General features: G+C 39.0%; 1 protein-coding gene and 1 long non-coding RNA gene across 2 annotated transcripts; both read right to left on the bottom strand.

Moving 5' to 3' along the window:
* Window positions 1-23,269: 23,269 nt before the first annotated feature.
* Window positions 23,270-26,457, bottom strand: LOC107776335 (methylesterase 17-like). The gene is made up of 4 exons (XM_016596219.2): window positions 26,048-26,457; window positions 25,735-25,875; window positions 23,974-24,117; window positions 23,270-23,848 (listed from the first exon to the last, which is right to left on the bottom strand). The coding sequence occupies exons 1-4, from the start codon at window positions 26,318-26,320 to the stop codon at window positions 23,567-23,569; spliced, it is 840 nt and encodes a 279-aa protein (XP_016451705.1). The 5' UTR covers window positions 26,321-26,457; the 3' UTR covers window positions 23,270-23,566.
* Window positions 26,458-31,403: 4,946 nt separating this feature from the next.
* LOC142166317 (uncharacterized) lies at window positions 31,404-34,231 on the bottom strand. The gene is made up of 3 exons (XR_012696647.1): window positions 33,626-34,231; window positions 31,765-31,902; window positions 31,404-31,658 (listed from the first exon to the last, which is right to left on the bottom strand). It is a non-coding gene; the product is annotated as an uncharacterized LOC142166317 (long non-coding RNA).
* Window positions 34,232-72,089: the final 37,858 nt, after the last annotated feature.

Consider the following 72,089-nt stretch of genomic DNA (forward strand, 5'->3'; position numbering starts at 1 on the left):
GAATTTAATTGTAGAATCAATTACTTGAAGTGTTATTTATATTATGCAATTGAATTGAATAGATTTGGGCCATTTGGAGTCGAGTACTTGTGGCAAGAACGTGGTCTCGGGTTAATTATTGAGCCGGTTCGAGGTAAGTGGATTGTCTAACCTTGTGTGGGGGACCTTCCCCTTAGGATTTGGTATATTTGATATTTGAAATGCCTTGTACGTGAGGTGACGAGTGCATACTTGAGCTAATTGTTGAAACTTCGATTTTCTTTAAGTAATTTCAATTGTGTTCCTTTTCCTGTTTCATTTTACTTGTAATTTAAACTTGCTGGTTGCTCAAAAAAAGTATGTCTAATTGACTTAACTGTTTATTTACTTAAACTACATTAATTGAATTATGTGAAGCATGTTAGATTAGAATTACATGTTTACTTGATACGAAATTGAGCTTAATTGAGTATTCTTGTGTTGTTGCTGTGTGTTTTACTTTGGGACTACGGGACGACATTCCGGAAGATCCCCTGTACGTATTTATGATTTGAAATGAGGTACAGGATATCGAGAGATCCCTGCCATGTATACTGAGGATACCAGGAGATCCTCGGGATATCAAGAGATCCCTAGCATATATTGAGGATATCGAGAGATCATCGAGATACCAAGAAATCCCTAGCATATATTGAGGATACCGAGAGATCCTCGGGATACCAAGAGATCCATAGCATATATTAAGGATACCGAGAGATCCTTGGGATACCAAGAGATCCCTGGCATATATTGAGGGTACTAAGAGATGCTCGGGATACTGAGAGATCCCCGGTTATTTCCATGTGATTATTTTTGCCTTTGTTTTCAGTAATTGAATTCCTGGTTTTCTTGTATTAAATTCTTATCATTAGTTTTCAACCGTACTGCATATCTTATGTTGTTATGTCTTATATTCTTTACTTTATCTCAGTAGAGCCCTGACCTTCCTCGTCACTACTCGACCGAGGTTAGGCTTGGCACTTACTGAGTACCGATGTGGTGTCTCATGCCCTTTCTGTGCATCTTTTTCATGTGCAGATTTAGGTACTGCGACTCAGTCCCATCACCTGTGAGGCGATGTGACTTTTCTAGAGACTTCGAGGTACATCTGTCGCGTCCGCAGACCGAGGAGTCCCTTTCTATTCTAGCTTTTAAACATTTGCCCTTCTGTATTTATTTTCCTTATTAGATATTCTGGAGTTAGAGTACTGTGTAGTGATTCTTAGCTTGTGATTCATGGGTTTCCGGTCTTGGAAGTATGTATTGATTTGAGAGTTAAATATTGTGTATGCAGAGCGGCACTTTTAAACACTGTTTTATCACTCTTCATTCTATTTTAAATTGTTTTTATTCTGCACTTTGGTTTATCTTCCGCAATTTAGGCTTACCTAGTCGTAGAGGACTAGGTGCCATCATGATGGTTCACGGAGGGCGAACCGGGGTCATAACAAGTTGGTATCAAAGCTCTAGGTTCATAGGAGTCATGAACCACAAGCTAGTTTATTAGAGTCTCAGTGATTGGTACGGAGACGTCTGTACTTATCTACAAGAGGCTATGTAATTGTTAGGAAAATTTCACTTCATTTGATTTCCTTGTCGTGCGATATTTTTGACATCACAATTCTAAACTTCTGTCTTCTATTTTGTCACAGATGGTGAGGACACGCATTACCCGAGATGATCAGGCACCCGTGCCTCCTACTGCAACCGTCAAAGGCTGGGGCCGGGGTAGAGGCTGAGGACACACACGCGGTGCAGCCAGAGCACCTGCGCAAACTGCCACTGAGGTACCACCAGCAGATCCAGATGGAATCCAGTCACCTAATACGCCTACTACTACTACTACTCCAGCACTTCAAGAGACTTTGGCATAGTTTATGAGCATGTACACCACTTTGTCTCATGCATGGTTGCTTCCTCTTGCTGCAGCTACATCTCAGGCCGGGGAAGGAGCACAGACTCCCGCCGCCTGCACTCTTGAGCAGCGAGTGCATGTTGAGAAGGTCCCTGAGATTATTCCTATACAGCCGGTAGTCCGAGATCAGCCCAAGGACAGGGCAGCGGCTTACGAGGATGAGCAGCTGAGGCTTGAGAGGTTCAAGAAGTACAAGCCTCCTGTATTCAGCGGTCTAGCATCAGATGATGCTCTAGGATTTCTAGATGAGTGTTACCGCATTCTCCATACCATGGGTATATCAGGATTGAGCGGGGTTTCCCTCACTACTTTCCAGCTTCAAGGAGCCGCCTATGAGTGGTGGTGCACCTATGAGTTAGATAGTCCGAATGAGACTGCTTCACTGACTTGGACTCAGTTTTCAGATCTGTTCCTGAGAGAGTATGTTCCTCAGAGCCTCAGGAACACATGGCATGCAGAGTTTGAGTATTTGCGCCAGGGTGCTATGAGTGTCTCAGAGTATGCTGTCTGTTACACCAGTTTGGCTAGGCATGCACCAGCCTTGGTTTCTACTATTTGCGAGAGGGTTCGCCAGTTTATTGAGAGCCTTATTCCCAGCATTAGGTCTAGCATGGCTCCTGAGTTGGAGATGGATATTTCTTATCAACAGGTGGTAAGCATTGCTAGGAGGATTGAGGGTATGCATGCTAGGGAAAGAGAGGAGAGGGAGGCCAAGAGGTCTCGAGAGTCGGGCCATTTCTCTGGTGCTCGTGCCCCAGCAGCAGGTCGTCATGGTAGGAGTTATATAAGTTGCCATATTCATTCAGCTCTTCTAGCAGCCAGTAGTATTCCAGCTCCTCCTAGACCTCAGGAGCCTTATTATGCACCTCCGGTATCTAGCGTGCCTCCTGCGCGGGGTGCTTTCAGAGGTCAGTCCAGCAGACCTGGCCCGAGCCAGTCATGACCACCATATCCTCCTAGAGCTTGTTTTGAGTGTGGTGACACACGCCATGTGGTGAGGGATTGCCCTAGACTTGGGAGGAGTGCACCTCCACAGGCTTCTCAGCCACAACGTGCCCCGTAGAGTTCTCAGGCTATGGTTACAGCTCTAGTTGCTACCCCACCTGCTCAGCCAACCAGAGGTGGAGGTCGGGGAGGTAGAGGTCAACCTAGAGGGGGAGGCCAGGCCTGATACTATGCACTTCCTACCCGTACTAAGGTTGTTGCCTCCGATTTTATCATCACAGGTATTATACTGGTTTGTCACAGAGATGCATCAGTTCTATTCGATCCAGGCTCCACTTATTCTTATGTGTCTTCTTATTTTGCTCCGCATTTGGGTGTATCTTGGGATTCTTTGAGTTCCCCTATTTATGTTTCTACTCTAGTGGGAGATTCTCTTGTTGTGGACCGCATTTATTGGTCGTGTTTGGTTGCTCTTAGTGGTTTTGAGACTAGAGCTGATTTATTGTTGCTCAGCATGGTAGATTTTGATATTTTCTTGGGCATGGACTGGTTGTCGCCCCATTATGCTCTTCTTGACTGTCACGCCAAAACCATGACGCTGGCTATGTCAGGTGTACTGCGTGTTGAGTGGAGGGGCACTTTGGATCACACTCCTAGTAGAGTTATTTCTTTTCTTTAACTCAACGTATGGTTGAGAAGGGGTGTGTCGCGTATTTAGCTTATGTGAGAGATGTCAGTATTGATACCACTTCAGTTTATTCAGTTCCAGTAGTACGAGATTTTCCCGATGTGTTTCCAACTGATCTTCCGGGCATGCCACCTGATAGAGATATTGATTTTGGAATTGATCTGTTGCTGGGCACTCAGCCCATTCCTATTTCTCCGTATCGTATGAATCCTCCTGAGTTGAAGGATCAGTTACAGGAATGACTTTATAAGGGTTTTATTCGGCCCAGTGTATCACCTTGGGGTGCTTCAGTCTTGTTTGTGAAGAAAAAGGATGGTTCTATGCGTATGTGTATTGATTATCACCAGTTGAATAAGGTTACAGTGAAGAACCATTATCCTTTGCCTTGTATTGATGATTTATTTGACCAACTTCAGGGCGCACGGGTGTTTTCTAAGATTGACTTGCGCTCAGGTTACAATCAATTGAAGATTCGGAAGCCAAATATCCCGAAGACTACTTTTAAGAGTCGATATGGTCATTACGAGTTCCTTGTTATGTCATTTGGGCTGACCAATGACCCAACAACCTTTATGCATTTGATGCACAGTGTGTTCCGGCCGTATCTAGACTTGTTTGTCATTATCTTTATTGAAAATATTCTGGTGTATTCCTGGAGTCGGAAGATCATGAGCAGCACCTGAGGACTGTGCTTCAGACTCTGAAAGAGAAGAAGTTATATGCTAAGTTCTCGAAATGTGAGTTTTGGTTGGATTCAGTGGCATTCCTAGGCCACGTGGTATCGGGTGAGGGTATTCAGTTGGATCCAAAGAAGATAGAGGGCGTGCAGAGTTGACCCAGACCATCCTCAGCTACATAGATCCGCAATTCCTTGGCTTGGCGGGTTACTACCGTCATTTTGTGGAGGGGTTTTCATCGATTACGGCCCTTATGACTAGGTTGACTTAGAAGGGTGTTCCGTTCCAGTGGACAGAGGAGTGTGAGGCGAGCTTTCAGAAGCTCAAGACAGCTTTGACTACAACCTCAGTTTTGATATTGCCTACAGGTTCGGGGTCTTATACGATCTATTGTAATGCCTTGAGGATTAGCCTCAGAGTGGTGTTGATGTAAAACGATAGGGTGATTGCCTACGCATCCAAACAGTGTAAGATACATGAGAAGAATTACCTTGTTCATGACCTTGAGTTAGCTGCCATTGTTCACGCCCTGAATATTTGGCGCCATTATTTATACGGGGTTTCTTATGAGATTTATACTGACCATGGGAGCTTGCAGCACCTGTTCAAGCAAAAGGATCTAAATTTGCGCCAAAGGAGGTGGTTAGAGTTGCTGAAGGACTATGACATCACTATTCTGTATCACCCAGGCAAGGCCAATGTGGTGGCCGATGCTTTGAGTCACCGGGCAGAGAGTTTGGGGAGTTTGGCTTATTTACCATTATTGTAGAGGCCTATGGTGATGGATATTCTATCCTTAGCCAGCTAGTTTGTGAGATTGGATCTTTCAGATCCCAGTCGGGTTCTAGCTTGAGTGGTTTCTTGGTCTTCCCTATTTGATCGTACCAGGGAGCGTCAGTATGATGACCATCATTTGCTTGTCCTCAAGGACAAGGTTTAGCACGGTGATGCCAGAGATGTGACTATTGGTGATGATGGGGTATTGAGGATGCAGGGTCGTATTTGTGTACCCAATGTTGATGGGCTTTGGGAGTTGATTCTGGAGGAGGCCCGTAGCTCGCGGTATTTCATTCATCCGGGTGCCGCGAAGATGTATCAGGATTTGAAGAAGCACTACTGGTGGAGACGGATGAAGAAAGATATAGTTGGATTTGTAGCTCGATGCCTTAACTGTCAGCAGGTGATGTATGAGCACCAGAGATCGGGTGGGTTGCTTCAGCAGATAGAGATTCCGGAGTGGAAGTGGGAGCGGATCACCATGGACTTTGTAGTTGGGCTCCCACGGACTTTGAGGAAGTTCGATGCATTTTGGGTGATTGTGGATCGGCCGACCAAGTCCGCTCATTTCGTTCCTGTGTATACTACTTATTCCTCAGAGCGGTTAGCGGAGATCTATATCTGGGAGATTGTTCGTCTGCATGGTATTCCGATTTCCATCATTTCAGATAGAGGTACTCAGTTCACGTCACGATTCTGGAGAGCCGTTCAGCATGAGTTGGGTACTCGGGTGGAGTTGAGTACAACATTTCACCCTCAGACGGATGGACAATCCGAGTGCACTATTCAGATTCTTGAGGATATGCTCCATGCGTGTGTGATCGAGTTTGGAGGGTCTTGGGATCAGTTCTTGCCATTGGAGTAGTTTGCTTACAATAGCAGCTACTAGTCCAGCATTCAGATGGCACCGTATGAGGCTTTATATGGTAGGCGGTGTAGATCCCCAGTGGGTTGGTTTGAGCCGGGTGAGGCTAGATTGTTGGGCACAGACTTGGTTCAGGATCCCTTGGAGAAGGTCAAGGTGATTCAGGATAGACTCCGTACAGCCTAGTCCAGACATAAGAGCTACGCAGACCGGAAGGTTCATGATGTTTCCTATATGGTTGGAGAGGGGGTTCTGCTTTGGGTTTTGCCTATGAAGGGCGTTATGAGATTTGGGAAGAAAGGAAAGTTGAGTCCAAGATTTATTGGCCCTTTTGAGATAGTGAGGCGTGTTTGGGAGGTTGCTTATGAGCTTGCCTTACCTCCCAGCTTGGCAGGAGCTCATTCAGTATTTCATGTTTCGATGCTCCAGAGGTATCACGGTGATCCGTCGCACGTGTTAGGTTTTAGTTCAGTCCAGTTGGACAAGGATCTATCCTATGTTGAGGAGCCAATGGCGATATTGGATAGGCAGGTTAGAAAGCTGAGGTCAAAGAACATTGCATAAGTGAAGGTTCAGTGGCGGGGTCAGCCAGTCGAAGAGGCGACCTAGGAGATCGAGCAGGTTATGCGCACCCGTTACTCTCATCTTTTCACTACTTCAGGTATGTCTCTATGCTCGTTCGAGGACGAACGAAGGTTTATGTCACGACCCCAACCCTGGTCATGATGGCACCCAACACACTGCTAGGCAAGCCCGACCATTCAACAACATTATCCCAAATTTTTATTCAGATTATAGATAAATATCACAGAGAATTTGCTAAGTCATTTCATTCAAGTGTATAATTAATAATAAAATCTGCGGAAGTACAATTAAAATACCACACCATAGCCCAACAGAATCCGGTGTCACGAATATGAGCCTCTAATACAGAATATCCACCTATTACAAGTCTGTCTAGGAAAAATACGGAATAAAAGATAGAGATAGAGGGGAGAGATCAAGACTGCGAATGCCATGCAGCTACCTCAATACTCCCGGATACTGCTGTTCAGCTAAACAAATCCTCACTCAGCCTGTGGTGTACCTGGATCTGCACATAAGGTGCAGGGAGTAATGTGAATACCCGACCTAGTGAGTAATAAACATAAATAAAGGTTGAGAATAAGAAATCATGGAAAAATACAAAGTAAACTATAACTGGTAGTTTAGAACAACAAATAGTGAAGCAACAAGTCAATTAAGTCAGAGTACCAAATACTGAGACAGGTATAACAGATAAAAACAAATGCATGAGTGCAATGCAATGCATATGATGGTACACTCTAGTACCCACTGCGGCGTGCAGCCCGAGCCATCCATTTATTTATCGTCGACGGCGCTCACTGGGGGTGTGTACAGACTCCGGAGGGGCTCCTACAGCCCAAGCGCAATATCAAGTCATCTCGTGGCATCAAATCTAGGCCCTCGGCCTCATATCAATCTCAGTATAATCAACCAGACTCTCGGCCTTAATATCAATGTACTCAACAGGCTCTCGACCTCAATACCAATGTAATACTGCTGCGGCGCGCATCCCGATCCATGCTCAGTCCAGAAACCATCATAAGCACCTTGGGCATTTGTAAAACAGTAGTTCTCAACCCGAAATATCATTTAAGTTTTTAAATCTTAGAAAGATGGATGAGTTTGCAAAACAGTATTTAAAACCTTGGACTGAGGTCAAATGATATGCAAAATTTTGCGAAAGCAGTGATATCAATCCCTGAAGTATTCAAATAATTGGCAAGAAGCCCAAATGGAACAATTAAATCTAAGTAAGGATGATTCTCAATTTAGTTCAAGTAGAAAACACGGTACAAACATCTCTCGGGACGGACCAAGTCACAATCCCCAATGGTGCTCTACCCCACGCCCGTTATCCGGCGTGCAAGTCACCTCAATATAGTGTTACGATGTGAAATTCCGGGGTTCAAACCCTCAGGATATCATTTACATCAATTACTCACCTCGAATCGGCTAATTCTCTAGCTCGCGATGCCTTTGCCCCTTATTGACCTCTAAATGCCTCGAATCTAGCCATAACGATTCGATTCAGTTAATAAAAATTATATGAATTAATTCCATATGGAATTCTACATTTTCCATCAAAATCCGAAATTACACTCAAAATTAGGCCGTTGGGCCCACGTCTCAGAATATGACAAAAGTCACGGAATATGAACCCCCATCCAACCACGAGTCCAACCATACAAATTTTACCAAAATCCGACATCGGATTGACTTTCAAATATTAAAAATTCATCTTTAGGGAATTTTAGAAAATCATCCATTTCTCTTCAAATATCAATAATCCTAAGCCAAAAATGAAGATTTATTCATGGAATATAATCACGAGAGAGTCAAGAACACTTACCCCAAGAATTCCCATAACTTCTCGCTCAAAATTGCCCAGAATCCGAGCTTGAAAGTCCAAAAAATGAAAGAAAATCGGACTGCTCTTTCTCTACACTGTCCAGAATTTTCGGCTATTGTTCACGGGGTATTGTACACGGGGTACTATTTCTGCAATTTTCTCCAATTTTCCTAAGTCCGAAATCACTCCGAGACACCTCCGAAACACTCCCGAGCCCTCGGGGCTCCTAACCAAACACATACACTAACTCAACAACATCCTACGAACTTAACCGTGCGATCAAATCGCCAAAATAACGTCATATACCATGAATTAAGCGTTAAAAACAAAGAATTCTTTCAAATTTCATAAAACATCAAATTTTCCATTTTGAGTCCGAAACACGTCAAACGACGTCCGTTTTCAACCAAACTTTACAGAAAGTGCTTAAACCATATATAAGACCTGTACCGAGTGCCGAAACCAAAATACGGGCCCGATACCATCACTTTCTAATCAAATTTCATTTCCATTTTCCTTAAATATTTTCAGAAAGCAATTTTACTCAAAAATTCATTTCTCGGGCCTGGGACCTCGGGATTTGATGATTCTTATTCTTGTGAGTCACAAATAATAATACAAACATAGCCCTTCAGTCGAAACTCAATTCGGAGCTCATTTGCTCAGTTCAATACCCATTTCGCTCGTTAAACAATTAACTCATGTTTCCCGTCAAAACCCAATCGCGACTTGATGAAATTAGACCAAACTTTCCAGATCACTCCTATAATTCATTATCAAAATTCCGGAATTCTCAAAATCAAATTTCAATCTCTAGAACTAAAAATGGACCTTTGGATCATTACATGCTCATAATCGAAACGCCAAAATCTTCCAAAAACTCTTGCAAAACATATCCGAGCCTCATGGGACCCCAACCAAACATGCCAACATAACTCATAACATCATTCAAACCTGTTTCAATCATCAAAATACCTCAAACAACATCAAATTACCCAAAACTCATCGAATTCAAGCATAAGTTTTCAAAAACTTCCGAAATACACTTTTGATCAAAAACCCGACCAAACCACGTCCGAATGAACTGAAATTTTGCACACATATCCCAAAGAACCTAAAAAGGCTACAGCAACTCTCGGAATTCCATTTCGACTCTCGGATCAAAATCTCACCTATCAACCAGAATTCGCCAAAATACTAACTTCGCCAATTCAAGCCTAATTCTACATCGGACCTCCAAAATTACTTCCGATCACACTCCTAAGTCACAAATCATCCCCCGAAGCTAACCGAATCATCAGGATTCAAATCCGATCCCTCTAACACATAAGTTAACGTCCGGTTGACCTTTCCAAAACAAACCTTCCTTAAAGAGACTAAGTGTCTCATTTCCTACTAAAACCAATCCAAATCAACTCGTTCATACCCAACACTGATAATGAAGCATAAAGAAATAGTAAATGGGGAAAATGGGGCAGTAACTCACGAGACGACGGGTCGGGTCATCACAGTTTAAGTGTAGGGGGATGTGACGATCCGGCCTGTCGTCCTAAAAATTTAACGCCTGATCCCCTATTAATTGTTTTCCCCAAGTTTATTTCTGCTATTTTGATTTGTCGGGATGTTCGGTTTTGAGTTTCGGAGAGTTTTGGGACACTTAGTCCCTAAATGAGAGTTTAAGTGTTGGAAAACTGACTGTAGTCGGAACAATGTGAAGACGGCCTCGAAATGGAAATCTGATGGTTCTGTTAGCTCTGTTGGGTGATTTTAGGCTTAGAGGGGTGTTCAAATTGTGTTTTGGAGGTCCATAGCTAATTTAGGCTTGAAATACCGAACGGTCGAATTTTGAAGTTTCCGGTTCGATAGTGAGATTTTGATCCGAGGTTTGGAATGGAATTCCGAAAGTTGGAGTAGCTCCGCAGTGTTGAATGTGACGTGTGTGCAAAATTTTAGGTCATTCAGATGAGTTTTGATAGACTTTTTGATCGAAAGCGTATTTTTAGAGTTTATGAAAATCTTAGGCTTGAATCCGATGAATAATAGGTGTTTTGATGCTGTTTTGAGCGTTCTGAAGGTTGGAACAAGTTTGAATTATGTTTCAGGATTGGTTGGCATGTTTGGTTGAGTTCTCGGGGACCTCGGGTGTGTTTTAGATGCTCAGCGATCATTTTTGAACTTAGAGAATTGCAGAAAAGGCAGCAGGTCTCCAGTTCTAGTTTCCTTCTTCGCGTTCACGAGTGGGGTCTCACGTTCGCAAAGAGGAGCTGGGGCTGGTGGAAGCATAACACTTTGCGTTCGCGATGATGGCCCTGCATTTGCGAAACTGTGAGGTCGTACGCCTACGTATTCGCGAGGAGGGTCCCGCGTTCGCGTAGGAGAGAGAAGGCTGCTACCGCGTTCGCGACAGGAGCATCGCATTCGCGATGAAGGAAATCTAGGCCAAGCGAAGTTGTGCTTCGCGAACGTGAGGGTCCTTATGCGTTCGCGAAGAAGGATTTACCTGGGCAGATTATAAAATTTCAAAGTCGAGGGTTTAGCCATTTTTATCAAAACTAGAGTTTGGGAGCTCGAATTTGAGCGAGATTTTGAGGGATTTTCAGAGATATCAATTGGGTAACGATTCCTTACTCCTTTTTGCTTGTAACCCATTAATATAAATATAAATTCATCATTTAATTTCGGATTGGAGATGAAAATTAGGAAAAAGTTGGAAGAAAGTTCTTAGACCTAGAATTCGACTTTTGATTGGGAATTTGACCTTAGATTTGGATAATTTTGGTATACATGAACTCTTGAGAGTATGAGGATTCTGAAAATATAAATTTAACCCGATTCCGAGATGTGGACCCGAGGGGCATTTTGGTTATTTTACCTAATTTCTCGTATTAGCTTAGAATTTAAGTGTAGAATCAGTTACTTGAAAGGTTATCTACATTATGTAATTGAATTGAATAGATTTGGGTCATTTGGAGTCAAGTACTCGTGGCAAGAATGTGGTCTCGGGTTGATTATTGAGCCGGTTCGAGGTAAGTGGCTTGTCTAACCTTGTGTGGGGGACCTTCCCCTTAGGATTTGGTATATTTGATATTTGAAATGCCTTGTACGTGAGGTGACGAGTGCGTACTTGAGATAATTGTTGAAAATCCGATTTTCTTTAAGTATATTCAATTGTGTTCCTTTTCCTGTTTCATTTTACTTGTAATTTAAACTTGTTGTTAGCTTAGAAAAAGCATGTCTAATTGACTTAACTGTTTATTTGCTTAAACTTCCTTAATTGAATTATGTGAAGCATGTTAGATTAGAATTACCTGTTTACTTGATACGAAATTGAGCTTAATTGAGTATTGTTGTGTTGCTGTTGTGTGTTTTACTTTGGGACTATAGGACGGCATCCCGGAAGATCCTATGATTTGAACTGAGGTGCGGGATATCGAGAGATCCCTGGCACATATATTGAGGATACCAAGAGATCCTCGGGATACCAAGAGATCCCTAGCACATATTGAGGATACCGAGAGATCCTCGGGATACCAAGAGATCCTAGCATATATTGAGGATATCGAGAGATCCTCGGGATACCAAGAGATCCCTAGCATATATTGAGGATACCGAGAGATCCTCGGGATACCAAGAGATCCCTAGCATATATTGAGGATACCGAGAGATTCTCGGGATACTAAGAGATCCCTAGCATATATTGAGGGCATTAAGAGATCCTCGGGATACTGAGAGATCCCCAGTTATTTCCTTGTGATTGTTTTTGCCTCTATTTTCAGTTATTGAATTCTTGGTTTTCCTATATTAAATTCTTATCGTTAGTTTTCAACTGTACTGCTTATCTTATGCTGTCATGTCTTATATTCTTTACTTTATCTCAGTAGGGCCCTGACCTTCCTCGTCACTACCTGACCGAGGTTAGGCTTGGCACTTACTGAGTACCGTTGTGCTGTACTCATGCCCTTTCTGCGCATGTTTTTCATGTGCAGATCCAGGTACTGCAACTCAGTCCTATCACCCGTGAGGCAAGGCGACTGCTCTAGAGACTTCGAGGTACATCTGCCGTGTCCATAGACCGAGGAGTCCCTTTCTATTCTAGCTTTTAAACATTTGCCCTTCTGTATTTCTTTTCCTTATTAGATATTCTGGAGTTAGAGTACTATGTAGTGATCCTTAGCTTGTGATTCTGGTTTCCGGGTCTTGGAAGTATGTATTGGTTTGAGAGTTAAATAGTGTGTGCGTCGAGCGACACTTTTAAACACTGTTTTATCACTCTTCATTCTGTTTTAAATTGTTTTTATTCCGCACTTTGGTTTATCTTCTGAAATTTAGGCCTACCTAGTCGTAGAGGACTAGGTGCCATCACGATGGTTCATGGAGGTGAACCTGGGTCATGACAAAAAGTTCATGTCCCAAGAGTACAAACTGAAGCAATTCTTAAAAAGTTCAAGGGAAAAAAAATGAAGAAGGAAATAACTGGCAAAGGTCCATGCCCTCTGAAAATAGAAGCTGGGCAACTTGTTTTGAAAACAACAAAAAAAGACAAAAGGAAAAAAGACAAAGAAAAAGAAAGAAAGATGAAAAAAATAGTTAGGTCAGATGTTTGAACTACGTTCGACCTGATTCCTTAAAAAAAGGATACGTAGGCAGCCTCACGGTTCGGTCAAGCCCAAATAAGAATTCAAAAAAAAAGAAAAAGAAAAAAGAAAAAAATCCAATATCTAAAACCGGGGCAGAGATTTTATTTTACTTTTTAAAGAGTCGATTCCAAAAGTTGTAAGTCTACAACCCCTCATTTTGAGTCTACTTTGAGCCTTCATGCCATCTCTTCTTTCCAACCCTATCCAAAAACCTTCCAAATAAAGACCTCCCGATATGGTTTCAAGAATGCCAAGAGAAGCATGCAATGAGCAACGGTTGTCACGCGACATAGAACACTGTCAAGTTGCTCACAGAAAAAAAAAAGAAAAAAAAGAGAAAAAATGAGAAAGTCTTGCTAGTGAAAACCTTCACGGGCACTGTAAGGCGACGGTAAGCAGAGATGAATAAATGAGAGAGACTTGTTGGTGAAAACTCCTCGGGGCACCACTAGTCGAAAATGAGTCGTGAGGCTGATACGAAGAATTGACATAAACAAGCCTGACTTCACATGTCATATGAATGGTAAAAGGGAAGATTTGTCCAGTTTGACAGATCAACCGTTAAGTCCAAAATGCATGTCATGATCATTAAGGCTAGTTATTGAAAAAAAAGAAAAAAAACTCTTCCTTCTGTCCTTCCGATGGGCATTTCTTGTTAATACTTGTTTCTTTGCATCATTGTGTCATTCACTCTGAGTCAGTCCTTTCAAAACAAGGAAGAAAAGATTTCAAAATCTGCTACCAGCTTTTCAGTTGCATAAAGTAAATTTGGCCAGCGCACTCAGTTATTATTGTCAATATACCTTGAGGATTCATGCAAAGGCTTACCCAAAAGACTCTTGTCAGCCTACTAAGCGCAAGCAAAGATAACTTGTGATTCTCTTTGACAGACAAATTGCTCAAAAAAACAGGAAGTCATTCAAGATATCAGAAAAGGTCACCTAAGCAAAGATCTCCAGTTGGGATAAGGCTGATTAAGCCACAAATACAAATGGTATCGAGTGTGAAACAATCAGGGTTTATGCAGAGCAAAAGTCTCTTGAAACCGACTCAAGCTGATTGAGCAGAAGCCAAGCTGCTCAAGACTCAAGGCCACAAACCAACCTCTATTTTCAAAACTGACAAATTTTTCTTTGTGTGAAACAGGAACAAAGCACTGCAAGGAAAGTGGTTCAAAAAAAGGAAAATAAAAATAAAAAAGAGAAGACAAAGAAAAGAAGAGAAGAGCGGACAAAGGGAAGTTTCTCAAATCTTTGCCTTTATATGTCTTCCTATTGTGCATAAAATCTTGTCATTGATCTTCACATTGTTTCCTCCTAGGATAAAAAGTTCTAGTCTGATGATTTTTCCTACCAATAGAAATCTTAGTCTGATGAATCTTTCTCCTAAGATATAAAAAAAAGACCTAGTCTGATAAACTTTCTCTTAGAATCAAAATCTTAGTCTGATGAATCTTTCTCCTAAGATAGAAGACCTAGTCTGATGAACTTTCTCCTAGGATAGAAATCTTAGTCTGATGAATTTTTCTCCTAATATAGAAGACCTAGTCTGATGAACTTTCTCCTAAGATACCAAAAAAAAGAAGAAGAAAAGAGACCTAGTCTGATGAACTTTCTCCTAGGATAAAAACTTAGTCTGATGAATTTTTCTCCAAAGATAGAAGACCTAGTCTGATGAACTTTCTCCTAGGATATAAATCTTAGAATGATGAAAATTCTCCTAGGATAAATGTCTTAGTCTGATGAATTTTTCTCCTAAGATAGAAAACATAGTTCGATGATTTTTCTCCTAGGATAAACGTCTTAGTGAGATGAATCTTTCTCCTAAGATCCAAAAAAAGAAAAAAAAAGACCTAGTCTGATGAACTTTCTCCTAGGATCAAAATCTTAGTCTGATGAATCTTTCTCCTAATATAGAAAACCTAGTCTAACAAATTTTCATCTAGGATAATTTGAAAAAAAAAAGGAAGTTTGGATTTGAAAAAAAAAAGAAGAGGTCAATTTTAGTTTTCTTAAGTTATCAATCTTTAGTTGTCTTGAAATCAGGACACTCCTGGATAATGGGATTTAATTTTAAAAGTTTTTCAGGACCCTCTTGGATAATGAGATTTAGTTTCAAGTTTTCAGGACCCTCTTGGATAATGCTATTTAATTTTAAAGTTTTTCAGGACCCTCCTGGATAATGGGATGTAGTTTTAAGTTTTCAGAACCCTCATAGACAATGAGATTTAGCGTAAGTTTTACTTTTAAGAAATAGAATTTAGCTTTCATATTTTTACTCTTAAGATGAGATTTAATTTTAGTTTTCAGGACCCTCTTGGGTAATGAGATTTAGCTTTTAAATTCATAGAACTCTTTTGGATAACATGATTCGATTAACACTCACAGGTGTTCCCGATACCAAACTGGGGTAGAAAAGTTTCTTTTGTTTTATCTGTTTTGTTGTAGTAGCAGGCACACACCTGGAGAACAAGGGAATTCATTTCGAAATTATTTCAAGTTTCAAGTCAGTAGCAGGCGCCCACCTGGAGAACAAGGGAAGTTATTTCAGAATTCAATTCAAGTTAGAAGTAGCAGAAGCTTGCGGCAAGAATGCGAGTCAACAATCCGAGATGATCAACAAAAGTAGTCTCAATCCAAAAAAAAAGAAAAAAAAAAGAGAAAAAAGAAAAGAAAAAAAGTGAATCCAAAATGCAGAAGCAGATGAAAGATGTGAACTGCTCAAGACATGGATGAAGTCACAAGCACTGCATGTCCGGTCTTGATCCAGAGAAGTTGAAAAAGGAAAGAATCATCATCTGCAGCTAACAAGAATCAAGATTCAGATCAGAGTCCGCATGAAGAACCAACCAAGACTCAAGATCAAGCTTTAGAAGACTCATAGATAGGAATTTTATAATTCATAGCTGATAGGTTTGTTCAGTTCTTTTAGATTTTGATTCTGATGTAATAACGGGACCGCGGACCGGAATCTCGACGGCACCCCAATCGACTCTCCACCTCGGTATACTTCATCACTCTTCCTAATTTTGAACTACACGTGGCCTGATTCCTTTATAGCCAAGGATATGTATGTAACTCAGATACCAGGGCTCGGTCACATTCTCCTTTCTCCTAGTTTTTGGTCTTTCTAAATAAGGGTCGGATCAAAAAACCTGTCTCGTCGCTCTTTGTCTGAAAACTCTTCGCGTTTCCAGTCAAAGAGGGGCAACTGTAGACATGTAATTTTTGACCCTCCCCAAGATTTTATACATTTTAGCGTAAAATATTTAGTTTAGGTTTAGTATCGCTATTCTAAATAGTGTTGACTCTTTTAATTTATTTTATCACCAAAAAAATAAAAATTACAAAAATATATTTTCTTTTATTTAGCTAATTAATATTTTATCTAGTTAGTTTTAATTTTATCCACCTTACATAAAATTCAAAAATACAAATAAATAGTTCCACTTTTGTTTTCACGAATATTATTTTAATTTTACAATGATTTTTCTATTTTTTATCTTTTAGTATGATATTTGAAAAATACAAAAAATAGGTTTATTTTAATGGTTAGTTTTATTTTAATAGTTATTTTACTTAAGTAGAATTAATTAGTAAATGATATAGTATTTTTGGTCTTGTTTTAGAAAAAAGAGCATGAAATTTGAGGCTAATTTTGTTTGGTCTTAATTGGAAAAGGCCCAATATCGGATAGCCCAAAACATTGATCCCATACTCATTATCCATTTGACCTAACCTAATTCCTACTCCCTATAAAATAATGCCTAAATTCTAAATTTTCCCATCTTTGAAAACAAGCACGGCAGCCACTCACCCCAATTCCAAAAGCTTCACTCGTTTCCGCACTTAAAGAAAAACTCCTTTGCAAAGCTTCTGCCATGGAATTCCTCTAAGCTAGCAGCGACACACACCAAGAAAAAAGGAAAAGTTGGTAGTGTCATCCATTCCCTGGATTGACAACCAAAACAGCCACTCATCCCCCAAAAGAACGAACCTCATTCCCAAAATTAGAAAAGCAGCAGCCATCACCTTTTTTGTTCAAATTTCATCTAAGCTACTGTCATTTTTGATTTCGATGTATTTGGAGTAATTTTTATTCATATGGAGTTTGTTTGAGGTACTTGAAGACTGAGTTTAAGGTCTATCCGATTTCGAGCTTTTCGGTGCCGATTCGAGGCTACCAGCGAGTTCGGGCTCCTTGTTTGAAGTCACCGTTTGGGTCGCTTTCGATAGCTCTGGTCCAAGATTTTATTGCTGTTTATTTTCTCCGGTCGAGTTTGACAATCGGAATCCGACTTTGCTGTATACATTTGGAGTTTCATATCAATACACATAAGGTCTCCTTCCTCTTTAATTAATTATTTCATTTTTCTCCTGTTGATTTAAGTAAAAGTTCTGTCACTTCATTAATATCCTGTGTTAGCATGCCTTTGTTTGTCATCTCAATTCGCTAAATTCATATTCTGGAAATTTACTTCAATATTTCCAGTTTATGTCCATGTCTTTCCATTTTGAGCATGTATCATGGAGTTAAATGTCATTTTTATCACTAGTTTATTTTGTGAAAGCTTGGAAAAGCAAAGCTGTAGGGAATCTCTTTAATTTTCATATGGTATTCACATGTGATTATAACTTTTTCGGTTGTCCTCTTTATTTAGAGGATTAGCTTCTTTGGTTTGATTATTGGGTATTTAATATTAGAAAGTTGATAATTTAATATGTGATATTCACCTCCTAAACTTAGTAGTAATGAACCGTGCTAATAATTTAGTAACAATTTTATCCTTTTTTCACCATTTTACTTCCATAAACCATGACCTTCACAACAATCTCAAATTAGCTTTAGGAAAGTAATAAATAAATATTTGTAGAAAATGTTTTAGGCGCGACTTAATCTACTATTGTAATTGTGCACATGTTCGCGTGATATAATTACGATTTTCAAAAACAAAATCAGGGTATGCGTTCGCGCAACTTCAACCAAACTTTCTTAATATTAATAAAGCATGATTAATTGTGGACGCATATACATGACATGATTTTTGATGCGCCCAATGAAATGAGTACACGTACGCGTGACTCGTTTTTAAGATAATTCCATAATTAAGAGTAATTAAGCAAATAAAAGTGTTTAAAGGGGTAGATGGACATAGGTTTAAAAATAAGTAATTAGACAATTTAATTGAGCCAAGTAACAGTTGAACGACCGTGCTAAAACCACAGAACCCGGGAATGCCTAACACCTTCTCCCGGGTTAACAGAATTCCTTACCTGGATTTCTGTATTCGCAGACCATAAATAGAGTCAAACTTCCTCGATTTGGGATTTTAAACCGGTGACTTAGGACACCATAAATTATCTCAAGTGACGATTCTAAATTTAAATAAATAATCTCATTTCGATTATTGTCACTTCAATTGAAATAACTCCCTATACCCCCTTCCGGGATAGAAAAAGGAGGTGTCGAAGACAACATTAACAATATCCGAGGTTCCTCTACAATCAACCTCGCATACTGGGGCACATTACCCTCGGATATCGACTTTTGCGAGGAAATTACTTTGCAATTGAAGGGCCTCGATAGGTAGGATTTGTTGTAAGGCCCAAACGGTCAAACAAACTGTGCCCACATAGATTGCTCAAGCCCTGGCATAAAACATGTGTATAACTATTTTGCATAAGAATAAATAGAAGTACTTTCCTTATAATTATCTTATGTTTTAGAAAAATTTCCTTTTTACATCCCTTAAAGAATTCCGTACTTTCGATCTCCAAAGGAAACGAGCTCGAGGGCCGATTATAACCTGAGTTCGGATGATCACTCTGTCACTCGTAAACTATTGTCCGAAAACAAACTCGAACAGATCGAGCTATTAATCATTGGGGGCATAAGACCTCTCAGGAAACAACCAAATTTTAAAGGTCACGGCCATACTCACTCGGGTACTATTATCTTAGGCACGCCTGGATAACTCGGAAAAGCAAGCCCACTGGGCAATGCCTGAACTAAAAGGCTACGACCATATATACACGACTCGGAGACGTCCGAGAACCGTAACAAAAGATAGGCCTTCAAAAAGAAATTTTCCATAACCGGTTCTAAAGGATACCCTCGAAACATATGAGTTACCTACTTTGGGAGAAAGCTCCCGATAACACCGAAACCCCAAGACACCTAAAAATAGAATAATGTAAAGGCAGCGTTTGCTCGAACTTTCGCAACCTAAATTATTTTATGCTAAGGCATTTCGGCCTTTGTGATTGCAAGTAATAAAATAAAGGAAAAATTTGAAAGCCGAAAGAGAAAGAAAGCCTTATATATATTTACCCAATAATCTTTATACAAAGGCCAGAATGGTCTAATACAAAAACCTACAACGACTGAAACAGCCTCAAAAAAGATGCAAAAAAGCAAAAAATAAAAACATATAAAGGCCTAAGTGGCCCGATCTCATCGGAGGCAGCATCTTCATCCTTGGGATCTTCCCCGCCTTCAGACTCGTTTAAGCTCTCGGAATCTTCCTCAGGAAAGGCCGGTTTCCGGGCCCTAGCTTCTTCTACTTTGGCATTCTTGATTTCAGCCAGTATATCAAAGTTATGAACATGGGCCCCGTCGAGGGCTTCCCTTCGAGCTTGCCACCTTGCATGATCCACCATACTTTTAGCATGCGCTTGAATCACCTCAGCGTCGGCCTTGTACTAAGCCACTTTAGCGTCAGCCTCGGTCTTGGCCACAACTACCTCTGATTTGGTCGCCTCGAGTTTCTTGGCCAAATTCTTTTTATCATAAATAGCCGAGTCCAATTGGGATTGAAGTTCCTCAATTTTATTGGCCTGTACCTAGATCTTCTCTTTTGCAGCCCGGAGCTAGGTCTCAGTCAACTCCAATTAAGCTTGGGCAACTTTCTTTTTAGAGGCTAAGATGTCTATATTTTTCTTACACTCCTCAGCCTCGGCTTGTATCGTATCCACCTATTCCTTGAGCTGCCCTATCTGTTCAAGCCTCTATCGAACCTGCAGGATCGGATCGTTAGCCACTATGTCCATTTCGTCTTCACTATTGTGAAATACTCGAATTACATGCTCGACCATCTTAGTATGCTCCCTCCGAGCCGTTTCTAACTCGGCCTGAAGCTTCTCACTGAGAAGCTTATAGGTGTCCCTCTTCTCTGTGAGATCCCAAACCTCGGCCTCATGATGAGTTAATTCCTCCCGGTATCGGAGGAAAGTCTCATGGTGCAGCACCGAAGCCTGCAAACATAAAGAAAGGTGTTATGGCTATTTAAAACTTTAAATTTAAAATACTTAAGGAGAAAGACACACAAAGTTACCCGATTTAATGCTTGTTGAGCTTCATTGAATAGGCAGGGGTTTCCACCTTGTCCATCACTGCCTGATCTTCTTCGATCTCCAAACACCGAAGGTAGCTAGCGACCCCCACGGGGGCAGAGAAAACCCGGGCATCCTACGGGATAGAGAAAATTATTTTGACCGTCTTCGATTAGGGTCGACACTCTGGGCTTGGAACCGGTCAACTAATTTTGGGCTCAAGGAAGACCCACTAGCTCCTCGCGATGGTATCTTCTTTGGCACCTGTAAATCTCCGAGCCCAGTGACATCCTCTGAGGTAGTAGACTCTAACCCATCTAAAAAGGTGTGGAAATTTGTCTCCCCTTGAGGTCCCTTGTAAGAACGACTTTCTAACATACCGGCCTCATGGATCATGGAATCTGAGAATTGAAGAGATCCGGTAATGTCAATCATCCCGAGCGCATCTTTCAGGGCATTTTCTCTACTCAAGGAATATGAACCCCGGTCTCCCTCTCAACCTCTCTAGCTAGGGGCGGCGTGGACTTGCCCCCTTCTGGTTTGGGAACACCAAAGACTTCCCTCATCGATCTCCTCATATTGGGACAGTTCAATTTCGGCATCCGCCGGTTCATAGGGCCCTTGTATCACGACACCTGCCCGCACACGGGCCACCAACTTAGATTTCTCTTCTTATTCTTCTTCTTCGGACTCATCCCTTAATCGGTGGATTGCATCCGAGGATAGAGCACTGGTGCTTCCCTTGTGCTTGCATGACCTCTTCTTTGGTTTTTTCTTTTCCGAGTTCGGGGGCCCTTTTTCTCTTCTTTTCATCATCCTGCCTCGAAGCAGGGGACTCGAGAGGCACATCCTCATCACCGGATAGAGGCCTCATAGCAACATCTTTGGGGAGACCCAAAAAAAGAAAACAGAACCAATAAGAATTTGACAACTCAAGGGGGAAATCATACATTATTGCATCAGAAAAGAAAACTTACCATGATTACGGGCCTTCCACCGACACTTCGACAATTCGCAACATGCGCGCTCGGAATATGGCCTCTGTGACACCAGGACCTTGACCCACTCTTTGAGTTCAAGAACTGTATTCAGCATCTGAGTCACAACTACATCACAAGAACACCGATAGGAAGGAAGGAAAGAGAAGAAACAATAAATAAGGTCTTTAAGTAGAAGTTATACTTACACTTCATATTCCATTTCTCGGGAAATGGCATATCCTCGGCAGGGATCAAGTTCGAGGTCCTCACTCGAACGAATCGGCCCATCCAGCCTCGGTCCCGATCCTCATCTATACTCGAGAACGGGGCCTTGGTAGCCCCGCGAGCAAGTTTGATTAACCCCCCTCGATATAATCGGGGATTGTATAGGCGTATAAGATGATCTAGGGTGAAAGCACATCCCTCGATTTTGTTTACGAAAAACCGAAGAAGAATAACTATCTTCCAGAAAGAGGGGTGAATCTGACCGTGGGTCACTTCATACCTTTTGCAGAAGGCAGTGATGATCGGGTCTAAGGGGCCCAACGTAAAGGGCTAAGTGTAAACACTTAAAATACCCTCCACGTGGGTAGTGATTGATTCCTCAGACGAGGGCACCACTATGTGTTTATCGGTCCAGTTACAATACTCTTTGACCTTCGGGAGGAGATCATCGGTGATAGTACATATATATCTCGAGACCGGCTCACATCGACCTGGCACCGAGGAAGTCTTTTCGATCTTGAAATCAGCACCGATCGGGCATCCTCATAGAACGAACTCTTCAGGGGGTGGCTCCGCGGTAGTCCCATCACTGGCGGGCCGTGATGAAGAGGCTTTTTCTTTCTGTGGAATAATTTTAGAAGTTTTCGCCATTTTATAACAGAGATGAAGAAAAGGAGAAGATTGCAAAAGGTTCAAGAAATCTGGGCACGAAAGTTGGAGAGTGAAGAGATTCTTAAAGAACAAGAGTAGAAAAAGCTTTTTTGAACATAAAGTTTGAATGAATGAGGGTTGAGGTATTTATAGTTTGCTAATGACGGTTAAAAACCAGTGGTGGCCGACCAACACTGACACACATTTAATGCCTTGGATACTGGACCGACGAGACATTTCAGTGACATGTTGTCGCTTACATCATGATCTATCAGAGCGAGGTTCGGAAATTCATATCGTTTATCGTCATCTTCTCTCCGAAAAATGAGGGGACTATTTGTATACGGTCGAAACCGGGTTCATCTATTGATTGAGCAGTCGGGGCTGAAACATGGCAGGTCAAAGCTCGAGCTCGGGTTATATCAAACCAAGGCGAAAAGTTAGATCGTCGAGCTCGTAAGAGACTGAGCAAGGTCGAGACCAAGCAAGATCGAGGGAAACTTACCAAGCCAAATAACAAAAAGCCGAAATATCTGCAATCAGTCGAGGATCATGGCAGAAATCTCGGCACGTATCAAGAAGAGGTCGATTAATAAGCAAATCATGAGATTTTTTACGTTATATAGAATTGTACCAAAAGTAGAACACCCCCAGTACATAAAGGAGGGTTCTGATCATGTGTAGGACACATTGTAACACACAAAAAGAAAGCAATATATTGATCACTTCTAGTTCTTATCATCTTGCTGTTAAGTTCTAACACTAGTTGAGACATTTCTTGGCTCGAGGGTGATCAAACTCAGAAGCTAAGGCTATTCAATTTTGTGGTTTGCATTTATTTTATTATCGTTAATTTCAATATTAATCTATCTTCTTAATTTGTATCAAATTATATCACGTATCCATAAAACTACGTATAAAATCAATTGTTATCCAATTTTAAGGGTAAACAGTAATATAATAACATTTTCCTACAGCAATATTGTAGTTTTACCCTTATCGGATAAAATAGGTCATTTACTATGTGTGTAGATTACAGAATCCATGCTTGCTATATTTTGTATTTAAAATGACCTGATATTGTCAATTTTTAACACTGACCATATATATAAGTTATATCATTAGGAATATAGTCTAAGACAAATTTAGTAGCTGAAATCACCTTTACACTATTATTTTGATACAGTTTGGTAACTAATGTTTGTGATTAGGTGAAAATGCAGTAAATAATACCCCTAGTACATTAAGCTTGAGCGCTTTCTTGGAATTTGACTTAACTACACAGGTTTAGCATTGTATATATCCCAGTAATAACCACATTGACACTTCAGAGTCGCCATATGCTGCAATATTTATTGTCTTTCAGTTGTTCAATTCTATACTTAGGGACTAGACAATAAATCCCACAGTATACTATGTACATGTTGGATATGAGACTATCTCAATCACTGCACCCAAATGAAGAAGCAGCCTTAATAATCAAGCCAAATAGCAGGAATGGAGCAGAAAAGAAAGGACTGTGATCACTTTCCAAAGTGTACACATTCTGTGGAGGCCATTTTTTGATCATAGCATCTTGTTGCTCTGGCTTCACAACTCGATCATACGCTGTTCTAATGTATATTCGAGGCACTTTCTCTACGTCTTCCCCTTCTTTAAATTGAGCACTTTTTAACGCTTGTATCGGTCCAGGACGCAATAACATAGCTGCTAATGTTGAATCCTACAATAACAACAATTACATCTCAATCCCAAACTAGTCCGGAAATTGTTGACTCCTAAAAATCGGGACAATCACTGGATAGGTGAAAGTATGAAATATTAATGTGAAAAGTTGTATATATATACCTCGAGTGGGCTCATCTGGTAAATGATTTTGCGTTGTAAACTTCTCTTAATGACTGCACTGCTTGGAGGTTGTTCGGGTCCTAATCCAAACCCCATATCATATACATCAATAGGTTCACCAAACTCTGATAAATCTGGGATGCCCTATTTATAACAAGATTTTAAGGCGTTAATCAATGCATATATATGACTTGTTAGGTGAAAATTAGGCCTTCGTAATTGCTACAACAAGACAAAAAATAAAAGCAACCTTCATCATTCAACGTCTTTAAGGTTTTGGGTGAGCTTATCTTAAGTAGTTTTTAAGCCAAAATACTTTTAAGCCATATATTAAGATTTCTAGCTTTTGGCTTTTGGCTTGTTTTTATCATTTTAGCTTTTAAGTCATAAGAAGGATTTGAAGATTTATCTCCTTTATCTTCTACGTGTGCAAATATTTATGGCTTTTATATATATGGAAATATCAACAACTACTTCCATCTCAAAAAGAAAGAAAAGAAATAATAAATGCAATTGGGGTGTTTACTAAGAATATAACAAATAAAAGAAGACTTTTGATACAAATGTATATGTAGTTGAACCTAAATACTAGGAGCTTCTAAAAACAAAAATCTATCATTATATTTGTATGGACCAAAAAATAGTGTTAAACAAATTGGGATAGATGAAGTAACTTTCGAGTAGATTCAACATTAATTCCTCAAAAGTGTTTAAAGAAATTTACATATTGAAAAACTGTATAAATTAGTTTATAAAATATCGAGGACATCGTTTGAAATAAATTATAGTAATTAAAGAACGATTGTCCAACAGAGAAGGCCTAACCAATTGTAGTATTCTCAAATAGGAAAGATGGAGTATTTTCCATCGTTGAAGGGCCTAACATTAGGAAGGCAAACATAGCAACTTATAGGGGTAAAAAGTTGAATGACTTTTATAGCTTCAAAATATGAAGAAAACATAGCGGCTGCCGGGGTCAGTTACTACTCCCTCCGTTCCAATTTACATTGAACACGGAGTTTAAGAAAAAATAAAAAATTTTGGAATTTATGGTCCTAAACAAGTCAAAAAAAAAATCTAGAATATTTATATGGTTACAAAAGCTTTTTAGAATTGAAAGTTTAAATTAAATTATTTCCAAATATAGAAAAGAATCTTTTTTTTTTAGAACGGACAAAAAAAAAATAACTTCTCAACGGAATGAGTATAAGATACCAGAGTTGCTATTTACCAATGTGTAAAGACAATCGTAGCTACCCTTAGCACGACGTCATCAATAATAGGACATCATCATGAATGCCACAGAAGCAGCTCAAAGAGCTCTTGCAGGCAGGAAAGGCCAACTCTTATAAGTTATAGCTAGAAGAAGAGAGAGTAATGCCACAGCAACCCCAAATTAAAGCCTAAATATGAGAGAGAGAAAAAGAAACAAATATACAAATAGACAATAAATTATAGTACGATAGCCTGCATCAAGGCATCAGGGATGACGCAACTTATACAACAAAAATATTTTGACTGCAACTGATCCCTATGCTCTCACTCTCTGCTTTGTTATTCACTCTTCACGACAATGGGTCTTCTAGCTCAGAAAATGACCCCACCTATCACCTATGAGTTAATTTTGCAGGTGACTTGATGCAAAAAATATTTTTTGCACTGTCGGAGTTAATTTTATAGATATATCATATATTGAGACGAGTTTAATGATATAGATATTGAGACACATGTACCATTTATGATCATCAAGGCTATACTTACATCTTTAACGTCTTGTTCAGTCACAAATCCAGTTCTTAACATGGTCGCTGCAACATACACTGCCAGCCTTACTTTCTTTGGGAATTTATGAGTTGCATCCGTGACGCTCAGTCCTCCAGCGCTGTGCCCTACCAGAATTACCTATGTTTACCACAGTACATATAAATCATCATGTCCTTCAGTCACTAGATACATATGCCACATAATTAAAGTATAGAAATATTCATGTAAGTAAGCAGTAAACTCTCACTATATATACAATAAGTCTTGCTTTACATTTCTACGAGAGGTTGTTTAAGGGCGGAGCACGGACCTGTTCATTTTCAGGCAAAGATGACAAGAATTCTATGAGAGGCTCATTGTAATCATCGAAGGAAAGAACAGTTGTGGGATCAGCAGGATGAATTCCAGCACCTTTAAGGTCAAGACATGTCACTTTATAGCAGGAAATCTCCATAAGAGACTTGATTTTGTACCAACACCAGCCTCCACTAATTCCATGTACTAAAACAAAGTGAATTTGTGATAACTCGTCTTTTTCTTGCAATTTCATCTTCTCTGTTTCTACAAAGTACTCTTCTCCCATCTCCGATTTGACGAAGATCTAAGGTTGTTTAGGCTATATATAGTACTTAGCCTCTCCTTGTTACTCTAATTTCAAAGTGGAGGAAGATTCCAACTTATAGTTGGGACATTGTTTTGCTCTTTGTCAACATATAGTTGGGATAGTCTGCAACGTCATGATATAATACATTACACTTGTAACAGTCGCCGGTTGTACGACTATTATTAGTATTAGATAATTTTAAGGTTGGAGGAAGATGACCCTCTAATATTTTATAATTTAATTTGTTTTGTTTGACATTATAAAGTTAAGTTAAAAATCAAAATGCTATGGTGTGAAATTTATACAATACTTTTCTAATAGAGAAATTGTCATCAAGATGTTATCTAAAATAAAATGAATAGGCACTTGAGATTATGGAAGAGTGGAGTTTGTTTTTTCATCGGATGCACCCAAAGGGACGAAGAGTGGAATTTGTTGCTTAAATAAATATGATGTATCCAAGGTTTATTGATAAAAAAAAATTTGAGATTATGTTGCTAAAATTTGGAACGAAAAGAAACAACGTCAAAGGACAGACGCCTTCGGTAATGGAGATTTGTCAGTTTATTTAGTATCGAGAATTTGGGGCATGTTTTGCTTCTTGTTTCAACTAATTCATTTTCATAAATCAGGTTTGTCGGCCTTATGACATTGATTTGTTTATTCCCTAAGCTCTGATTTTGAGGATTTGGTTTATCGATTATGATCATATTGCAACCCATACACATGCTAATTTGTGCTTTTTTTTTTAAATACTAGTTGATGATTAAAACAATTACTAATTAACGAGAAGGCAGCAAGCTGTTTCCCCCTAACCTAAAAAATAAGTGCAGGCATTATACGAAATTTGGTTTACGTATCAATGATTAGATTAGAAGCCATGAGGTCCATGCCTTTTAGGTACTCAATCTTGTATGATAATTTTTCTTCTCTTTTTTTTTTTTTTTTTTTTAATTTGTCTTAACAAGATCAAAACTTTTATTTTATTTGAAAACTATATGATTTTAATATTTTAATCCTATCTTTACTGTCATGGCTTTCAGATTCAGGCAACAAATATCATATGAATATTTATTAATTAAGAGAAAACAATCGACATATGAAATTCTTATCATCTCTCGTTTTATTGTAATTTGGAGTAATTGTTGCGGTCAAAACGCGCGCAAATATAAAATGGTGAGCAGAGTATTGTTCTCGCTATGAACTATGATTAACTATAAACTAGATTAGACTAAATCAATTAATCTATTCACGCGATTTTTTTAAAGTATGATTATTAACCATAACTAATCTAGTATCGCAAACTAAGAAATTAGGAAACAAATTGACAAGCTTAGAGACTAATTAAATGGGAGAAAATATATCAGAACTATGGGTTAGCTAACAATCCCGTTCAGTTTTCTGCTTAAATTGTCTAATTGATTTATGTGGTTTATTGATTGATAATGTTAATATTACTCATAGCATTTTCTCGAAGTACAATCCACCTATTCAAGCTAACCTAACACCTATATTTTTATGAAATTAGGATTAACAAAAACGCACTAATAATTCCTATATAATAACCAAGTAAAGCGATTAGGTATAAGTCTATCCTAACCGCAAATCCATTCCCGTGGCTCTGGTTCTAGATCTTGTTCTACTCAATCCTATATGCAATCTAAAATTATTAATTTCGAGTTCAATCCTAGATTCATAGATAGTATTCAATTGGTGATCAAACAATCAAATAGGTAAGTGCAGAATTGAATAAATAAATCAATATGATAAAATAATAAAAACAATTCAAGCTTTCAAACTACAATATTCATGTAACATCCCACAATGCTAGAACTAATCAACTATGAAATTAAAGAAAAAGAAGAAAAACTAGTTGGAAGCCTCCTCCAAGCGTGGGTTGCATTATTTACCCCAACAGTAGCTCGACCCCCCCCCCCCATTCCCCCCCCTCCCCCAAAAAAAAATATGTTAGATATCATCTAATTAGATTTAAAAAGCTTTTATATGAGTTGGGATCGTGTAGGACCGAAATAACTTTGTCCTAGCCGAAATAAGAAAATCCTGCAATGCAAGGTCCAAGCAAGTGCTAAGCGCTAGGCAAGTGCTGGAACCACTGAAGTTGTTGCCAGGTAATTTCTTCTTCCTTTACATTTTTTCATATTTCAATCATTGCGTCATAACGATCTTAATCAATGGCCCACTGTATTGTCATACTATTTTAGTCTATCTAGATAAATTTCCATGAGCAATTCACAACGAGCTCTCACTACTTTAGTAAAAAAAAAATCTCCGCTTGCTTAGTGTATTTTGTTCTACCTCTTGTCCTTTTTGTTTCTAATTGCCTTCGATTGACTCCTACATATAACGACACCAAAATTTAGCTCAATTTGTTACAACATACATGAAACTACATAAAATTTGAGTAAAATATTAGGCGACATGCATATTGATAAGTTTTGTGCCTTTGTATTTTGATAAATTAACAAACTTCATATGAGAATCAGATAGAAAACCTGATATAAAGCCTCAAAGTGCTCGAAATAACAAGTCACATGTTTGGCACAAGTTCCAATGATATTAGCCAAAGGAACAGTAGAGGGAACAAATGTCTATCAGTTCCTCCATCTACAGTACAAGTCAACTTCTTACAGTTGTCAAAGCTGTTGCATTGTTGCACTGCACACGCAACTGTGCAATAGTCATTTTTTGAAGCATGGTGTGTACCCGATACTTGCTTACATCATCCCAGATCTCACTTATATTACCAACATGATGCAAGGGATTATACACACTTGTAAATCCTAAATTATTAATTCTCTCTCAAGTGTGCACCTGTCTCCATTCACTCAAAGGCTTGAAGAACAAAGTAGCAACAGAACAAAGGATTGGATCTCAGTACTGAGTTCATCTTGTGTCCTTAGTTTTGTTGTATCTGTGTTAATGCTATTCACTTGTAATTCCTACTCAGCTTGGTTAGAAGAATCTCATAGGATATTTTTGTAAACCATAAACCTTGTGTTCGTGTTTGACTAGAGTTAGTCAAAGTTGTGAGCTTTGTAGAGTTATTACAAAAAGGCTTGCAATAGAGTTATTGTAAGTAGGTGAGAGATTAAGAGTTTAATTCCTAGGTTACAATAGGTTGTAATCTAAAGTGGGTCGGTTAGTGAACTCGAAATCCTATGAGTGTAGGTCGTGGGTTTTAATCCCGTGAGCTGAGAATTTTCCACGTAAAATACTGCTATATTATTTACTTACTATTGCATGTGTGTGTGTTTTGCGGGAACTACTAGAGAACCAGGTTCTTTATACAGTTTGGTGGATTCTTTGGCATTAGAGCAGGTTCTTTCTACCTAGAAAGGATTCACATATCTGCTCCACCAAACTTTGAAGAAGGTTAATTAACCTACAAACCACCAAGATTCAATGGTCAATACTACGGCTGATGGAAAACAAGAATGTATGATTTTATCATGGTTGAAGATTCAAAGCTTTATGATGTCATTTGTGATGGACCCTTCATCCCTATGAAGTCCATTGGCGAGGAAGAAGTGACAGTCCTAAAGAAAATGAAGGAATACAACGATGCAGATCGCAAAACTATAGAGAAAAACATCCGAGCAAAGAAGATCCTCGTCTGTGATATTGGACAAGACGATTACAATAGAATCTCAACTTGTCAATCTGCCGAGGGGATATAGGAGGCTCTCCAAACCACATGTGAAGGGACAACTCAAGTCAAGCAGTCAAAGATCGACATGATCACTACTGAGTACAAAATCTTCAAGATGAAGGATGATGATTCCATTCAGGACATGCATACTCTCTTCACTTCCATCATCAATGAGCTCTATTCTCTAGGAGAGATCATTCCAAGGAACAAACTAGTTAGAAAAATACTCAGTATATTACCTAGTTCTTGGGAGAGCAAAGTCAATGCTATTATAGAGGCAAAAGATCTACAAAAGTTGACGATTAATGAACTCATTGGAAATCTGAAAACATATGAAATGAAAAGGAAAAAGGACCATAAAAGAAGAGAACCCAAAAAGAAAAATAACCTGATTCTCAAAGTAGATAACAGTGACTCAAGTGATGATGATGTTGATATGGCCTATTTGACACGGAGGTTTCAAAAATGGTTCGCAAAAATGGAGGTATCCCAAAAAAGGGAAGCTCTAGCAAAATAAAAGGTTATGATTGTTGTCACAAATGCGAGAAGTCAGGACATTTCATCAAAGATTGTCCTCTCCAAAAGCAGGACCATTAAAAGCACAACACAGATAAGACGACCAAGAGGAGCCTAGTTCCAGACAGGTCTGACAGGAAATTCAAGAGAAAAGATGTCATTGACAATGTTGTGAAACAAGCTCTTGCTACATAGGGAGATTCCTCTAGTGAATTTGAGGGTGATGATGAACAAGGCGATACTTCCATGATGGCCGTTGAAAGAAAAGCAGCTGAATTATGATTCCATCATTGCCCCGATGGCAAAATCTGATGAGGATGAAGATGATGATGACAATAAGGTAAACTTTCTAGACGTTCAATGAAATTTGAAGTATTACTCTAAAAAGAAGCTTGCATCTTTAGCTAATATCTTGATTGATGCTTACCATAACCTTATCAATGATAAAAATGCTTTAATTGAGAAATTATGAGAGGTAGATCATGAGAGAGATGATTTACTAGTCGTAGTTATTGATTTAAAATAAAGGCGTAATACATACGAAGACACCTAAAGTTGGCACGATCTTTCACTTAGACACTTAAACTAGACCTCTTTCCAATTAGACACGTTTCCTAGGCAATTCTCATACCAATAAGACATGTTTTTTGCTGGCTTATTAATTAACCAAGCGCGTGTTCTGCAATCTCCGTTTACGTGGCAAAAGTAACCATTATAAATCGTGTCCACCTCACTGTCCACCTCAGCTATATAGTGTTATTTCCACTAAAATACAAATAACTAGCCCTAAACAAACATCTAAACATATTACCAACCCACCCCTCCCCTCCGTCATCTTCCCCAACGACCCCCGCCCCCCTTCCTTTCCATCTTCATCTGCAAACAAAGTTGGCTCCCCTTCTCCTTGAACTTGAACCACCCCAAAAGACCCTTCTTCTCCATCCCTAAAATACCATCCAGTGCCCATCCACAAACGACCACTACATCTCCACCTCTTTCCGCCGCTCAAACCTAACACACACAACACCAGCGCCTGAATCTCTCCGCTGGCAGACCCCAGCAGCCGCACTGTCTTCTTCAGCCTCATTGTCGCCATCCCCGCCACCAGAGCTCGCTGCAAACCACCACTCTCTGCTGCCCAGAAACAGCCACACACACATGCATAAATAGTGAATAGACAAAGAAAGAGTGACGAGAAGGAAAGGAGCTAGGTTTAGAAAGAAAAATTTCTGTTTACCTTCTTCATTATCCAGATTTCTTGACATAGTTAATTTCAGTTCTGGCAGCTGGGTTAGGCTTCTTCTTCTTCACTTTATCCTTTTTGTTTTCTTCCAATCACAAATACTCACCTTTTCGTTTTCGGCTGAATTTGAATCTGGTATGGGATTCGAAAGAAGAATAGCGATTTGAGTCGGAGAAGATGACGGAAAATGGAGGAGGCAATGGTGGAAATGGTGGTGGACATAAAGAAGAAGAAGGAAATAAAAAAAACAAAAACAAAATCTGTTTTTTGGGCTTTTCACGCGCCCATATTGGGTGAAACTCACTTTATGTGCCAACTCAGCAAGAAGTGTTTATTTGGAACAGAGTTCATGTAACGTATGTGCTCAATAGGAACTCTCTTAAGTTCAGGTGTCTAAATGAAAGATCGTGCCAACTTTAAGTGTCTCCGTATGTATTACGCTTAAAATAAACCATTGAGGATTTAAAGAATGAAAAGGATGTTCTAATTGAGAAAATTGAAAAGGTAAAACATGAGAGAGATAACTGTCACACCTCCTTTTTACCTACACCCCGGAAGGGTATAAGGAAGTTTTTTCCAATTTAAAGTGACAATCGAAAAGGGATTATTTATTTATTGAAAATTAGAGTCACCACTTGGGATAATTTATGGTGTCCCAAGTCACCAGTTTAAATCCCAAATCGAGAAAAAGATTGACTCTGTATTACAGTCCGTGAACACAGAAATCCGGGTAAGAAATTCTGTTAACCCGGGAGAAGGTGGTAGGCATTCCCGGATTCCGTGGTTCTAGCACGGTCGCTCAACTGTTATAATTGGCCTATCATCTGATTTTAATATATGTTTTAACCTATGGTGCAATTTTAAACTTTATAGCCGCTTTTATTTAAATATTTTTTAGAGAGATTCAACGTCATCTAAAACACATCTTGAACCATGTCACATAAATGCACCCGCGGTCCACGACACATTTTATCTAACGTTGTTGAGATTTGAGTTTGGGTCACATAAATGTGCACCCGAGTTTAAGGAAATTAATTACGCGCCTAAAGCAACTACGCGCTTTCAAGTTTGCAATTTTGCGAGGGCCATGGTAATTTTGCTAAATGGCGCGCTTCAATTTCTAAGGATAAAACAAAATTAATTAAAATGAGGGCCATGCAATTGAGATTTTTGTTCGGCACGGCACACCTCGATTTTATTAAAAGGAAAAGCATTTAACTACGGATGTTCATATTTAAGACCAATTTGAAATTAGGTATAACAACTACGCCACGAGAACCGTACCCGTAGTTGTGATGATTTAATTACGTGCCTATAGATTCGCCTATCCACGTATGATCGGCTTAAGCATGCTACTAGCGGGGTCAAAGAAACGGAAAAAAAAACTAAACAAAATATTCGTTGTTTGGATATCCAAATTCTTTTCGTTTAAAGTGATTCCCCACACCCAAAACTATGTCCAACATAAAAATGAATTTCGGACTGGTACAGTATAGGCCAAATCAATCAAATTACATTTATGTTCAAATTTGGTTTACAAGGTAGCCGCATACTGGAATTTACTTCCTTTCACTGATGCCTCGAAGTTCATAAATAAATTGAAATAACACATTCTGATAATTATGACCCTATTCCTAACAAATAAATAAAATGATACATTAGCACCCACAAATATTTGACACAGAATTTCACAAAGAGTAATTAAATAACATGAACAACTGATTTCCTTAATCTAAGCAACATAACCTTCTTAAGAACGAAAGAGCAAACACAAAGTGCAAGCAAATATTAACGGTTAAACATGGACAACCACACGAGTTGGAAATCAACGAATGAACAAGAGTTAGAATTGGACCTTTAATTGAGCTTTTCTTATTAAAAATATCCTATAACCGATACACCCAAGAGATGTGGACGGCGAAAAGAGGATTCCGGCAATTGAAATCTGATCGGAAAACAAGCACAGCAACAGAAACTTCGGCAGGAACTACAACGGCGCGACCAAAACCTCCAATCGGCAACGAACTCAATCAACCTCGAACAAACTCCATTTTTGGAACAAGAATCTGGAATTAAATTAATTTTGCAGAAGTGAAACAAGGCTTAAATCAAAAAACCTTGACGAAATTTGTTCAGCGCCGAGCTCCGGTTTTTGTGAAATGGAGCGAACAGGAGAGGATGGATGCTGGTGTTTGGAATCACGGTCACGGGCCAGCCGGTGATAAAATCCGGCGGCGACGATGGTATTGGAGAAGAGAAGGTGTTTAGACAGCTTCTAGTCTCTCAAAAGTTGAGAATTCTTCAATTCAGTAAGGGGGAATGCTACTGTTCTTCTCAAAATAAGGATGGAGATTTCCTTTTTCTTTTTGGGAGATCGGTTTTCCTTCTTGGGAATTGGGGGTCCGTTCTTTGCTTAAGGGTCTCCTCTGTTTTGAGTTATGCGGCTCATCCGTTCTAGGTTAGGGGTCCTAGGTATTTATAGGGTTTTTTAGGTTAAGGGGTATGGGCCTAGGAATTATGGGCTTGGGAATTATGGGCTAGGTCCAAAATTAGGCCTAAAAATGGGTAGCTCGAGCCCATGTTTTATTCTTTTCTCGGTGAACAAGACTAAAATACTACTTTATTTATTAATTAATTTTACTTAAATAAAATAACTATTAAAATAAGACTGACCATTAAAATAAACTATTTTTTTGGGTATTTTTCAAGATTAAAAATGACTACAAAATATTAATAGAATTATTTTTGTAATTTTCATTTTTGTTGTAATAAAATAAAGTAAAAGAGTAAAAAAAGAGTTGAAATAGCTATATTAGGCCCAAATTAAATATTTACGTGCTAAAATATGAAAAATCTTGGGGAGGGTCAAAAATCACATGTCTACAGCTGTCCCTCTTTGACTGGAAACGCGAAGAGTTTTCGGATAAAGAACGACTAGATAGGTTTTTTTTGTCCCGACCCTTTCTTAAGGAGACCAAAACTAAGAGAAAAGGGGAATGTGACCAAGCCCTGGTATCTGAGCTACCTACATATCCTTGGCTATAAAGGAATCAGGCCACATGTAGTTCAGAGGTGAGTAAGATGATGGAGTACCGAGGTTGAGAGCCGAATGAGGTGCCGTTGAGGTTCCGGTCTGCGGTCCCGTTATTACATCAAAATCAAAAATAAAAAAGACTAACTAAGCCTATCAGCTACGAGTTACAAGATTCATATCTATAAGTCTTTTGAAGCTTGATCTTGAGTCTTGAATGGTTCTTCATGCAGACTTTAGATTTGAACCTCGACGCTTGTTAGCTGCAGGTGCTAGCTCGTTCTTCTTTAGCTTTTTCGATCAAGATCGGACATGCAGTGCTTGTGACCTCAGTCAGGTCTTGAGCAATCCGCCTCTTGTTTCAGCTTCTGCATTTTGGATTCACTCCCTTTTTCCCTTTTTTCTTTTCTTATTTTTTTGTTTTGTTTGTTTTTTTTTCTTTTTTTAATTCTGGACTGAGATTACTTCCATTGATCATCTTGTCTGTTGACTCGCCTTCTTGCCGCGAGCTTCTGCTACTTCTAACTTGAACTATTTTCCTTTGAGACTTGAATTGCTTTCCCTTGAAACTCAAATTGTTTCCCTTGTTCTCTAGGTGGGCGCCTGATTGCTGAAACTTGAACTGTCTTCCTTTGAAACTTACAACTGCTTTTCCTCGAAACTTGAACTATTTTCCTTGATCTCTAGGTGGGCGCCTGATTGCTGAAACTTTCTGTGTTCCCTTGTTTTCCATGTGGGTGCCTGCTATCAAAACCAACAAAACAAATGAAATTTTTCTGCCCCAGTTTGCACTAGGAAGATTTGTGAGTTGTTAGCAATATTGTAAACCACTTATACTATTGATGCAATAATGAGTAAACTAAAGACTATACTAGGATGTACGTCTCCTAAAAGTGATTGAGCTTGCGAAAAACTATAAACTAAGCTTGACTAAAGTAAAAACTAACCCTATTCTCCAGGCGGGGCCCCCTGATTTCAGGAAAACTAAACATTGATAATCTTAAGAAAACTAAAAAAATGACCCCCTTTTTCAAATTTAGACTTCCTCTTCTTTTTTTAAAATTATTATCCTAGGAGAAAATTCATCGGACTAGGTTTTCTATCTTAGGAGAAAGATTTATCAGACTAAGATTTCTATCCTAGGAGAAAATTCATCAGACTAGGTCTCTTTTCTTATCTTAGGAGAAAGATTCATTAGACTAAGATTTTGATCTTAGGAGAAAGTTCATCAGACTAGGTCTTCTATCTTAGGAGAAAGATTCATCAGACTAAGATTCTGATCCTAGGAGAAAAGTCATTAGACTAGGTCTTCTAATTTGTTATCTTAGGAGAAAGATTCATTAGACTAAGATTTATATCCTAGGAGAAACATTAGACTAGGTTTTCTATCGTAGGAGAAAGATTCATCAGACTAAGATTTTGATCCTAGGAGAAAAGTCATCAGACTAGGTCTTCTAATTTGTTATCTTAGGAGAAAGATTCGTCAGACTAAGATTTATATCCTAAGAGAAAATTCATCAGACTAGGTTTTCTATCTTAGGAGAAAGATTCATCAGACTAAGATTTATATTGGGAGGAAAATCCATTAGACTAGGACTTTTTATCCTAGGAGAAAAAAATGTGAAGATCAATGACAAGATTTTATGCACAATAGCAAGACAAATAAGGGCAAAGATTTGAGAAACTTCCCTTTGTCGGCTCTTATCGTCTTTTCTTTTTCTTCTCTCTTTTTTTTCTTTTTCATTTTTTTCTCTCTTTTTGAATCACTTTCCTTGCACTGCTTTGTTCCTGTTTCATACAAAGAAAAATTTGTCAGCTTTGAAAATGGTGGTCGGTTTGTGGCCTTGAGTCTTGGGCAGTTTGGCTTCTGCTCAATCAGCTTGAGTCGGCTTCAAGAGACTTTTGCTCTGCATCAACCCTAATTGTTTCACACCCGGTACCGTTGTATTTCTGGCTCAATCAGTAGTATCCCAACTGGAGATCTTTTCTTAGATGACCTTTTCTGATATCTTGAATGACTTCCTGCTTTTGAGCAATTTTTCTGTCAGAGAGAATCACAAGTTATCTTTGCTTACGCCAAATAGGCTAACAAGAGTCTTTTGGGGAGCCTTTGCATGAATCCTCAAGGCACGTTGAAAGTAACAACCAAGTGTACTGGCCAAATTTACTTTGTGCAACTGAAAAGCTGGTAGCAGATTTTGAAATCTTTTCTTGCTTGTTTTGACAAAGACTAACTCAGAGGGAAGGACACAATGCTATAAAAAACAATATTAACAAGAAATGCCCCCTGTCGGAAGGACAGAAGGAAGAGTTTTCTCTTCTTCTTTTTTCAATAACTAGCCTTAATGGCCATGAAATGCATTTTGGACTCAACGACTTGATCTATCAAACTAATCCAATCTTCCCTTTTTCCATTCTTATGAGCTTTGAAGTCGGGCTTGTTCGTGCCAATTCTTTGCATCAGCTTCGCGACTCACTTTCGACTAGTGGTGCCCCGAGGGGTTTTCACCAACAAGTCTCTCTCATTTATTCATCTCTGCTTATCGTCGTCTTACAGTGCCCGTGAGGGTTTTCACTAATAAGACTCTCTCATTTTTCTTTTCTTTTTCTTTCCCTTTTTGTGAGAAACTCTACGGTGTTCTTCGTCATGTGACAACCGTTGCTCATTGCATGCTTCTCTCGGCATTCTTGAAGGCATATCGAGAGGTCTTTATTTGGAATGATTTTGGATAGGGTTGGAAAGAAAGGACGTCATGAAGGCTCAAAATAAACTCAAAGTAAAGGGGGTTGTGGGCTTACAACTCTTGGAATTGACTCTTTCAAAAGTGAAATAAAATCTTTGCCCCAGTTTCAGATACTGGGGATTTTTGGAATTTTTGTTTCTTTTTTTTTCTTTTTGTTTTCAAAACAAGTTGCCCCAGCTTCTATTTTTTTTAAGGGCATGGACCTTTGACAAATCTTTTCTTCTTTTTTTTCACTTGAACTTTCTAAGAATTGCCCCAGTTTGTACTCTTGGACATGGATTTTTTTCTTTTTTTTTCATGTTTTTTACTCTTAACTCTAAACTTGATTCCAAAAGAGGTTGGTCAAAGAAAATAACACAGATTCAAAAGGGGTAACAAAGGGTATAAAGTGTTTGGACAGTAGAAAAAGGGTCTCCCAGCTTCGAGAACGCCAATTATAGTATTATTTTCGCGATCACATCATTGATGAACATGCCTGACTTCTTGGGTCTTTTTCAGTGTAAAGCTGTATGAGCAATACTTTCCTCGTTGTGAATGACCCTTGTCAATTTGGGTGACTTTTCTTGGATTTTGTCTTGATGTAGAAGATGCATTTCTCCACTAACTAATCTATTTCAATATATCTGGAATACACCTTCTATTGAAAACATTTTCTATCTCTTAGTGCTAAACAAACTTCAGCCCATCCGATTATCCTTAAGCCCGATTTTCTCAAATGATTCAAAAGGTGAATTTTACTCGACCTTAGTTCCAAAGTACTTCAACTCTTTATTCATCCTTAAAATTGTTTTTTTTCTTTTGTTATCCAATTCCAGATTAAATCAGTTTCTAAGATCTGGCCAAAATTTCCACATGCATGTCATGTCATTAGAACTAGCGATAAAAGAACTAGAAATAGAATGACACAAAAGGACAAACTGTATTTTATTGAATAAGGATGGAAGGGTTTGACAACTAAACAAGCAACCTAAAATCCGAGTACAACCCTAAAATAACCCGGCTAATGAAAATAGCAACAGAACAGACAGACAAGACTCATACAAACAGAATGGAGGGACAGAAGGGTTTAACTCAATAAAACAAATAAAATCTGGATCACAACCCTTGAATAACCTAGATAATAGAAAAAAATCAAAACAAGCTACCAAGATTCCTTTCTATTGAGGAGGGAATGACTTTTCAATTGCTAGGCTTGATATTTAGCCGCAAATTTGCTCATCAGAATCACAATGGCCTTCTCCAATTTCAAAATCATTAACTTCAGTTAACAAGTTCCCTAGAGGATTCTCATACTCCATGTCACCAGGCATCATCCCCAAAAAGTGTACATCATTATGTGCAGGTAAATGATTCTGCACAATATTTTGGGTGTCACTGTCTTGGATCACAATCCGTTTTTCCTGGATCATCCTTTTTATTTCTCTTTTCAAATCCTGACAGCTTTCAACATTGTGCCCCTGGGCATTGGAATGGTATTCACACCTTTTAGAAGGGTCAAAGCTTCTTTCACGGGGGTCCACATGATTTGGAAGAATAGGTGCAATCATGTCATACTACTTTAATTTCTCAAACAAGCTTGCATAGGACTCTCCTATTGGTGTAAAATTGTCTTTCAGCCTTTGTTCCCTTCTATACCCCTGTCTTGGATGTGGGTTATAGGGCATTTGAAAATTTTGTGGAGGCTGGTGGAGATTTTGCGGTGCTGGTGCTCGCCTTCTGGGGTGTCTTGGTGGCCGGGCAACATACTGAGGTGCAACAACAGAGTATTGAGGGTTCTGAGGGGGATAGCAATGCTCATAGGAGTCATGGGAAACCTGATGAGGCTGCGCATACCTTCGAGGTGTTTTCATGGGACCTCTTCTCGAACCTGTTGTCATCATGATTTCTTCATCCTTCTCATTCGTGCCACTGAAATTATCAGATTCAACCTGGACAGCCTGAGTTGCGGCTTTAAGAACTGCTTGACTTATAATTTTGCCTGTCTTAAGACCATTCTCTACCATTTCTCCCATTTTGATTGCTTCCGAGAAGGATTTGCCCACTGCAGACATCATGTTTTGAAAATAATCTGGCTCTTGAGCGTGAAGGAAGACAGTGATTAGCTTGTGGTCGTCCATATGTGGCTTAACTCTAGCTGCTTGCTCTCTCCATTTAATGACATATTCCCTGAAACTTTCAGTTAGTTTCTTCTTCAAGTTTGAAAGGGAATTGCGGTCTGGGGCAATGTCAATGTTGTATTGGAACTGTTTGACAAAGGCCTGTTCCATGTCATCCCAGACATACCAGCGAGACGTGTCTTGATCCAGAAACCATTCGGAGGCTACTCCCGTAAGGCTTTCCCCAAAATAAGCCATCAACAATTCTTCATTTCTTCTCACATCTCTCAGTTGATTGCAATACATTTTCAGGTGGGCTATGAGATCTCCATGTCCATCATACTTTTCAAATTTGGGATTCTTGAAACCATGCGGCAAGTGGACATCGGGGAACATACATAGATCTTTGAAGGCAACACTCTTTTGACCTGCCAACCCTTGCATGTTTTTCAACCGTTGTTCTAAGCTTTTAACTCTTTGGGTCATTTATTCCTGTACCATCTTTCGGACAGGCTTCTAAATGTTTGCAGGAAGATCAAACGAGTACGAGTGGTACTGCTCTTGCTATGTAGCAAATTGTGACTCATGACGAGGCTGTCCTTGACCACTGGCCCATGCTTGACACATTTCGGTCATTTGCTGTTTCAGTATTCTATTTTTCTCAAACACAGTAGACTCTTGTTGAACCCTCTGACCCTAAGTCTCTTGAGCACTTGTAACAGCTTCGATGTCAATTATCATTTTTCCTTGGATCTTGTGTTTTCAGCTTACCACAAACCGACCACCTCAACTTTCTTCACAATTCAAAGCAAAACATGTTAGAATGGACTCAGTCGGTCCTTATTATTATCAATATTTTCATTTCTTCATTTTTTTCATTTCTTTATTATGGTGATAGAACCTGATGTGGGTTGCCTACGTATCATGTGGGAACATGAATCTGATCTTGCGTAGTTCGGGAAGATCATGAATAAAGTAAATAAACTAACTTTTTTTGAATTTTTTTATTTTATTTTTCGAAAGAAAGACTTATAAAGAAGAAAGGGAACATTTTTGGATTTTGATTTTTCTTCAGCATTTTTGCAAAGAAAGACTTCTAAAGAAGAAAGATTTTTTTTTTGATTTTTTTTTGGAATTTCGAAAGAAAAACTTCTAAAGAAGAAAGAAAATATTTTTAGAATTTTATTTTGAATTTATGAAAGAAATGCTTCTAAAAAAGGAAAATATTTTTGAATTTTGAAAGAAGAATGAAAATATTTTTGGATTTTTGGAAGAAATTAAAAGAAAATATTTTTATATATTTTTTTAAAACATAAATTAGGGTCTAAAAGAAAGGCTTTCTAAAGAAGCAAGTAATGGAAAATAGTTTTGGATTTTTTAAAAATTGGGGTCTCAAAAAAAGACTTTTCTAGAGAGGAAGTAAAGGAAAATATTTTTGAATTTTTTTTGAAAATATGGGCAGGAACCGATGAGGTTTGCCTACGTATCTCACATCCGGTGAGAATCAGACCCGCGTAGTTCGCCTGTTTTGATGGAACAGAAAAATATGACTTATTTTGAAATGACTTTTCTCTTTTTTTTAAAAAAAAAAATTCGGCAGAGTTTCAGGATAATTCAAATACTTGCCTCTCACTCTTTTTTTTTTTAATTTTATTTGTTTTCTCTTTTTTTTTCTCCTTTCCCTATTCTAGAAGCCAGTCAACATGCAAGCCGAAACAAATGAATATGCAAGTAGAACGTAAGATGCATCAGGATGGTCTTTTCATTTTGGGTACACCTGTCCTAGATAGACTCAACCCCTGTGTTGAGTCTCCAAAGTCAAATGCACATGATGCAAACAAACGTTCTAGGTTTAAAACCTGGGCATATTGTCCTAGACCTGGCTTACCCGAGCGGACAACTCGAACCGAGGGGGGCAGCGTACCAGTAACCAAAAGATCATCCGACTTTGCAACTTGTCCGAACCTCGTTCTATTTGAGATATGACACTAACAGAAAGAAGTCACACCAGCGTGCACTCCTCAGAAGAGAGAAGAGAGGGGTTTCGTAGCAGTTTATATACAATTCAAATAATATCAAAGCGGTAAAAAGCAACATTTAGCATATTATGCCCAAACATGTAATAAAATCAGATAATAAATATAGCCAAATATAACAATTATTCTAAGCTCGAATTCTTGAAACCTGAACCAGAGATTCTGGGTTCTTATCCCCAGCAGAGTCGCCAGAGCTATCACACCTCCTTTTTACCTACACCCCGAAAGGGTATAAGAGAGTTTTTTCCAATTTAAAGTGACAATCGAAATGAGATTATTTATTTATTGAAAATCAGAGTTGCCACTTGAGATAATTTATGGTATCCCAAGTCACCGGTTAAAATCCCGAATCGAGAAAAAGATTGACTCTGTATTACAGTCCGCGAATACAGAAATCCGGATAAGAAATTCTGTTAACCCGGGAGAAGGTGTTAGGCATTCCCAGATTTCGTGGTTCTAGCACGATCGCTCAACTGTTATAATTGGCCTATCATCTGATTTTAATACATGTTTTAACCTATGGTGCAATTTTAAACTTTATATCCTCTTTTATTTAAATATTTTTTAGAGAGATTCAACGTCATCTAAAACACATCTTGAACCATGTCACATAAATGTACTCGCGGTCCACAACACATTTTATCTAACGTTGTTGAGATTTGGATTTGGGTCACATAAATGCGCACCAGAGTTTAAGGAAATTAATTACGCGCCTAAAGCAACTACGCACTTTCAAGTTTGCAATTTTGCGAGGGCCATGATAATTTTACTAAATGGCGCGCTTCGATTTCTAAGGATAAAACAAAATTAATTAAAACGAGGGCCATGCAATTGAGTTTTTTGTTCGGCACGGCACACCTCGATTTTATTAAAGGGAAAAACATTTAACTACGGATGTTCATATTTAAGACAAATTTGAAATTAGGTATTACAACTACACCACGGGAACCATACCCGCAGTTGTGATAATTTAATTACGTGCCTAGAGATTTGCCTATCCATGTGTGGTCGGCTTAAGCATGCTACTAGCGGGGTCAAATAAATGGAAAAAAAACTAAACAAAATATTCATTTTTTTGGAAGTCCAAATTCTTTTCGTTCAAAGTGATTCCCCATACCCAAAACTATGTCCAACATAAAAATGAATTTCGGACTAGTACAGTATAGGCCAAAACAATCAAATTACATTTATGTTCAAATTTGGTTTGCAAGGTAGCCGCATACTGGAATTTACTTCCTTTCACTGATGCCTCGAAAGTTCATAAATAAATTGAAATAACACATTCTGACAATTATGACCCTATTCCTAACAAATAAATAAAATGATACATTAGCACCCACAAATATTTGACACAGAATTTTACAAAGAGCAATTAAATAACATGAACAACTGATTTCCTTAATCTAAGCAACATAACCTTCTTAAGAACGCAAGAGCAAACACAAAGTGCAAACAAATATTTTCGGTTAAACATGGACAACCACACGAGTTGGAAATTAACGAAGGAACAAGAGTTAGAATTGGACCTTTAATTGAGCTTTTCTAATTGAAAATATCATATAACCGGTAAACCCAAGAGATGTGGACGGTGAAAATAAGATTTTGGCAATTGAAATTCGATCGGAAAACAAGCACAGCAACAAAAACTTTGGCAGGAACCACAAATGGCACGACCAAAACCTCCAATCGGCGACGAACTCAATCAACCTCGAACAAACTCCATTTTTGGAACAAGAATCTAGAATTAAATTAATTTTGCAGAAGTGAAACAAGGCTTAAATCAAAAAAACCTTGACATAATTTGTTCAACGCCGTGCTCCGGTTTCTGTGAAATGGAGCGAACAGGAGATGATGGATGCTGGTGTTTGGAATCACGCTCGCCGGCCAGCCGGTGATGAAATCCGGCGGCGACGATGGTATTGGAGAAGAGGAGGTGTGGACAGCTTCTAGTCTCTCAAAAGTTGAGAATTCTTCAATTCAGTAAGGGCTATTGTTCTTCTCAAAATAAGGATGGAGATTTCCTTTTTCTTTTTGGGAGATTGGCTTTCCTTCTTGGGAATTGGGGGTCCGTTCTTTGCTTAAAGGTCTCCTCTGTTTTGTGTTATGCAGCTCATCCGTTCTAGGTTACGAGTCCTAGGTATTTGTAGGATTTTTTAGGTTAAGGGGTATGAGCCTAGGAATTATGGGCTAGGTCCAAAATTAGGCCTAAAAATGGGTAGCTCGAGCCCCTGTTTTATTCTTTTCTCGGTGAACAAGACTAAAATACTACTTTATTTATTAATTAATTTTACTTAAATAAAATAACTATTAAAATAAGACTGACCGTTAAAATAAACTATTTTTTGGGGTATTTTTCAAGATTAAAAATGACTACAAAATATTAATAGAACTATTTTTGTAATTTTCATTTTTCTTATAATAAAATAAATTAAAAGAGTAAAAAATGAGTTGAAATAGCTATATTAGGCCCAAATTAAATATTTACGTGCTAAAATATGAAAAATCTTGGGGAGGGTCAAAAATCACATGTCTACAATAACTTCATTGTAGTTGTTGTGGATCTAGAGGAAACAGTAGAGGAATTAAAAAGGGAAAATACTTCTGTAAAAGCTTTAATAGAAAATTGTATGAACTCTTCAAAAAGAAAGGAAGTGGCGAGTGAGGCACACATTAATCTTGAAAATAAACTCAAATAGGTAAAATTGAGTATGTATGCTGAACTTAAAAGAAATAGACAACTTCAGGAAGATCTAAGCAGGGTTAAAAATGATCTAGATAAATCTCTGAAATGGACATGGTCCTCTGACACAATTACTTCCATGTACAAAAGTAATGGGGGGAACATGGAGGGAATTAGGTTAAAAAAAGGAAAAGGCTTAGCAAGTATGTTATTGTTCCTGATAACTAGCTTTGTACTCATTGTGGTAACATTGGTCATTTAAAGGATTCATGTAAGGCTAGATTTCAATCCCAATAGAAAAATAAAGTTTTTGTTCAAAATTATCTACTACTAGGGAACCTAGTCCCTACATTAAAAAACGGGTAATGCTTGCTTGGACAAGAAGAAGTTTAATTTACCCTTTACCTCACTACAAGGGTCCCAAGCTTGTTTGGGTTCCTAAGTCTAATCTTTAATTTCCTTATGCAAGGAGCAGTGAAAGGAAACAACCAAAGATGGTATATGGATAACGGCTGCTCTAAACACATAATTGGAAGTATTGATGATTTCTTTTTACTCAAAGTCCTGCAAGGTGGGAGTGTATCCTCTAGAAATGGCAAAAAAGAATACATTCTGGAGTTAGAAAAATGGGGAAGACACTCACTCACTCAATTGATAATGTGTATTATGTGAATGACATAAAATACAACCTACTGAGTGTCTCTAAAATCTGTGACAAAGGAAACAAAGTGAAATTCTTATCAAACTCTTGCACTGTCACTAATCTTGTGACTGGTGAAGTGGTTCTGGTGGCGAAAAGATTAAAAAACATCTATGTTGCTGACTTTGAGTCTCTAAACAGTGGGGATCTTATATGTTTTAGTGTTGTTGATAATGATGTTGAATTGTGGTATAGAAGAATGGGACATGCAAGCTTCTCCTTATTGAAGAAGCTAGTCAAGAAGGACCTGGCTCGTGGGCTACCAAAATCAAAGTTCAAGTATCACAAAGTGTGTGATGCATGTGTGAAAGGAAAGCAAGTCAGGTCCTCCTTCAAGCCAAAGAAGGATGCAAGCACTTCAAGGCCACTAGATCTTCTCCATATAAATCTGTGTGGACCTATGATGATGCCCAACAGAGGAGGAAAGAAGTACATAAGAAGTACATGGACCTTATTCCTCAAAACCAAGGATAAAATATTTCCAGCCTTTGTAAAGCAAATTCAAGTGAAGATGAGTCATAATGTTATGACATAAGATCTATTTATGGTATCGAGTTTGACGATGCAAAATTTGACGAATTCTGTGCTAAAAATGGTATAAATCATAATTTTTCAGCTCCCAAAACACACCAACAAAATGGTGTTATGGAGAGGGAAAATAGGGCTCTTGAAGACATGGCAAGAATGATGCTAATCGATAGTGGTGTACCAAAGAGCTTTTGGGCTGAGACGGTGAACACTACCTGCTATTTGATAAATAGGTGAATGATCTAGTCCCTCCTAAACAAGACCTCGTATGAATTGTTAAACGAGAGAAAACCCAGGCTGACTTACCTGAGAACATTCGGTTGTAAATATTTTGTTCTCAGTAATGGTAAGGAAGCACTGGGAAAGTTTGATGCCAAAAGTGATGAAGGGATCTTTCTTAGATATACTTCACAAAGAAAAACATACAAAGCCTACAACAAAAAGACTCAATGTGTAGAAGAAAGCGTACATGTAATCTTTGATGAATCACACCACTTAAGTGGGAATGATTCACATGATAAGAATGATCAAGATGGAGAGCATTCAAAGGTTCCTGGAGAAGTAATTGATATGGCAAACGGGAAGGGAGAACTGATGAGTCAGGATAAAGAGTCTAATGAAAAAGATACATGGTAGCCTTAGCCTTAGGATAAAGAGTCTAATAAAGAGTCTAATGCAGATGGAGACAGAGCTTAGTCTCGGAAGGCAGAATGGTAGCCTTATGCAATGCAGAGAATGCAGATGGAGGTAGAGCTTAACCTCGGAAGGCGGAATGGTAGCCTTATGCAATATAGAGAATGCAGATGGAGACAGAGCTTAGTCTCGGAAGGCAGAATGGTAGCCTTATGTAATGCAGGGAATGCAGATGGAGACAGAGCTTAGTCTCGGAAGGTAGAATGGTAGCCTTATGTAGGAAGTAAAATGGAAAATGGCAATAGAGTTTTCTTAGCTGATAGCGGATTGCGATATTACGACTGCTGGGGATACTATATCTGCTGGGGACACTGTGTGCGGATAGCAGCTGTGAGTAAGTGCAACGGTTCTGAGAGTAGTATTTTCGAGTAATGTGAGTCTTGTGAGTGTATAGTATATTTGATGATTTTGCAACTCAAGTGCCTGCATCCAAAGAAAATCATGAGTTTTGTAAAGGGGGGAGGTTAGTTCGTATTCCCGCTGGCTCTGCTTGACTTGATCGGCTCTGTTCTGGTGATACGGTGCGTATTTTGGGGTAGTATTGCTAAACAAAGCAACTTTGGTAACAGACATGTATGATTTAGTAAAAAAATATAACATAAATACATAATCGAGAATAGTTTTCCTTAGATGAACCTATGACTGCGACGTAGTTCAAGACATTACACCTTCTCTTGCTCCGGAATTTTGAGGGACCTCCTCAAAATTCTGCCCCAGTTTACTGGGCTGCTTCTGATGGCTGTTAATGATAAATGGCTGGAATGAGCTTTGGAATTTTGAGGGTCCTCCTCAAAATTCTGCCCCAATTTCCAATTGCGGGGGAAATGAAAAATTTATTGCATTGTGACCGAACCCATAGGGCTGCCTACGTATCCCCTCTTAAACGGGAATCAGGTCAGGCGTAGTTCAAATTACATCATAAAGGAAAGCATAAAATTACACATAGTATCGCTTGACTGCATCTGAATTGATTGGGTTCGGCCAAACTTCTCCGTCCATTTCTGCAAGTATGAGGGCTCCTCCTGTTGGAACCCGGTGGATCATGTATGGATCCTTCCAGTTGGGAGAGAATTTCCCTTTGGCTTCATCTTGATGCGGAAAATTTTTCTTTAACACCAGCTGCCCCGGTGTGAATTGTTTTGGCTTGACTCTTTTGTTGAAGACTCTGGACATTCTGTTCTAATAGAGTTGACCATGACAAATTGCATTCATTCTCTTCCCGTCTATAAGGACTATTTGCTTATAATGACTTTTCACCCACTCTACGTTGTCGAGCTCAGCTTCTTGTAAGATCCTTAGGGAAAGAATTTCTACCTCAGCGGGAATGACTACCTCTGTACCGTAAACCAGCATATAGGGGGTTGCTCCGGTTGATGTGCGGACTGTGGTGCGATATCCCAATAAAGCAAATGATAACTTATCGTGCCACTACTTATGCTTCTCTATCATTTTCCTCAATATCTTCTTGATATTTTTGTTGGCGGCTTCTACGGCTCCATTCATCTGAGGCTTGTAGACTGTAGAATTCTTGCATCTGATCTTGAAAGTTTCACAAATGGCTTTCATCAAATCACTGTTGAGATTGGAACCATTATTAATAATGATTGATTCTAGAATTCCGAACCGACAAATGATACGGTCGCGGATAAAGTCTACCACAACTTTTTTAGTCACTGCCTTGTACGATGCTGCCTCAACCCATTTGGTGAAATAATCAATTGCCACTAGGATGAACCTGTGCCCATTTCATATGGCAGGTTCGATTGGTCCGATAACATCCATTCCCCAAGCGGCAAACGGTCATGGTGAGCTTGTTGTATTAAGCTCGTTTATAGGCACCTTTATCATATTTGCATATATCTAAAAACGGTGGCACTTCCGGACATACTGGATGCAGTCCGTTTCAATAGTCATCCAAAAATAACCAGCTCGGAGTATCTTCTTGGCTAAGACAAAGCCATTCATATGTGGCCCGCAGGTCCTAGCATGGATTTTTTCTAGTAATTTAGATGCTTCCTTTGCGTCGACACACCTTAGTAATCCCAAATCAGGAGTCCTCATGTACATGTTTCCTTCGCTGTGAAAGAAATTGTTGGATAACCTCCGAAGCATGCACTTCTGAATAGTATTTGCGAGCTCGGGGTATTCCTCTTTTGCCAAGTATTCCTTGATATCATGAAACCAAGGCTTTCCGTCTGCTTCTTCTTCGATATGAGCACAGTAAGCTGGCTGATCATGGATCTTTACCGGAATAGGATCAATAAAGTTCTTATCTGGATGCTGTATCATAGATGATAGGGTAGCCAATGAATCGGCAAATTCATTCTGGACCCTGCGGACATGCTGGAATTCTGTCTTTGTGAACCTCTTTCTCAACTCCTGCACATGATGTAGATAAGGGAGTATCTTGGAGTTCTTGGTCGCCCATTCTTCTGGGACCTGATGTATAAGCAAGTCTGAATCGCCAATCACTAGCAACTCTTGGACGTTCATGTCAATGGTCATCTTGAGTCCCAAGATGCAGGCCTCGTACTCAGCCATGTTGTTGGTGCAAGGGAATCTGAGTTTGGCAGACACCGGATAATGCTGACCGGTTTCTGACACTAGGACTGCTTCTATGCCAACTCTTTTGAAATTTACTGCTCCATCAAAAAACATTCTCCAACCGTCATAGGATTCTGCAATGTCTTCTCCTATGAATGATATCTCTTCATCAGGAAATACGTCTTTAAGGGTTCGTATTCTCCGTCCACGGGATTTTTGGCAAGATGATCTGCCATAGCCTGTCCCTTGATTGCTTTCTGAGTTACGTAGACAATGTCGAATTCACTCAACAGGATTTGTCACTTGGCTAGCTTGCCAATGGGAATGGGCTTCTGAAAGATGTACTTCATCCTTGATATGAGATACGTGGTATAGGCACAGAAATAGTGCCTCAACTTCTGAGCTACCCAAGTCAGAGCACAATAGGTACTTTCTAACAGGGTATTGGGCCTCGTAAGGGGTGAACTTCTTGCTAAGATAGTAGATGGCCTGCTCCTTCCTCCCCGTTTCATCATGTTACCCAAGAACACAACCGAATGCTCCATCTAGCACTGCAAGGTAGATTAATAGGGGTCTACCTGGTTCGGGCGGGACCAAAACTGGCGGTGTTGACAGGTACTTCTTGATTCTATCGAAAGCCCTTTGGCAGTCATCAGTCCATCTGGTAGCGGCGTCCTTCTTCGACATCTTAAAGATTGGCTCACAAATGACAGTAGAATGAGCTATGAGCCGGTTGATGTAGTTGAGTCTTTCCAGGAAACTCATCACGTCCTTTTTGTTCTTTGGCGGTGGCAATTCTTGAATGGATTTAACCTTTGATGGATCTAGTTCTATTCCTCGGCAACTTACAATGAACCCAAGTAGTTTTCCGGCAGGAACCCCAAATGCACATTTCGTGGGATTCAATTTCAGGTTGTACCTTCTTAGTCTGTTGAAGAACTTCCTCAAATCTTCCATGTGATCAGTGGCTTTCTTTGTTTTGATGATGACATCATCTACATACACCTCGATATCCTTATGTATCATATCATGGAAAATGGTAGTCATGGCCCTCATGTAGGTGGCCCCTGCATTTTTCAGGCCGAATGGTATCATCTTGTAACAGTACATTCCCCACGGTGTAACGAAAGCCATTTTCTCAGCATCTTCTTCATCCATCCAGATCTGATGATATCCAGTGAAGCAATCTACAAATGATTGCAACTCATGCTTGGAGCAATTGTCGATCAGGATGTGTATGTTTGGCAAAGAGAAGTCATCTTTCGGACTGGCCCGGTTGAGATCTCGGTCGTTGACACAGACTCTGACCTTTCCGTCCTTCTTTGGTACTAGAACAATGTTGGCTAACCATGTTGGGTATTCTACTACCCTGAGAACCTTGGCTTTGACTTGCTTAGTGACTTCTTCCTTGATTTTCAGACTTATGTCAGGCTTAAACTTTCTGAGCTTTTGCTTTACCGACGGACATGTTGGATCGATTGGCAGTTTGTGAGCCACAATAGATGTACTCAGACCAGTCATGCCATCATACAACCAAGCAAATATGTCTTCATATTCCCTTAGAAATTCTGTGTATTCCTTCTTTTCTGATGGCGATAAGTGGACACTGATTCTCGTTTCTTTGACATTCTCTACATCTCCCAGGTTAACAATCTCGGTCTCATCCAGGTTTGACTTAGGTCTGTTCTCAAAATTTTCAACCTCTTTAACAATCTCTTCTGGTATGTCATCTTCCTCTGAATCTATGTTCGTTTGTTGCGTTGTCTCGTTGCATGTCACAGTCATTGGTTCATCAAGATAAGTAATAGTAATGTTGTATGAGTAAAGTAATGAGAGAAAAATAATAAGAGTAAGATTTATAGAGAAAATGTTTTTCTAAATTCCATAACTGTTTTGAATATTGAAGATCTTATTGCAAAAATTCAAAAATGCAAAAGGAAAATCAACTAGTAAAGATGAAAGATAGAGCATGATGCTTTGTTCAGCCTTGCTACCCCGAGGCTTTCCGGGCTCTGGTGGTTCTGATGGTCCAATTATTGAGGTATGCTCCTCAGCTTACAGCCTGTATGGACGGGCCTTCCTCCCCCTCCTCCTTGAAAATGACACAACAATCCATGTTATCATCTTCCACGAATAAATTCCTCATTGCTGCCAGTGCTTCCTCTTCTTCTGACCCATATATAACATCGGCTGACTGGAAAGTCTGTTCCAAATGGGGTATCTGCTGCTCCAGTGGGTAGTAAGGGCCGCACCATGGTGGCGACCAGTTGTTTAACTCTTCCCAAGTGTACTCGTATCCTAGATCGAAAGTGGTGCCATGCTTCTTCAGCTTGATAGGTTTGGCAATTCCTTGGAGGTTCTTGCCAAGTCCCTTGCCAGGTTCATATCCACTCCAGTTCAATATGCTTTCGATTTTGTTGTCCCACCATTTGTCCTTATCAATGGCGTTGACTCGCTCAATGTGGTGATCGGTATCTCCGTCTATCTTTCTTTTACCTCTGATCGCTGGGATGGTTTGGTGACTGTATATGGGATTGCTACCATTGCCGTGAATGATCACCTCTTGGTGGTTCCACTCAAACTTCACTGTCTGATGTAGGGTTGATGCTACAGCCCCAGCGGCATGAATCCAAGGCCGTACTAAAAGCAAGTTGTAAGATGCCGGCACGTCTATTACTTGAAATTTAACATCAAACCAAGTAGGCCCCATCTGCAAACACAAGCTAATTTCCCCAATAGTGGACCTTTGGGAGCCGTCAAAAGCTTTGACATTGATGGCCCCATCCTTGATCTCATGCATCCCCTTTCCCTATGTCCTGAGTGTTACCAACGAACAAATATTGAGGCTGGACCCTCCATCAATCAGGATTCTGGTGATGAAATAATCCTCACATTGCACAGTGATGTGCAGCACTTTGTTGTGACTCAACCCTTCTGGTGGCAACTCATCTTCATGAAAAGTGATCTTGTGACTCTCCAATACCTGCCCTACCATGTTTGCCATTTCTCCTCCAGTGATGTTTTGGTACATATGCCTCACTCAGCACCTTCAACAAGGCGTTCTTATGTGCATCGGAGCTTTGCAGCAAGGCTAGGATAGAGATTTGTGTCGGTGTTTTGTTCAACTGATCAATGACTAAGTACTCCTTTGCTTGTATTTTTCTCCAGAGATCATCGGGCCAAGCCTCAGTGATGGTCGGCCGTCCATAGGCCTTCTTGCTTGATTCAGCCAAATGTTCCGGGGTGTATACTCTGCCGGTTCTTGTCATACCCTGTACCGCAACTGCTTCTCCGGATTTGGCTTTCCCTTTCCTTCTTTCCTCGACTGTGTAGTCCCAAGGGATGGCCTTTGTATGGAATAGTGTTATAGCCAGCATTGCTATTGGAATGGTATTTGGAACGTAGCATGTATTTTGGACAGTAAAACCGTAATTTCAAACGGCGCGGGTGTGTTTGCTGGAGACCCAAACTCGACCTCAATTGGTATTGGTGTCTTTGTAGGGGAAGGCGCTTCAAACTCAAGTGGTATGGACATATTCACCTTGGTGTCCCCAGAAGGCTGGATCTGGACTACAATCGGATTAAGGGTGTCTGTCGGTTTCTTTGGATCGTCACCTTCCACGATCAAACTGATCGATCCCTTGGGGTCCCAATCATCTTCCATCTCAATCATGTGAATGCCTACACCCTTGTGGTCGGGCAGAGGGTTGTTGCGGACATTCAGAGGAGGCTCCTTTGCCACAATAATCTTTTTATCAATCAGTGCCTGGATCTTATCTTTCAGAGAACGACATTCATCAATGGCATGCCCTTTCATGACGGAATGGTATGCACAGGATTTATTTGGATTGACTCATTGGGAAGGGTTTTCAGGGGTTATAGCAGAGATGGGGGTGACATAACCAGTAGCTTTGAGCCTTTTATACAGCTGGTCAATTGGTTCAGCAATGGCGGTATATTATTTGGGAGGTCTGCGGTCAAAATTCGGTCGGGGTCTAGGAAAGTTTTGGCGAGTGGGAGGTGATTGATAGTGAGAGGGTTAAGCATTGTAGGCTTGGTAGACATGTGAGAGTTGGGAATATCTGGGTGAAGTAGGCTGATATGTGGGAGGTGGAGGTGATTGGTAAGTAGGTGGTGGAGTTTGGTAAGAGAGCGAGGGTGCTTGGTAATTTGGAGTAGGTTGATATATGAGTGGAGGCATCGGGTAGGTTTGGTATTTGTTAGGGGATTTGGTTCTCTGTGCAACCATTACGGCACTCACGTCCCTTTTCTTGGACGTGCCACCAGACTATAGAGCCTTGTTGGTAGCCTGCAAGGCTTCAAAGTTTGTGACCATAACACTTTTGATGCCTTCCTTGATCCTCTCACCTAGCTTGATGATGTCGGAAAATTTCTGGCTTTCAATCAGTATCAACCTTTCATAGTACTGTGGGTCCTTATCATTAGACTCGGGTGTGCTTGAAATGGGTTGGGTGGAGTGTGGCATGGTTTCACGTAGATGGGGGTGTTATGAGTGTGGAAATGGTCATTTGTGGAGTTCACCGGTTCTAGGATGAGCAGTGGAGTATTGTTAGAAGTATGATAGGTGTTGCAGTGGTGGTGAGGAGCGGGATGGTTTTGTGGTTTTGAGATGTTTTGTGGGGGTGTGGGGTTCTGAGCGTTAAGAAAATTGACATCTGGGGTGGTGAGGGAAAATGATAAGCTCGCCAAGTTCCAGACATGATCAAGTTCCTCCTGAAATTTCAACAGTTTTTTTGCTCGAGTTGGGACGCACTTTCTTTGGAGACCTGAGTACCATGGGTAACCTCTACCCGTTCAGTTGAGTTATTCAGATCCTTCATCTTTTCTTTGTTCTTTATTTTTGACAGGACTTGGAGGAGGAGTGGGTGGAGGCCCCTTTGATCTTGTGGAATATGATGACGATGCCAGAGTGCATGAACTAACCTTGGGGGAGGGGAATAAATAAAAAAAAATAAAAACAAAAGGGTAACAAGTCAATGAGGATTATAAGAAAAAATGTTGCGATATTTAAACACATAGTGCAAGAATGTAATCGTGTTCTAATTTGGGGAACCTCTTTGTGCCCGAGGTAGGCCTAGCAACAAATTGATTTGGATAAATTAGAATTCTAAATGCCTCATTTTGTTGATAAAAAAAAAAGACGAATCCCAAATCGACACTAAATAATCGGAAATAAAATATCATTAGTGGCCATGATTACATTCATAAAACGAAAAGTAAATTCTTATCTATTTGGTCCCAGAAGGACCTTCCTCAGGTTGGATGCTCTCGTTGATCAGATCCTCCAATTCGCGTAGGTTCACCAGTAGAAATACCTTTGCCATGTGTTCTCCTTCGTTTCCTTCAGCGTTCTGGTAGTCGGTGACTCTCTTCCTCACTTTCCCTTCCAATTCCAGCAGACTGTACTCCAGATATTCCAAGTTTTTGCTAGCTTTGGCGGCCCTCTCTTTCCACTCGTTGATTTGGTCATTTGATGGAAGACTCATCCACTAGTTTAGCAAGAGTGGGGGCGTGCAAATCATACCAAAACTGGGGACCTCGTGCCTCATTTTCTGCAAAACAAACAAGATTAGGCCCTTACCCCCATCAGACTCGACTATTTAATACCAATAATTAGCATAAAAGCATTTAATTCTCCAAATAAATGCACAGAACGTGGTAGTGTCCGTTTGGGTTTTTGGAAAACCCAGTGGACTTTGGACGAGGCTGTCTTAAAGAGTCATTATACGGACAACATAACTGACTCGGCTAAGTTTGACCAATGATGCATGCCCAATTAAACAGAGTAAATTTTCTATGGGGTATTAGACTGGTACCCTTGAGCGGACAACTCAAGATGGAAAGGCACGGAACCGTCGACTACACCATTGGTCGACAGGTTTTACCGCAAATACGCCTTTGTCGGATTTAAAGGGTGAAAATATCGGAAGAGCGCAACCAATGATTATAAGCGTTTCTATGGTATTTGTTTGACACGAGTGGAATATGATGTTGAAAACATGTTTATGCAATGATTAAACAAGTTGTCACGTATTTGCACGTTTATAAAGTAATAATTACAATAATTTAAAACAGTCATAAAGGAGTGCAGTAGAGGAAAGCAGTAAAGTAGACAAGGGAAAGAAACAAGAGGCGAGTCAGTTTCGCAATCGAAAAGAAAATTGAATGCTTAAAAGAAATAAACAAATAATTGTGCATAAAGAAGCATAAATCACAATAATAGTCTGAAATGGTAGAAACCTAAAAGTCCCCAGAAAGTCGTTATGCTGTCGCGTCCCCTTTTTCTCGTGAAATCAAGTTTATGACATTCGAGAGGACAACTCATTCCCTTTTGAGAATTGGGTTTGGATTGAAAAGTCGCCACCTAATGATTAAAGTGTATTAGGACACTAAGAAGGATTTTGATTTAGAAAACCAGAGATTGTGTAAGGGCTAGAAATTATCTCGAGGGGAAGGTGTTAGACACCCCTCGAGATCCACTGGTGTGGTTCCCGGCCATGCTACAATTGTGACTTTAAGTGCGAACAACAAATAGACATGTAAGGGTTTCCAATACAAAGAGGGTGTTCACATAATGGTTGCAAGTAGTTGAAGTTGAGAGAAAATAGAGAAAAGCTGAAGTTGAAGTAGTTAAAAGAATTCTGAAAATAAAGCAAACAAGTAAGAAAAAAGGAGGGGGGGGTCCTAGATTTACAAATAATATGAATTACATCAATGCAATACCCGGTAATCACTCCTTAGAAGAGAGGTTACACGTGGTACTAGCGCACCGGTCATCATATCCATATCTACCCTTTCCCACCCCGTTAAGATATTAAAGTGCGGAATGGTTTCGTTACTTATTGCATGCTATTATCCACCCCGATCCTATCAGTCCCGGAGGCATTTGGGACTACTAGTCCTAAAGGGAAGGGAGATTTGGGCTTTGGGGTTTAAAAGGAAAAAATCTAAGGCGTCAATCAAAAACACGTAGAGCAGTTATGGGGAAACATATAATAGTTAAAGGCTTAAAGAGGCCTCCTCAACTTAAACACGGATTGTTTAGCATGTCTTGCATGTACTGATTATGGTCTAATTAAACTAAAAAGGGTGAGGTAGACTGATTTATTACATACTTCAGATAAGAAATCCGAATCAGACCTGCCTGCTGGTTGTAATTAACAAAGTCTGATTCAGCTAGCTAATTTACCTTATGGCTTGCTTAGGTGAAACCTATAGGCATGATATCTATTAATGCAGAAGTATACTGATTCTAGAGAAGAGGACTTATTAGTTACAGAAAACATAAGTTCTGCAAATATTAAGCAATGCTACTACTGATTTTTAGACTTATAAGCGAGATAGACGATTCAGATTTGGTTGATTACTCCTATAGGCATGCTTTCTATGCGTTATTGATTTTTAAACATTTATAGAAGTACAGAAGTCCTATAGGCATGGTATCTAGAATGTTGATTATTATTTAAACCTATAAACCGTTTGCCTAGTGATAGATGCATATGCAGAATTCAGGAAGTCCTATAGGTATGTTATCTATATGATATGCAGCATTTGGGAATGCAGAACCTATGGACATGTTTTCTATATAAAATGTAGATCCTATAGACATGGTTTCTACGTGAAAATGCAGATCATATAGACATGGTTTCTATATGAAGTGCAGAAACCTATAGACATGGCTTATACATATGAAATGCAGAAGCGACAGTTGTAAGCAGGATATGAGTGCAGAAATATAACAACTCCCTATGAACATGATATCTACCCCTTTTGCATGCATGATTGACCCTCCCCTTTTTACTAAAACCCCCATAAGTTATTACAGATTATTACAGCTCGAGAAAATGAATAAAAATTACATCAGAAACTTAAAATTCCAACCAAGGAGAGCCTGATTCAGACTTATGTCTGAAGCATGAAGTAAACCAACTCCGAAGATCAAATTTCTAAAGCCTTTCTCTTATTTGGGATGTGTCAGAGTTCCCTAAGAGTCTCAAGTGGACTCTGGGTAGTGTTTACACCCAAATATATTGCAGAATTGAGTTATAGTGCAGTGTGGAAGGGCCAGCCCTCGAATGTCCAAGTTCAGAGGGAACTCAAGGTCCCAAAGCAAGGCTCATAGGAGGGGGCAGAACTTAGAATCTAAGAGAGAGTGTAAGTGTAGAGAGGGGATTCTGGGGGAAAGCCAAGACAAGCTAGTGGTCATACCTAGCAATTGGAGTGCCGGCACACCCCAACCAGCCTGTTAGCCACATTGTTTGGGAGTTAAGATCCCCTAAGGGATCAAGTCCAGACATGAGCAACAACTTGGATGTTGCCATGTTCTGAACTTCAACTCAAACACATAGAAAGGGCAGGGGTACAGGGATTCACAGTAGAAACATATGCTAATTAACATTAAACATAGGCAGTAAAGCAGACAGGGGTATAGAAGTTGTAAAATAAACACATTGGGATGAGGCTGAAAATCAAACTAGAACATACCAGTTTCAGAGAAACAAGAAAAGAAAGCAGTAGTCTTGTGAAGCCAAAGTGCAAGCAAATAGTCAGAATGCTATGATTAGAGAACTATGATACTTGAGTAGTATAAAAGTGTTAAATTGAGAGTGTTGGTGAAAAAGGAGTCGTGCCCCTTTATAGTGTAGAAGGCAAGCAGAATAAGGTAGGAGAATAGTTTTAAAATCAATTACAAAAGTTCCCCTTTAATTGAGAGATTCTGATTTCAAACGGGTAAAATAATTAAGGAAAGGGATTGATGAAAACCTTTTCCAAAGAAGTACAAGAAGGGTAAATACACAGAGATTTATTTAAGGCAAAAGTCTGGTAGCACACGATTTGTGCAAATAAGGAAAGGAAATCAATTAACAGGCAGTAAATCACAAAATCTGAATTTTGGTATGAATGAATCCAGTCAGAAAAGGTGAAGAAAGGTTTTACTTAAGGAAGATCAGTAACAATCAATCAAAACTAAAAAAAAAGGATTCTAAATCAATCATAAGTTGGAAAACCTTTTCAAAAGAAAGAATTCATCACACATATAAAAACATACAGCCATGCTTAAGCACGAAGAGCTGTTATGCTAATCAGTAGAAGAGTCTAGCATAGAAGAGAAAGTTCAGAGTCAAACAAAGAAATTCAAACTTAGTTCACAAACTCAGGATGAGTCTGAGAGAGTCAAGTGTTCCAAAATAGAACCCTAGTCCAAACAAAAGATCAAAACTCGCCAAAACTCCCAAATTCTAGGGTTTCCCAACTCGAATCAGACATAGAGACGAGGAGGCAAATAATTGAAACAGGCTCGGATGTCTCTTTCAGAAACTCATGAGAAAACAAACAGATACAATAGCGAGTTTGAAGCAATAGAGTAAAGAAACTGATTCGAAGCATAGTGAGAGTAGAGTGAACATGTTTAAGAAAAACCTTTTAAAAGGGACTTAAACAAGGTTCAGAAGAGAAAAGAGATAGTATAGCATTTAAGAAAACAGTAGAAGAAACATGTTTAAAGGGGACTCAAACAAAGGTCCAGTAAAAGGCAAACAAAGAACTTAAGAACGCAGTAGGAAATGCATACAGTAAGAGAACACAAAATACCAGAAAAGTATATCAACAAGACATATAGGAAAACACAGCAGGATGAACATGCGAGCATGGTAGCGAAACACAGTAGAAAGACAAGGCACAGAAGAACATATATAGTAGAAAAACATAAAAAAGCAGTAGAAGCACATGCGTGACAAATACAAACAAAGAAAAAGGAACAAAAAAGTCGGAGAAACATTTTGAATTTTCAGAAACTCTAAATCGAGGAGAAGTAATTTTTGAAAGAAAAATTGGGGAAAACGTTTAAGAACTCAAGTAGAGCACATATATAGAACCGATTTAAGAAAATAATCAGAGAAAACCTCGAATAGCTAGGATTTCAGAGGAACCCTAAAGCGAGAAAGGCTTGGAAAAGGTTCGATTTGAGTCAGATAAGTCAGACATAGGCTCATAATGCTTGGATATGCCGGAGCAAGGCCGGAGGGGCCATATAACCTTGAATCGGAGAAGATCTGAATGGACACCATCGAGGTCAGACCTCGAAACTTCGGACACCAAGCGTTTAAGAGCGGAGGGAGGTGAGTATAGGCCATCCATGGCATGAGAGGCCATAGATTCTGGTGAGATTGAGGTTGAAAATGGTAGAACACGATTAAGGTTTCAAGAACCTTCGAGAGAGTTTGAGAGAGGGAGGGTATTCAGAGGCGGCTGATAGAAAGAAAATGAGGTAGGGTTAGGGGTGTGGGCAGATTAAAAAAGGAAAGGGGAATTCGTGGTCGTTGATCAAAATAATCAACGACTTGGATTAAAAAGGGAGCCGGGCGGATTGGATAAACAGGTCAGGGGTCGGGTTAAATAGAAATTGGGCCAGTCCATTTGAGATTCAAAATTGGGTCAATTAGGGGGATCCATTTGGGCTATAATTGAAATGAAATAGGGCCAGATTTTAAATAGCCAGTTTTTCCCCTTTTATTTTATAAAAATAATAAAAATGACTTCTGAAAATAAATTAAAAGTACTGAGTCAATTAATAATATATAAATATTAATTTAAAAATATTGAAACCAATTTCATAATTATAAAATGCTATTAATCTTAAAATAGGCTAAAATTGGAATTATATGCGATTTAGCTTTTAAAATACCAAATAAATTTGTAAATAAATGTATAAAAATTACCCTAGCTATATTTTGGTATAAATATGAGAATAAAGTAAGTTATTCACCAAAATGATAATTTTGGGAATAATTATTGGTTTTTGTACTACTAAAATGGGCAATAAATCGATTTAAAAATATTTTAGAAATTAGGAAAATTTATTGAAACACTTGGACATACTTATATATGCATATATATGCTATTTTAAAAGTATTTGCATGTGAAAATACATAGGAAAAAATTGGGTATCAACACCAGCCATCTCAGAGATTGCTGGGTCAAACGTACGATCCAATAGAACTTTTTGGTGCCTCAGGCGTTCTGAGCCAAGGCTGACTTCACTTCTCATCCTCTTCACAGAACCAGGTTCCTGAACAATTTCAAACTTTTGTTTTCTGGACTTCCAACCACTTGATTTATCTTTTCCCTTGGATTTGACTAACACATCCTCATTATACATCGAGAACTCACTCACAACATCCTTCAACTTGGAGCAAGAGGGTGAAACCTTCTCTACTGGAGCAGGCTGCTTCTTTTTCTGAGATCATCTAACTAGCGAACCAGGTTCATCTGGTGTTTCCTCTTCCACGTCTACCATATGGATCACCTTATCACTTACGGGCACACCATCTTTCACCAACTTCCTCCTTTGCTTCTTACTACCTTTTCTGCTCTTTTGAAGGGCAGAGTCGTAGGCCACCTTAGCTTGCAACTTGGTGGTGGGTCGCTTGGTGGAAGACTTAGGATTGGACACCACCCTTCACTTAACTAAGAACGCGTCAAGAGCTAGGTTATCTAGATCCTCCTCATCACTGGACCTCATCTCAGGTACTTGTATTTCTAAGGGCACAACAGCGAATGCAGTAGCAGAACTATCCTGGAAATAAGAACCCTGACATGGGTCCTCCGGAGAGGGATCATGTTCCTCATATGAGGGCCTAGTAATATCTGCTAGTGCAACACTTTCAACAGTTACAATGTCCCATTCGTCCCCCATTCCTTGTACCTTATTTTTTTGAGAGATGATCTCATGTAGTACACCATCAGTAGACACCACAAAGACAGTTACAATATTTTCTTCCTCAATCGGCACTACTGCCACCACAAAATCGATAGCAACAAGGGAGGAACCCTCTGTGACCTCAGGGTTTTAACCTTGTTCTCCACTTGGTCTTTGATTAATGGGAACCTCGGAAGATGGAGACGACGAGTCAACAATTTTAGGGGTTTCTGAAATAGAGAGAGATGAGAAATCTGGGTGAGGTGTGATTTTATCAGGAAGGGTAAGAGTGGTTGAACAAGGCTCAGTAGGGATAGAGGACTCCATATGTGTTTCAGTAATAGGTATGACTGAGGCAGGGAGGTTAGAGTTTGTATCAGCCATTGGAAAGATGGAGCGAAGGTGCTTTGGGAAGTTCTAATAGAGGACTTATGGTTTGTGGAGAACAAAAAATGGGGGGTTTTATTAAGAATGGATAATTTTGAAGAGAGAGATAGGCACCGGTTCTGAAACGGCAGTTGGGCGTGGAGAAGTGCAACGTTTCAGAGGGAGATGAAATGATTTGAAGTGAAGAGACATGACAACAGGATCTGAAAAGTTGGATGACATGGCAGTTGTGTTTTGTACCTTTTTAAGACGTGTATTAAAGATTGCACAGAACTACTAACCTTTGGTACAAGAACCAGGTTCTTGACCTGTTATTTGAAAATATTAATCCTCGTTTATCATCCATGCATTGCATCTACAGTTTCTATACTTATCATGCGTATTTACCTGCAACGGTATTGAAGTGAGTTAGACATGGCTAGAAAACACTTTTAGCAAGTTTTTCTTGAGGTGATTTTCATAGCCAACAATGAGGAATCATGTTCTCAATTGGGCTTTAAAAGCCCCAACTTCACTCTATTTCTTTCAAACTGTTCCTCACTTAAAGCATTGGTGAAGATATCTGCAATTTGGTATTTTGTGCTATAAAACTTCATACATATCAACCCTTTCTCTATATTGTCCCTCAGAAAGTGATGCATCACATCAATATGTTTGGTCCTTTTGTGTTGAACTGGATTCTTGGCCATGTTGAGTGCACTGGTGTTATCACATAGAAGGGGCACACTCTCAGTGAGTACCCCAAAGTCCTCTAGTTGTTGCTTAATCTATAAAAGTTGTGCACAGCAAGATGTTGTTGCTATATATTTTACTTCAGCTGTTGAAAGAGCCACTGAGTTTTGCTTCCTTGTGACCCAAGAGATGAGACATTAGTCTAGGAAGTGAGCCATTCCAGAAATGCTTTTCCTATCTAAAAGATAATCTGCATAGTCTGTATCAGCATATCCAATGAGATTGAAACTGTTACCTGAGGGATAATAAAAGACCAGGTCCTGTATTCCTTTAAGATATCTCAGAATTCTTTTGGCTGCCTTCAAATGAGATTCCTTGGGATTTGATTGAAACCTTGCACTTAGCCCCACACTGAAGATAATATCAGGTCTACTGGCAGTAAGATAGAGAAGAGACCCAATAATACCTCTATACATGGTTTGATTCATAGGAGTCCCAGTTTTATCCATGTCTAGTCGAGTGGCCGTAGTAATGGGAGTGTCTATCACCTTGGATGCTTCCATGTAAAACCTCTTCAAGAGCTCCCTAATGTATTTTTGCTGACAAATAAGTACCCTTTGGGGGATTGCTTTACTTGAAGACCCAAGAAGAAGTTCAGTTCCCCCATCATACTCATTTCAAACTCACTTCCCATGAGTTTTGCAAATTCTCCACACAGAGAATCAGTTGTTGCCCCAAAAATGATATCATCAACATAGACCTGAACAATGAGCAGGTTCCTTCCTCGTTTCTTTATGAACAGGGTGTTGTGAATTTTTCCTCTTTTAAAGCCATTCCAAGATGAACTTTTACAGCCTTTCATACCAAGCTCGAGGAGCCTACTTCAACCCGTACAATGCTTTGTCCAGTTTAAACACATATTCAGGGTGTTCATGACATTCAAACCCTGGAGGTTGCTTCACATAGACTTCTTCCTTAAGAAGTCCATTTAGAAATGCACTTTTGACATCCATTTGGAACAAGGTGAATTCCATATTAGATTCAAAAGCGATTAGAATTCTAATAGCTTCCATGTGAGCGACCGGAGCAAACGTTTCATTATAGTCAATCCCTTTCTCCTAATTGTATCCTTAAACAACTAGCCCCGCCTTGTTCCTTATGGTATTCCCATGTTTATCAAGCTTGTTCCTAAATACCCCCTAGTTCCTATAATGGTTCGATCTGAGGGTCTGGGTACCAGGTGCCAGAAATTGTTTCTTTCAAACTGATGTAACTCATCTTGCATGGCTGTAATCCAATCTGCATCTTTCATGGCTTTCTTGATATTCTTGGGTTCTATTTGGGAGAGAAAGGTTGATAAGGCAAGTGAATTTTTGGCTTTTGACCTGGTTTGTACTCCGGAATCTAGAGGGGTAATTATGTTGTCAAGAGGATGAGAGCTTTTGTGTCTCCAATTAGACGTCTGAGGTTCATTCAGAGAGAGTGTGGGTACATTTGACTGGTTTTCCTGAGTTCTTCTCTAAGGTGCTAGTGGAGTACCCTGAACTGCATTAACCACTCTTTCTTCAGCTTCAATGGTTGTAATTGAAGTACCTGGTTCAATTGAAGATGAGACAATATTGTCTTCACTCAGCTCTTTTACTTGACTTATCATATTTGCCTTTCCATTTGCTATGTCAATGACTTCACCAGGGACTAGTAAGGGTTCTCCATCTTTATCTTCTTCAGCATTCTTCTCACATAATGGATAAGACTCATCAAAAATAACATGAACACTTTCCTCAACACATTGAGTCCGCTTGTCATATATCTTGCACACTTTGCTTTGAGAAGAGTAGCCCAGAAATATTCCTTCATCGCTCTTGGCATCGAGTTTTCCAAGCTGATCCTTTCCATTATTGAGAACATAGCATTTTCACCCAAATGTTCTTACGTGAGTCAGCTTGGGTTTCCTTCCATTCAGCAGCTCATATGGGGTTTTATTCAGGAGGGATCTGATCATGCATCTGTTCACCAAGTAGCAGGCAGTGTTGGCCGCTTCAGCCCAGAAGTTCTTTGCAAATTCCATTGTCGATTAGCATTGTTCTTGCCATCTCTTCCAAAGTTCTGTTCTTCCTTTCCACTATTTCATTTTGCTGAGGAGCTCTAGGAGCTGAGAAGTTGTGGGTGATTCCATTTTCATTGCAGAACTTATCAAATTTGGTAATGTCAAATTCTGTTCCATGATCTGACCTAATGCATGCGACTCTAGACTCCATCTTCACCTGGATTTTCTTCACAAAGGCCACAAGCACATCAAAAGTTTCATCTTTAGTTCTAAGAAACAGAGTCCATGTGAATCTGGAGTAATCATACACTATCACAAAAATGTATCTTTTTCCTCATCTGCTTTGCACTCTCAAAGGACCACATAGGTCCATATGCAAAAGCTCTAGTGGCTTTGAGGTGCTCACATCCTTTTTAGACTTAAAAGAGGACATCACATGTTTTCCTCTAGCACAAGCATCACATATTTTTCCACCTTGAACTTTGACATGGGTAGACCATGGACCAGGTCTTTCTAAATTAGTTTGTTCAGAAGAGAAAATTTTGCGTGCCCCAGTCTTCTATGCCACAATTCAGCATCATCATCAACAGCTTTCAGACAACTCATATCACTACTTTGTAAGGACTCAAAATCAGCAACATAGATGTTCTTGTATCTTTTGGCCACAAGTACCACTTCACCAATTACCAGATCAATAACTGTACATATCTTGGACAAGAATTCCACCTTGTTTTCTTTATCACAGATCTGAGAGACACTCAAGAGACTATACTTAAGGCCATTGACATAGTACACATTTTCAATAGAATAAGTTAGTGACTTCTCGACTTTTCCAACTCTAAGAATGTACCCCTTTTTCCCATTTCCAAAGGATACACTCCTTCCTTGCAGGCTTTTAGTGAAAGAAAGTCCATAGTGTTCCGAGTCATGTGCTTTGAACATCCACTGTCCATGAACCATTGTTGGCCACTTCCTTTCACTATTCCCTGCACAAGTAGATCAAGAGTTAGGTTTAGAAACCCAAGCATGTTTGGGTCCCTTATAGTAGGCAAGAGGATGAATAAGAGCTCTCTTAGTCCATACAGGCAATGTGCGCTTTTTGTGAGTGGAACCTGGTCCCTCTTTTGTAGTCATTTTTTACCAAACACTTTGTTTTTCTGAACAGATTGAACCCTGGCCTGGCAATTTTCTTTGAAATGCCAATTGTTCCTACAGTGGGTACAAAGCAAGTTATCAGAAACAGTGACGTATTTGCTATGAGGGTTGTAAGGAGTTTTCTTCCTTTGGAACCCTATTCCATGCCTGCTTCCACCATTATTAGTGTACATAGCAGTGATAGCTTCTGAGGACCAAGTCCACTTTAAAGACTTTTCAAGATCATTTTTTACTCTTTCCAGATCAGTTTGGAGGTGCTTGTTTTTCTTAGTTTCAACACACATCCTAGTTCTCACAACTTTCAACTCATTTTCAAGCCTAATGTGTTCCTTACTGGCTATCTCTTTTCCTTTTCCAAGATTTCCAGGTTTTGAATTAGTCTCTGGTCTCTCTATTGTTTTCTTTAGGTCTGCAATTACTGCCATGAGATCATTTCTTTGTTCTTTGAAGTTTTCAATGGTTTCCTTATTGTCAATAACGACAGCTACTAAGTCATCTCTAGTTTGCTTAGCTTCTCCTAGTTCTAAGGTCAAGGAATCCCTATCCTCCATAAGACTATGATAGGCATCAATCAATACACTAGCTAAAGACATGAGTTTATTAGAAGAGTAGGATTTTAGATTTCTCTGAACATCCCTGAAGTTTAACTCCTTGTTGTCACCGTCTTCATCATTATCTGATTGGGCCATCAAAGCAAAAGTTGAGTCATATTCATTTTCCTCGCCTTCAACTGCCATCATGGAACAATCACCAGCATCAATTTCATCTTCAGATTCACCAGAGGAATCTCCCCATGCTGCAAGAGCCTGTTTCATCACATTGTCAGCAGATCTCTTTCTTTTGAAGTCCTTGAAAGGAACCGGGTTCCTCTTAGCTGCCTTTTCAGGGTTGTTCTTGGAGAATTCTTACTTCAAGAGAGAACAGTCTTTGATGAAGTGTCCAGGCTTTCCACACTTATGACAGAGATCATATTTTTTTGGTTTGCTGGAGCTGCCCTTTTTTAGCATTTCTCCATTTCTTCTGACCATTTTCTGAATTCTTTTGGTTAAGTAAGCCATGTCAGTGTCTTCCTCACTTGAGTCATTGCTGCCAGCTTTGAGTACCAGGTTCTTTTCTTTCTTGGGTTCTCTTCTTTCACTGTCTATCTTCCTTTTCATCTCGTAGGTCTTCAGATTTCCAACCAGCTCTTCTATAGTCATCTCCTACAAGTCATTTGATTCAGTAATAGCATTCACCTTGCTTTCCCAAGGGCTAGACAGAATACTGAGGATTTTCCTCACTAGCTTGTTTCTAGGAATGGTTTCACCAAGTAAGTGCAACTCATTTATGATGGAAGTGAATCTTGTGTGCATATCTTGAATAGATTCATCGTCCTTCATCCTGAAGAGTTCATACTAGGTAGTGAGCATATCGATCTTAGACTGTTTTACTTGGGTGGTTCCCTCATGAGCTGTTTGCAAAGATACCCATATCTCTTTAGTAGTGTCACAAGCAGAAATTCTATTATATTCTTCAGGTCCTATTCCATATACCAGAATCTTCTTGGCATGAAAATTCTTCTCCACAACTTTCTTGTCTCCGTCGGTGTATTCTTTACTGGTTTTTGACATTAAAAATGGAAGTTCTTCCAGTACCTTTGTTGGAACATAAGGACCATCACATATGATATACCATAACTCAAAATCCTCAGCTATGATAAAATCATGCATTCTCGTTTTCCACAACTCATAGTATTGTCCATTGAACCTGGGTGGTCGGTATGTATATTGACCTTCTTTAAAATTTGGTGGAGCAGCCATAAGGATCATTCCTAGATGTTAGCTTGATAGGAATAACATGCTCTGATACCAATTGTTAGTTTGTATGAGTCCACCAAATAGTAGAGTGCCTTGTCCTCTATGAGGTTATGCTGAGAATGCTAGTAAAACTATAAGTAAGTGAGACACATGATTTTTACGTGGAAAAATCCCAACTCAATGGGACAAAAACCACGACCTACACCTGTAGGCTTTCAACTTCACTAACTTGAAAATACCTATTACAAGCCACTTTGTAATAACTCTATTACAAAGGATTCAACTCAACTAACTTGTGGCACTCTCACCACAAGCCGCTTTGTGACTCTCTAGTTATAAAGACTTTGATTAACTTGTGATACTCTCACCACAAGCCACTTTTATACTCTCTAGTGGCAAAGACTTTAACTTATCACTAAACCTAGTCACAACATAAACTCAGAGAGTTTACAAACTTTACAAGAGGATTCCTAATCAATGCTTTTGACTAAGCAGTTTAGGAGATACAATAAGAACAATCACAAAGTTACAACTCAACTAAGGACAACAAAATACTAACTTTAGGAATTGGTCCGTAGTAGCGTTTAACTTTGTTCTTCAAGCTCGTGAGAATTGATTTCTCTATTTTGCAAAAGGCTTGAATGAGAAACAGAAACGTTCAAGTGATGTTTTGATATAAACTCATTGTTGATATACCTTGATGACATCACTTGAAATGATGTAAGTACTTTAGTTGGTCAAGTAATAAGTGGGCACTGGAAACAATGTAGTGCAAGAAGAAACAGTGCAGGCAGTCACGTCGCTTCCAGCTGTGTCCAATTGACTTTGTAATGCTATGAGGGAGCCACAAGGGTATCAGGTCCTTGTTTGGTTTCCTATCTCCTGAAGCTATAGTAGTTCACATTTAGCTAGAATCCGTTAATCTTGCAGTGTAGTCCAAGTGTGTCAGGTTCCCTATTTGGTTCTTAACAGTAAGTTTGTTAGATCATCAAAATATAAGGCAAAGACATTTAAAGCCTATCATTATTCCTCCTCGAAGCATTGGATGCACTACTATCAACCTGCCTAGAATCATGTTTGAACATATGAAAAAGGTGGAAGACTTCAAGGATAGGAACCATGGTTTGCCTTATGATTTTCTGCTCACTAGAGTGTTTGAATATTTCAAAGTTCCCTTGGGAAGAGTATCCGTGGGTACTGGAAAGCAAACATTCTCAATGATTACCTTGGATGAGTATGAGCGTTTCGACAAGAAGGGAGAGTTGGCAGCAATTCTACTATTTCTCAGTTGATTGACGCTCAAACTTGTGCTAACAAGTAAATAATGAGGTTGAAGGATAGGAATTCCATTCTTGAGGGATAGCTCAGTCAAGCCAAAGAGGAACTTGGTTCTAGCAGTACATAGGGTGCAGAGGTTGCTTGTTTGACGGCTGAAAATACAGACTTGAGGAAATAGGTTGAGAACCTGAAAGAGCAGTTGATAAATGAGCAGCGATATGCAAATGCTCGAGTGGATTTTCTTCTCAAAACCCTTGCCCCTTCATCCTTCCCTCCCTCCCTCTTCCAGTGCCCCTTAAACAATCACCTTGTCAGTGTCCAGTTTATCCGTTCCTGTTTAGTCCCAGTGTCCTGTTATGGCTTGTTGTTTTCATGACTTTGGTACTTTAAGTTTGTTTATTATTTGGATATTTTATAACAATGGTACTACCGCCTATGTTTTTCTTCTCTAATTAATCAATGAACTTCTCAATCTTTTACTATGCATGTTATATTTTTATGCTCTGTATTTAGCCATGTTGTGTGCACATAAGTGACATGAGTTAGCTTTGATAGACTTCTTTTTGTGTTTATTTGCATAAATTCTTTTTATGTTGCCAAAAGGGGGAAGAAAAATTGAAGGGGATAAATAGATTCTCATAGGGAATATAACTAATCTGTAGGGGGAATCATATGGAGATCTGGTTCTCAAGGGTAACTTCACTTCTAAGTTTGTTATCATCAAAAAAAGGGAAATTGATAAGTTATGTGCCTTAGTTTTTTGATGATTTAACAAAATTCATACGAGAACCAAATAGGGAACCTAATACAAAGCCTTAGAGTGCTCAGAACAACAAATCACATGTCTAGCACAAGTTCCATTGATATCAGTCAAAGGAATTTCAGAGGGAACATATAGTTATCAGTTCCTCCGGCCACAGTACAAGTCAACTCCTTACAACTATTAAAGTTGATGCACTGTTGCACTATACATGCAACAGTGCAACAGTCACTTTTGAAGCATGTTGTGTACCAGATACTTACTTACATCATCCCAATGGCCTCACTTATATATTACCAACATGAGGCAAGGGATTACACATACTTACGAACCCTAAATCATTAATTCTCTCTCAAGTGTGCGGTAGCCTTCATTCACTCCAAGGCTTGAAGAACAAAGTAGCAACAGAATAAAGGATCACATCCCAGCACTGAGTTCATCTAATGTCCTAAGTATTATTGCATCTTTGTTAATGTTATTCACTTGTAGTTCCTACTCAGCTTAGTTAGAAACATCTCGTAGGATATCTTTGTAAACCATAAACCTTGTGTTTGTGTTTGACTAGAGTTAGTCAAGTGGTGAGCTTTGTAATAGAGTTATTACAAAAAGGCATGCAATAGAGTTATTGCAAGTAGGTGAGGGATAAAGAGTTTAATTCCTAAGTTAGAGTAGGTTGTAATCTAAAGTTGTTCGGTTAGTGAAGTTGAAATCTTACGAGTGTAGGTCGTGATTTTTAATCCCATGAGTTGAGAGTTTTCCACGTAAAATATTGCTGTATTATTTACTTACTGTTGTATATGTGTGTTCTGTGGGAACTAATAGAGAACCAGGTTCTCTATAGAGTTTGATGGATTCTTAGTTTATATGACATATAAATACACATACTTTTAGCCGAATATCAAAAGTAAAGATAATATTGATGTTTTACGAATGTTTTGTTTACAAGTAATTAAATTAATCTTTTACTTTTGAATTTTGTGTTCGAATCAAATGCTGTCATATTACAGGCAAGGAGAGGGGTATTGGCCAGATCCATGGAGAACCTTTCTCCCAAATATTTGAAAAAAGCAATAGTACGAAATTAGTGACATTATAAAAGGGTGTGAAAAAGTCATTACTCAAGTCACTAGAGGTAGGAGATGCTGACTACCTTGGAAGTTGAGCCCTCAATCATATGAGCATCTTACTCTCAAATTCATAATTGACAGCTAAGGTGATTATGTGCTTTCTTTACTTTACTTTTTATGATGTACTTACAGCTTATTAGAGTGACTACGGATCTAACTTGTCTAATCTAAGCTAGCTATAAGATAATTGCATAATTATGACATTGTTAAAAAGCTGTAATCCTTTCACAAATAGGAGGAAGTACTACTTTCCCTCGTACTTTTAATCTAAATAATTTAATGTATAATCAACAATTCTTTTGAACCTTGTTATCTTAACTAATTTGAGCACATCCACTAGGTGCCTTTATACCAACCCACGTAACAGATAATTTACTCATTATTGGTTAGGAAAGTGAGAAAATTTTATTTTGTATCATCTCTACATCCGTCGGAACCAGAATTTTGATTCCTAAAATTGTCACTCCAACTCTTTGACCACTAAGTCACCCTTAAGGCTATTTCATTATGAGATAATTAATGTTAGTAATGCGAAAATAGGCATATACTCTCTCCGTTGACTTTTACTTGACATAATTTTTCACGCCCCTTAAGAAATAATAAATGAAGTGCATAATTTATCATAATACCCATATTAATTGATGCATATTTTATTAGATTTAAAAAAAAGTTTTGAAATGAGTAATAAATATTATGGGTATAACAGAAAAAAAAATTATCTTTTCTTAATATGCGTAAAGTGACAAGTCAAAATAAAAATTTATTTTTAATATTTATGTCAAGTAAAAATGAACAAAGGAATAGTAATTAAAATGAGGTGTATTGATTAAAAGTGAAGGTATTGTATTGAAGAGTGTGAGTCCATGTGTAAGATGATGTGAGGAAAGAAAGTAGGTAGTCTGTAGCCATCACGTGTTCAATTAAAAACAAAAGACCAACTCTAGTTGTTACATGTATCAATCGCTCAAGCAGGAAAAGAAAATGAAATTCTGCTTAAATAAAGCACATCTAAATAATGCTCATTCAGGATTTAAATATTGTAATTTTGAATATGAAAAAGTAAATGGTAAAATGTATTACTATCTATAAATTTTTGTCGATATACATACATAACTCGACTTCAAAATAATGATTTTCGCATAATTACAGATTTATTGTTGAATCCGTCACTAAAGAAGTAGACAATCATAAACATTGGCAGTCGCCTGGATGCTTCCATATGGAACAGAATCACGAAATGACCCCAAAAGAAAAAACAAATTGATATTCTAATTATTTATTATGAATTTCCCACTGTCACACACTCATACAGCATATCAACATAGAATTTAATGGATATAATTTTCTATACGGCACAAAGAATACATTAAATTGGAACAGTATATTGTGATGGAGACCAGGCCTAAAATTGTCTGCTCCAATTGAAAAGTTGACGAGCAATATGCGCCATTAAGTAATCTTATCTTTGGCCATTGACAATTGACAAACGATATATATAACTTCTTCTAGAGTATCACACTCTGATTGCAACTTGAACCTACTCCATGCATGACTTGCTAATACAAAAGTTTTCTTTAGTATTATTATCAGATTGTTTTAGACAAATATACGTGCTGAAATTTTGTACTAATATTATGAGGTTAATGATAAACAAACATTCCACCGTTAATTGGTTTTGATACGGTCGCCTCTGAATATTTCACCTAGATGACTTAATTAGTTGCTAGGGTTGGCAAAATGGTTAAAAGAAAACAGTTAACCACCCATATTATTCATTAAAAATTGGGTTGGATAATAAACTTTTTAAAAACGGGTCAAATATGGATAAAAACCATATTATCTATTTAGAAAATGGATAACCAATGAGCAACCAATGGGTCTAACTTTTATATTTGTAAAGCCTCAAATTACGGGTTCCTCAAATAATTAGGGGCACTAAGAATTCTCCCATATGCAATAAGTTATGGATAATATGGTTACCTATGTTATCCACCGGTTAACCCGGTTTTTATCCGTATTAAATATAAGTAGGGTCGGATAATTTATCCGCTTTTCATTACCCGTTTTCGACCCGAATCATATCCGACCAACCGGCCCGTTTGCCACTCCTATTAGTGGCTATATATGTTTTTGACAATTAGGTTATATGCAATTTTAGGAAACTTTGCCAATTTAAACGGTACTCAGAACCAAAAAATAAAAAAACAATTTTTTGGGTGCGTGTATGTGAGAAATTGCAATACGATACGCTTAAGGTGAATACCCAAAACTGTTTGATTGACACCAAAATAACTTTTTTATTGAACATTTATTTGTTGATAAAAAT

This window comes from Nicotiana tabacum, chromosome 11 (assembly GCF_000715075.1).
Source record: "Nicotiana tabacum cultivar K326 chromosome 11, ASM71507v2, whole genome shotgun sequence".
Taxonomy (NCBI): domain Eukaryota; kingdom Viridiplantae; phylum Streptophyta; class Magnoliopsida; order Solanales; family Solanaceae; genus Nicotiana; species Nicotiana tabacum.

Bases quoted from the DNA above. Each gene is read 5' to 3' on its own strand.
- LOC107776335 (XM_016596219.2), bottom strand. From the start codon at position 26,320: ATGGGAGAAGAGTACTTTGTAGAAACAGAGAAGATGAAATTGCAAGAA. The intron at 25,876-26,047 runs GTCCGTGCTCCG...TGGTAAACATAG, and splicing joins CTTTGCCTGAAAATGAACAG to GTAATTCTGGTAGGGCACAG. The intron at 24,118-25,734 runs GTAAGTATAGCC...TGTTATAAATAG, and splicing joins CTGAACAAGACGTTAAAGAT to GGCATCCCAGATTTATCAGA.